Below are 70,356 nucleotides of genomic sequence, written 5' to 3'. Positions count from 1 at the left end.
CCTTCATCTTAAAGCTTGCAAACTTTTCTTTGAGGATGTATGCCTTTGCACCCTTCATGGCTTGAGTGCCCTCAAATGATTCTTCCAACTTCTTCCAAGCCTCATGAGCCATTTCAATATTCTTGATTTTGCTCAAATGTTCTCTCATCAATTGCATCATGAATAGCACTTAGAGCAATGTCATTGTTTTGGAGAAGTACTTCTTCGGCCGTGGTGGGATTCTCCGGATCACCAATCTCAATTTTGGTTTCTACCACCTTCCACACCTTTCTATTGATTGACTTGATGTGAGTTGTCATCTTTGACTTCCAATAAGGATAATTTGTGCCATCAAATTAGGGTGGCTTCTTGGTGTTGTTGATTTGAGCCATTTTAACACCGAAGGTTGTTAAGCCTCAAATAATGGTGACCTCAGCTCTAATACCACTTGAAAGGTCCTAATGGATAGAGGGGGGGTGAATAGCCTAATAAAATTTCTACAACAACACTTAACAAAATGGTTAGACAATTATGAGGCGAAGCAAGTATTGCGCTAGCCTACCCAAAATGCAAGCCACCTACCACAATTCTAGTTTAGATAGTGTCGATTCACACAAGAGCTATGACACTGCCCTATATTAGTGTGCTCTCAAAGGCTAACTAAAGAGCCACACCAACCAAGCATGCAAGCTCTCACAACTAGCTACACTAAAGAGCTTGTCAACTAGTTTGCGATAAAGTAAAGAGAGTGACAAGAGGGTTATACCGCCGTGTAGATGAAAGAACCAATCAATCACGAAGATGAATAACAATGAAGACCAATCACCTCGGAATCAATGATGAACACAATGATTTTTACTGAGATTCACTTGCTTGCCGGCAAGCTAGTCCTCATTGTGGCGATTCACTCACTTGGAGGTTCACGTGCTAATTGGCTTCACACGCCAAACCCTCAATAGGGTGCTGCACAACCAACACAAGATGAGGATCACACAAGCCACGAGCAATCCACTAGAGTACCTTTTGGCGCTCTGCCGGGGAAAGGTCAAGAACCCCTCACAATCACCACGATCGGAGCCGGAGACAATCACCACCTCTGCTCAACAATCCTCGCTGCTCCAAGCCGTCTAGGTGGCGGCAACCACCAAGAGTAACAAGTGAAATCAACAGCGAAACACGAACACCAAGTGCCTCTAGATGCAATCACTCAAGCAATGCACTTGGATCACTCCCAATCTCACTATGATGATGAATCAATGATGGAGATAAGTGGGAGGACTTTGACTAGGCTCACAAGGTTGCTATATCAATGAAAATGGCCAAAGGTATGAGCCATAGCCGGCCATGGGGCTTAAATAGAAGCCCCCACGAAATAGAGCCGTTGTACCCCTTCACTGGGCACACTGCGCTCTGACTGGACGCTCCGGTCCAACTGACCGGACCCTGGACTCAGCGTCCTATCCACTGATGGACGCCACGCGTCACTAGCTTCAAACGCTGTTCGTTAGATTTCAACGGCTACGAAGCTAACCGGACGCTCCAGCAAAACTAACCAGACGCTGGAGCCTCAACGTCCTGTCGAGTACAGTAAGGGTCTAAAACCGGTTTTCCTCGATCGGACACGTCCGGTCCACCTCGACCGGACACAGCCCAGCGTCCGGTGGTAAACCCTAGCTACTGTACCGCCAAGTCAGCGCGACCGGACGTAGGCAGTCAGCGTCCGGTACATTTGGATCCAGCGTCCGGTCACTTGACCAAAATGCATGTCCTCTGCTGCCACTGACTGGATGCTCCGGTCCAACCGAGTCTAGCGTCCGGTCACTCATAGTGACCTCCGTCTTTTCTGTCTAGAGCGCTGGTGGAGTTTCTTACCCTTGCACCCAAACTTCACCACCCTTGATCAAATGTGCCAACCACCAAGTATATCACCTTGTGTACATGTGTTAGCGTATTTTCACAAATATTTTTAAGGGTGTTAGCACTCCACTAGATCCTAAATGCATATGTAATGAGTTAGAGCATCTAGTGGCACTTTTATAACCGCATTCTGATATGAGTTTCACCCCCCTTAATAGTACGGCTATCAAACCTAAATGTAATCACACTCTCTAAGTGTCTTGATCACCAAAACAAAATAGCTCCTACAAAATATACCTTTGCCTTGAGCTTTTTGTTTTTTTCTTTCTTCTTTCCAAGTCGAAGCACTTGATCATCACCATGCCATCATCATCATCATGCTATGATCTTCATTTGCTTCACCACTTGGAGTGTGCTACCTATCTCATATCACTTTATAAACTAGGTTAGCACTTAGGGTTTCATCAATTCACCAAAACCAAACTAGAGCTTTCAGCTAGTCACCTCCATGGTCACCACTAAGATGACGGCAGTGCACCGCCTCTTTTTTCAGAGAGGAGGGAAACTGGGGGACTCAGCTTAGGTGGTCACTACCACCCCTATGGCGGTGCCACCGCCACCCTATCCGATGCACCGCCTCTTTGTAGCCATTGGAATTCGAACCATTGGAGGGCACCGCCACCCTATCTAGTGCCAGGCACCGCCCTGTCCGGTGACCTTGCAAAAACAACTCCAAGTTGTATAACAACTCTATTTGCTTGTGTGTCTATAAATAGAGGGTGTGGTCGGCCATGGCCACTCTCTTGGCACCTCATACACTTCTACACATCCTTTGGGAGCTGAGCAAATACAATCCACTCACTTGCACACTTGATTTCATCATCTGAGCGAGATTGGTGAGCCTCTAGTGCATTGCATTGAGTTGCATGATCTTGTGGCACTAGGTGGAAGCTTTGGGCTAGTTGTGAGCTTGTTACTCTTGGTATTTACTGACACCTAGATGGCCTAGTGATTGGAGGATCATTGAGCAGAGTTGGTGATTGTCTTCGGCCTCGATTGGTTGCTTATGAGGGTTCTTGACCTTCTTCCGGTGAAGAGCCAAAAGGTACTCTATTGAATTGCATGTGTCATCGAGCTACCTCACTTGTGGATTGGTTCTTGCGGTGTCCATTTGTTGGACGAGGTTCATGCAACACCTCTTAGCCGCTGAACCACCAAGTGTTGGTCAACATAACAGGGACTAGCGTGCCGGTAAGCATGTGAACCCCAAGAGAAAAATCTTGTGTCTCTTGTGTGATTGGATTTTTCTAGGTGATTGATTGGCTTTATCTTGTGATTGGTTCATTCCTCTACACGGCGGTATAATCACCCTCTCACCCCTTTACTATCTTGCAAACTAGTTGTAGCAAGCTCTTTAGTGTAGCTAGTTTTGAGAGCTTACTTTGTAGCTTAGTTTCATCTAGTGTAGCCTTGTTGAGAGCTCTTAGTGAATAGTGACTTAGCTCCTGTGTGTGCCTAGTGATTATAGCAACTAAAATTATTGGGATAGGTGACTTGCAACCCTTGTAGAACTAGAGAAAAATTGTATTACACCATTTGTCATACTAATCAATTGCTCTTGTGATCTTGTAGATTTTTAAATAGGCCATTCACCCCCCTCTAGCTATATTAGGACCTTTCAAGTGGTATTGGAGCAGTGATCACCGTTTGATTGAAGGCTTAATAACCTCGGTGTCAAAAGATGGCTCAAATTATGTTCAACCATGTAGGGGGCAAACCACCATTCTTTGATGGCATATGCTATGATTATAGGAAGAGAAAGATGAAGATGTATCTTGGTTCAATCAATGACCAAGTGTAGGATGTGACCGAGAGTGACTATGTAATTCTTGATCCGGACAATCTCACCAACAATGACAAGGCCAACAAGCAATGCAATACAATGGCTCTCAACACCATCTACAATGCCATTGATTCCAAGGTGTTTGAGTAAATCAAGGATTGTGAGAGAGCTAGTGAGGTGTGGAAGAGATTGAAAAAAAACATATGAGGGCACACCGGCAGTGAAGAGTGCCAAGCTATACATCCTCAAGGATAAGTTGACAAGCTTCAAGATGAAGGATGATGGGAGCATTCTGGAGATGTTCCATAGGCTCCAAGTGATTGTGAATGACTTGAAGGCTTTGGGAGAAAAGATCAATGATGATGATGTCTCTCATCGGTTCTTGATGTGCTTACCTCCAAGATTTGAGACATTGAGATTGATCATCATTAGAGGAGGATTGAAGTAACTCACCCCTAACCAAGTACTAGGTGATGTCATGACACAAGAGACGTACCAGTGTGGAAAGGGAGGGGTTGACAAGAATGAGAAGAAGGAAGATGAAGACAATAAGAAGAGTGTAGCATTCAAGGCTAGCTAAACATCCAAGAACAAGGGCAAGTCCAAGAAACAACAATCAAGTGATGATAAAGATGCTAGTGACATTGATGATGAGGCCATGGCGCTCTTTGTGCGCAAGATGGACAAATTTATGAAGAAGAAGGGCTATGGTGCAAGAAAGAGAAGAGGTCACAATAAGGTGTATGTGAGGTGATGCTACAAGTGCTAGAGCAAGGATCACATTGTAGTAGATTGTCCCTATAATAGTGACAATGATGAGGATGGCAAGAAGAAAGAAAAGAAGGAGAGGAAGGAGAAGAAGAAAAAGAAAGAAAAGAAGAAGAAGGGTGGAGGCTATGTGGTCACTTGGGATAGTGACGGCTCATCCGATGATGGTGATTCTAGTGATGATGATAAGAAGTCTCTCAAGAAGGCACTAGCAAGCATCGCTATCAACAACAAGCCTTCCAAGTTCGACAAACCATCGACATGCCTCATGGCAAAGCCTACCAAGGTAAAATATGATGTGAGTGATGATGATGATTGTGAAAGTGATGATGATGATAAGGAGTACACCAAGGAGGAGCTCTTGGACATGTGTGAGCAAGTGCATACTTGCTTTGAGATGAAGAGAAAGGAGTGCAAAGAATTGCGCAAGAAGGTCAAATCTCATGAGCAATCCTTTGATGAGCCCAATGCCACTCATGAGAGGCTAATAATGGAAGCCCATGAGAAGCTTGGCAAAGCTCACTTCAAGCTTGAAAAAGCTCACTCCTCTCTCCTCAAGCAAGAAGGAGAAAGCCAAGAAGGAGCAAGTGATTGTGTCATGTGATGTGGGCATGACATGTGATATTCTTAATGAATCATTTTACAAGCCTATTGTTGTTGCTCCCACTAACCCCTCTTGTAGCACTTTCACTTCTTATTCACCCTTGAGTGATGGTTTCACTTGCGATGCCTCACTAATGGTGGAAAATGAGACCCTCAAGAAGGAGGTGAATGAGCTCACTAGTGCCTTAGTCAATGCCTATGGTGGAGATGCTCGCTTGCTAAAGTGCTTGGATAGCCAAAGGTTTTCTCTCAACAAAGAGGGATTAGGCTATACCCCTAAGAAAGGCAAGGTGGCCTTTGTCACTGCCAAAGCTAGCTTTGTGAAGGACAATGGTTGGTTTTGCAATAGATGGAAGCAAGTTGGCCATAAGAGCAATATAGCAAGACTAATAAGAACAAGCAACCTAATATATCCTCAATTAGATTTGATTCTTGTTACATGCTTGTTAAGGGTGCTAATGGTGTGAAGGCTAAGTTCATTGGTACACCAATTGTGGGCTCAAAGAAGAAAGCCATTTATGTACCAAAGACCTTAGTGACTATCTTCAAGGACCCAAGCAAGTTTGGATACCTAAAAAGAATTGATCTTCTTTTATAGGTCAATTACAAACCCAGAGGAAGCCATTAGGTGCTTGATAGTGGGTGCACACAACACATACCAGTGATTCAAAAATGTTCAATTCAATCAACACAAATGAGAGTAATGGGGTTAATAGTATCACATTTGGTGATAATGTCAAAGGCAAGGTCAAAGGTCTTGGTAAGATTGTAATATCTAATGACTTGAGCATTTCCAATGTGTTACTAGTAGAGAGCTTAAACTTTAACCTATTGTCAGTAGCTCAATTGTGTGATCTTGGTTTCAAGTGAATATTTGGTGTGGATGATGTAGAGATCATAAGTGTAGATGGCTCTAACTTGATATTCAAAGGATTTAGATATGAGAATCTATACCTGGTTGATTTTAATGCTAGAGAAGCTCAATTGTCAACATGTTTGCTCACTAAGTCTAGCATGGGTTGGTTATGGCATAGAAGGCTTGGTCATATTAGAATGAAATAATTGAACAAATTGATTAAGCATGATCTAGTTATAGGCTTGAAAGATGTTACATTTGAGAAGGATAAGCTATGTAGTGCATGTCGAGCTAGAAAGCAAGTTGGTAACACACATCCTAAGAAGAGCATCATGAGTACATCTAAGGCATTTGAGTTATTGCACATGGACTTGTTTGGACCAACCATATACACTAGCATTGATGGAAACAAATATGGATTTGTGATTGTGGAAGATTTCACTAGATATACATGGGTGCTCTTTCTTGTTGATAAGAGTGATATGTTTGCAACCTTCAAAATATTCATCAAGAGAATTCACAATGAGTTTGAAACAACCATCAAGAAAGTGAGAAGTGACAATGGAAGTGAATTCAAGAACACAAGAGTTGATGATTTGTGTGATGAGTTTAGAATTAGACATTAATTCTCTACCAAGTACACTCCATGATCAAATGGCCTAGTTGAGAGGAAAAATAGAACTTTGATTGACATGGCAAGTGTTGGTATTTATAAGTGCAAATAGAATATGAAGAATTCCTCAAGCAGACAGAATACCATTGTAGCATTTTACCGGGAGTATTCCAGGTATCGTTATTTATATTTTACAATAGGGAAACAATGGAATAAAGATTTATTAGGTAACAAAGGAGTATCTATTAACATACCAACATAGCTAGAGTAGTGGATAAATGTAATGATAGGAGTAATGCTTAATGACACTCAGGGGATAAATTTATAAGATAATGTAAACTAGTCAACTCGGGAGAACAACGGGTGAGGTAGATTCCTATGATATTCTTATTATAGGATCAAAGTATATATATACTCAACTATATCTAAGACTAACTCTACTCTTGTGCACTTCAGGACACCGCTTAGACGATAGAGTACCCACAATAGATAACTCTACCGACGCGACTATGGTCCTACAATTTAAGAACCTGCTCAATTCAGAGTGGACTACAAAGGATAGACAGGGCTATCACCTTCTTTTGCTACCACCCAACCAGAGAATAGGGTGTACTCATAGGTAGAGCATCGTATAAGCACCTTGCTTACACGAGGCTCAGCTACTTAGCCCAATCAATAAACTAGCAGGCTAAGTGCTCTATGAACCCACACACAAAAGTAATGATAACCTCAACTAAGCAAGATACATATTAAAAGTAAGCATAGCCATGTAGATAGGAATATGATGAATTTATAATAAGTCTTACAAGATGTGGAAGTGAAGATACAAGGCTTTGCCGAGCCTCCAAGACTAGATCCAGAACTTGAGCATGAGCCCAACTCGACCCTCACTCCCTGAGCTACTAATCTACTACATTAGGGGAGTCTAGACCTAATCCTCCTGGTGTATCTTGATCTCTGAATGAGAGGTATGAATTAGGGTTTCAGGGATGCCCTAGGGAGGGGGGTAAGGGCTGCTATATATAGGCCTAGAGCATCAATTCTGGACCCTTAGATCAAACCGACTTGAAAGAATGGCGTAGATACAATCTAGGAGGTGGTGGAGAACTGACATTCAAAGGAGGGGCTAACAGGTGGGCCTAGGGGGCTAGGCAGGCCTATAGGTGGGGCTAGCTAGCCCCACATGGTAACCACCTACCATTCACTTTCGGTGGTTTGCCTTCTGGAGTCTTCTAGAGTCTTCCCACGTCAGTTTCGCTGTGGATAAACTGTGATTTGCTTTGACGAATAGACCCTCCTTGATGATTTTCTTAGTAAATCCTCCTGCAAACACAGATTCACCAAAACTTATGGAATTTATTAGTTTAAACCCCTAGACCTATGTTGATGATCCTTTTTATGCATTTATATAAGTTATATTGATGGTTTATGATGAACATTAACTACCTATCAACAACAAGATCAATGTTGAATGAGTACAATGTGAGTCATTTATTTTGGGCCGAAGCAATCAACATGGCTTGCTACTATAACAACCAACTCTATTGTCATCCCATGATAGGAGAAGACATCTTATGAGCTCTTGAATGGAAAGAAAGCCCAACATTGCATACTTTTGGATTTTTGGTTCCAAATGCTATATATTGAAGAAAGGCACTAGATTGAGCAAGTTTGAGAAGAAATGTGATGAGGGATTCTTGCTTGGTTACTCTACTACTAGCAAGGCTTATAGAGTTTGGAATTTGGCTAGTGGTATCCCTTGAGGAGGTTCATGATGTTGAGTTTGATGAAACCAATGGTTCCCAAGAGAAAGATGAGAATCTAGATGATGTGAGAGGCACTCAATTGGTCAATGCAATGAAGAACATGGATATTGGTGACATAAGGCCTAGAGAGGTGATTGATGTTAAAGATGACAAGAATCAAGTGCTCTCTAACTAAAATGTGTAAGCTAGTGGTTCTCATGATCAAGATCAATCTAGTGCAAGTGATGACAAAGTGCAAGATCAACAACAAGTGGCTAGTTCATCATCTCAACCAAATGATCAATCAAGTGCAAGCAATCAAATTCAAGTGCTCCAACCAACCAATATGGCAAGAGATCATCCTTTGGACTCTATAATTGCTGATATCTCTAGAGGTGTGCAAACAAGATCAAGATTGGCATCATTTTATGAACACTTCTCATTTGTGTCATCCATTGAACCTAAGAACATAGATGAAGCTTTGTTGGATGTTGATTGGGTGAATGCTATGCATGAAGAGCTAAACAACTTCATTAGAAACCAAGTATGGAAGTTAGTTGAGAGGCCTAAGGATCATAATGTGATTGGAACAAAGTGGGTCTTTCGGAACAAGCAAGATCAAGATGGGGTAGTTGTGAGGAACAAAGCAAGACTAGTGGCTCAAGGTTATACTCAAGTTGAAGGTCTTGACTTTGGAGAAACATATGCCCTGGTTGCAAGATTGGAAGTAATTAGGATCTTGTTAGCCTATGCTAGTGCCCATAACATCAAGTTGTACCAAATGGATGTGAAGAGTGCATTTCTCAATGGGTATATAATGAGCTTGTGTATGTTGAGCAACCTTCCAGTTTTGATGATGAGAAGAAACCTAACTATGTCTACAAGTTGAGAAAGAGTTTGTATGGATAGAAGCAAGCACCTAGAGCATGGTATGAGAGATTGAGGGATTTTCTACTCTCTAAGGGATTTATTATGGTTAAGGTTGACACCACTCTCTTCACCAAGAAGATTGGCAAATACTTGTTTGTGTTGCAAATCTATGTGGATGACATTATCTTTAGATCAACCAATCAAGATTTTTGTGAGGAGTTTGAAAAGATGATGGCATGTGAGTTTGAGATGTCCATAATTGGAGAGCTTAGTTACTTCCTTGGTCTTCAAATCAAGCAAATGAAGAATGACACATTTGTGAGTCAAGGCAAGTATATCAAAGACATGCTCAAGAAGTTTGGAATGGATGATGCTAAAGCTATTAGTACACCAATAGGGACAAATGGAAACTTGGATAGTGATGTTAGTGGCAACATGGTGGATCAAAAGATGTATCGGTCTATGATTGGAAGCCTACTCTATGTGACCGCATCAAGGTCGGATGTGATGTTTAGTGTATGCATGTGTGCTAGATTTTAAGCCTCACCAAGAGAAAGTCATTTGAAGGCAACTAAGAGAATATTGAGATACTTAAAGCATACACAAAATGTTGGATTGTGGTATCCCAAAGGAGCAAGATTTGAGTTAATTGGATATTCAGACTCCGATTATGCGGGATGCAAAGTTGAGAGAAAGAGCACATCGGGCACATGTCAACTATTGGCAAGATCACTTATGTCTTGATCATCAAAGAAGCAAAATAGTGTAGCACTTTCAACTGCCAAAACAGAGTATATTTTGGCCAGTAGTTGTTATGCTCAATTACTTTGAATGAATGATACTTTGAATGATTTTAGAATCAAGTTCAAACAAGTGTCATATGATCAATTACTTTGAATGAATGATACTTTGAATGATTTTAGAATCAAGTTCAAACAAGTGTCATTGCTATATGACAATGAGAGTGACGTGAAGCTCACCAACAACCCTGTTCAACATTCAAGAACAAAGCACATAGATATCCACCATCACTTCATAAAAGATCATCAACAAAAAGGGGACATTTGCATTGAGAGTGTGGGCACCGATGATCAACTTGTCGATATATTCACCAAGCCACTTGATGAGAAGAGGTTTTGCAAGCTAAGGAATGAATTGAACATACTTGACTTCTCAAATATGTGTTGATGCACCCCCAATATATGACATGCATCTCCTTCGAGCAAAGCAATATAAAGTTGATTGACATATCATTCATTCATTGCTAAGGACTTATTTAGTGCATCTAGTCATTCCTATCATGTCATAGGTTCATTCATGAAAATCAAATGAATTTGATGCTTGTATGGTACCACTATTGCTTGTATGCTTGAAAATGATCTAGTGGTAGCATATGACATGTTTGTGGGCTTGTGAACCTAGTGTTTGATCTAGAAAATGAGCTATAAGTGTTTAACTCAACATGGTCAAGATAACCCTTGCAGTGAGGTGTAAAGAAGTGTCGGGTTCATAAACCCTGGGGTCCCTCGGGGACCGGCTTCCACGCCAAGGCTCGACCTAGAAGGATGGCCTTTTCTTCTTCTGGACCGGCCCAAGAGTCTGAACTCAATAGACCGGAGCACTTGCTTCAGGCCCTGCCAGCCTTCGGCCCATCTTTTCGACCGGAGCACCTCAGGCTCATGCCAACTCCGAATGGCCTCTCCGATCGGAACGCTAGCTTTAGGCCCCGACCGCCTTCACACGGCCTCCACTCAGAAAGCCTGACCCGAGGACTGCCTTTGACTTCGACCCCATGTCTCCGACCAGGGTTCGTAGAAAACCCTGCTCATCGTTATTCTTTGACCGGCGTGCCAGAACCGACTGGGGACCATCCGACCGGGGATGCCCGCTCAGAATGAACCAGAAGGCATACGAAGAAAGGCAAGGCATGGCTCATAAGTCAACACCACTGTATCAGGGACCATACCATGCGCAAAATAGTGCTCTGCAGCCACCCTGACAGAAAGTATTGTAGGGGCCATATGGTAAGCCCCCCGTGTGTCTCTGGACGTCAATCGTAGTATGGGCTCGATGATTTGCCATACCGGGTGAACATAGCATGGCTCCTCACATGCTACTAGGCATCTAGAAGTATTTGCAGGTACCAGACGTCCATCCTTCCTGAAGAAGATAGCTCGACCTCCCGTACACATCTAACATCCTACAGCAACATCGATAGTATTGAGGGGCTTCAACCATTATCCAGTTTTCATCACCGTAGGCAGCAAGGCTTAGAAATATCTATACTCTCTCCCTCTCACCTATAAAAGCCATCCCCTTCATCTATAAAAGGGGATGCGCTCCCTCCAACGAGGGGAGATTGACTTCTTCAAGCTCAAACTTACTAGATAGACATCAGCACTCCCAACCGCAGGACCACCCAGTTCCGACCGTGACCCTTCCGATCGGAGCCAACCGAACCTCTTATACACCCCCTTCTTCCTCCTTCTCGTTTGTACCCCCACTACAGACTTCGAGCGTCTGGGCTTAGGAATAAAGTCACCGACCGACCCCAACTGGACGTAGGGCACGTTGCCCGAACCAGTATAAATCCTATGTCATTAAGCGCTAGGCCACCTCCGATCACAACGTACAACAAAACTACAAATATTTACTAGTTGGTCACTTTCTGCACCAACAAGAAGCTTTCCCTTGGATCAAACCGAGTTAAATATATTTTGCAAGTGATCTAGATTGAACCAAATTGAGAAAATGATCCTCACTTCAAATGGCTTCACCTCCACCTATCTAAAATTTGAGCTTACCTTTTGTGCTAATTGTTGACAAAGGGAAGAGAAATTCACAAAGATAGTAAGATAGGAGGAGCAAACAAATGAAATAACATTATAAGGGGATCAATTAAAATTTTGAAGCACACAAGTAGGGGGAGCAAGCTCATAAATTTGTATGTTGCATTTGTATGTGTATTACATATGTTTGCTTGCATGGCACAAGTTTTTAAATTCAATATCCATGCTTGTGTGGTGTATGCTAGATTGTAGCAAATGATTGACAAAATGAAAACTAGCATGCACAGGATAGCTAGATATTCATTGATCTTACAAGTTGTACTAGAACCTTACTTCTAATGTTGATCTCATGAGGTATCTAGTTCTTTGATGTTTTTCAAGTGGTATCTAGCAAACCATGGTGCTAAGGATGGTGTTCAAATGGCTACTCCGATTGGTATCACACATCAAAGGTCTATTCTTTACACATTAGCATCATTTGGTAGCTATTACTTCCCCACACTTTAAATCTATGCGTATGTGCAAGCTTTCAAATCCAAACTCTTAGCACATATATAGAGGAGCCAATACTACCAACTTGGGTTGATGAAACTTGTCCATAACCTTTACACATGGTAATATGCTTGGACAAGCAACATGAATCTAAAAAGATTTCATTGAATATGTTTGTGAAAAGGTTGCCATCAATTACCAAAAAGGAAGAGATTGAAAGCCGTAGTTTAGTTTTGGATAATTGATGAAACCTATGTACTAACCTTTGTCATGAGTTGTGATATAAGCTAGGTTGGTGCAATCCAAGTGTGAAGCATGGTGGCACTCAAGAGATGGTGATGATCACTTGAAATAATGAGGTGGCCACATGTGATGATGATCAAGTGCTCAACTTGGAAAAGAAGAAAGAGAAAAACAAAACCCTATGGAGATCAAGGCAAAGGTATAAATAGGGATTTTGTTTTAGTGATCAATACACTATAGAGAGTGTGATCACATTTAGGGTAGATGGTCGTACTATTAAGAGGGGTTCTCTACTAGACAATTCGGTCATCTAGTGCCACTAGATGTTGGACTTTATGCATTGTATTTAGGCCTAGTGCACATCAGAGAGCAAGCAAAAATATTTATCAAAAATATTTTGAGAAATGCTAACTTGGCTCTAACATATTTTGAGAAAACACTTTGAGAGTTAGCATTGCTTACGAGGATTAGCTTGAGTTGCCGTGGATCGAATAGCGAAAAAGTTTGCAACTCAGAGAGCTAGTGGAGGTGCCAGGGTGGCACCGTCACCCCCTGTCCGGTGGCACCGCCACCCCTAGGGCGGTGCCCACCTAGATCTGACGGAGAAGGGATGAGTGGGGTGGTCACCAGGCGTGTCGGTGTACACTGCAAGGTGTAGGGTGGTGCACCGCCATGGGCACCGCTGCCCTTGTTCGGTGTCACCGCCGCTTTATTCCCAAGAGTGACCAAAGTTGGGCTGGTCACCGCCATGGTGACGGCGGTGCACCGCCACTTTTTTCCAGAGAGGAGGGAAACCAGGGGGTCGGCTGGGTGGTCACCGCCATCCTATTCGGTGCCCTAGAGGCTAGTTTGTAGCCGTTGGAATTCAACCGTTGGAGGGCACCGCCACTCTGTCGGGTGCCAGGCATCGCCCCGTCCGGTGACCTCGCAGAAATAGCTTCAAGGGGTATAACGGCTCTATTTGCTTGTGTGGCTATAAGTAGAGGGTGTGGCCGGCCTTGGCCATTCTCTTGGTACCTCATACACCTATGCACACCCATTGGGAGCTGAGCAAACACAATCCACTCGCTTGCACAGTTAATTTCATCATTTGAGTGAGATTGGTGAGCCTCTAGTGCATTGCATTGAGTTGCATCATCTTGTGGCACTAGGTGGAAGCTTTGGGTTGGCTGTGAGCTTATTACTCTTAGTGTTTGCCGACACCTAGATGGCCCAGTGATTGGAGGATCGTTGAGTGGAGTTGGTGATTGTCTCTAGCCTCGATCGGTTGCTTGTGAGGGTTATTGACCTTCTCCTGGTGATGAGCCAAGAGGTACTCTATTGGATTGCGCGTGTCATTGAGCTACCTCACTTGTGGGTAGGTTCTTGCGGTGTCCATTTGATGGATGAGGTTCGTGCAACACCTCTTAGCCGCCAAACCACCAAGTGTTTGTCGACACAACGGGGACTAGCGTGCCAGCAAACACGTGAACCTCAGAATAAAAATCTTGTGTGTTTGGATTTCTCTCGATGATTGATTGGCTTCCTCTTGTGATTGGTTCATTCCTCTACATGGTAGTATAATCACCCTCTCACCCCTTTAATATCTTACAAACTAGTTGTAGCAAGCTCTTTAGTGTAGCTAGTTTTGAGAACTTGCTTTGTAGCTTAGTTTTATCTAGTGGAGCTCTTTAGTGTAGCCTTGTTTGAGAGCTCTTAGTGAGTAGTGACTTAGCTCTTGTGTGTGCCCAGTGATTATAGCAACTAGAATTATTGGGATAGGTGGCTTGCAACCCTTGTAGAGCTAGAGTTAAATTGCATTATGTCATTTGTCGTACTAATCAATTAGGCTATTCACCCCCTCTAGCCATATTAGGACCTTTCAACTTGTTAATTGGTTCCTATCTTACTTGCTATCGGTTCGACTTTTGTTCAAGTTCATGGTGTATGGATGAGATTTGTATATGATGCATATATTCATTCTTTGATATGTTGATGATGGGGATTGATGCATTGTGAGCTCATCTTTGCAAGTATACTCCTTATTGTGAAGTTTGGACAACACCATGTTTGAAGAATTGATACTATGTGGCTGTTTTGTTGTTTGCACATAAAGTGTTCGCTGAAATGCTTGTGAGTAATTAGCTCCTAGTTTTGATGTTTTCTCTGCCCCTCTGTGCTCACAATATCGCTTGTTTCTGGTTCCATGTTCTCGTACCCTACCGAGATCATGCTGCTAGGGGGATTTTAATAATCCGACTATACAACTGTATAACTTGGGTATTTGAAGATAACACATCCAACAAACTAGAATCCATGGTAATAATCTAGGATCTAAGCATGCATCGTATATTTTTAATCTAGAACCCAGATTCTATCATCACTATCTAGACACTGGCCTCCAAAATGAAGGGATCCAAATGGCCCTAGAGAATTGGTATTGATCTGGAGGATCCGGTTTTAGACGAATTCGATAGTGACACTCATTCAATCACTGATGTGTACGGCCTTGATACGACAGTGAGTCTCATCAAATCACTATCGGGTGAACACCTATCACTGCCAGTTTCAGACTCGGTAGTGACACTACTGGAGATATCACAGTCGAGTCTAGACCCTTAACCTGCAGTTTATGATAAAATGAAAGTCACTGTTGGGTCAAGCAAACTCCATCGCTATTGATTTTCCTTTGTCTGATCTAACTCCGGCAGTGATGCTGGATATAGACTCTCTGCAGTAATCCATACATCTAGAGTAGTGCTTGGATTGAACTAAAGCCAGTTGTGCTAATTATTTCAAATTTCTAACAGATGTATAACATAGGTGGATAATAAAATGGGCACCGCTAGCACCTGGACGTTCGGATGGACGCCCGCGTTCGGACGACCACGGCTACAGTCGGTTTCCCCTCCGTATTGCGCATCCACGCGTGCGCCCGGGCCGCCCAAACGTCGCTCGACCACGCATGCGTCACCCGCGCCCACACAGGGCCCGCGTCACCCACTCACGCCCCCTCCTGCTTCCCACATGCATCCCATATGCAACACCCAATCTACTTTTGAAACATCCAGATGCAATAGTTGCAATATACAAAAAAAGACGCAACAGTTGCAACATACAAGAAAGATAGATGAAACATTCAAAACATGCATCTAAACACTTGCAAAAACAATTAAAAACCATACGCAACATCCAAAAAACATTTGCAACATATGTGTGAAACATATACAGCATCCAGATAAACATGCTTGCAACATACGTCTAAAAAAATAAAACACTAGGGATAGACTCTTGCAACATCCAATCCATCCGTGTACAACCATTGCAGCATATGCAACATTCCGATCTACTTTTACAACATCCGTGTGAAACACTTGAAACATACATCTAAAACATCTAAAATATTTTAGATGTACACTTGCAACATGCATCATATCCGATGTGGCCTCCTCCACCGTCTGCATCGGGGCACCGCAGCCGTAGCAGGAGGCGAGGCCGGAGGGCATCCCACTAGTACAGAAAATATTTTTAGAAGCGGTTAAAATCGATTTTCAGAGGTGGTTTGAAAACCACTACAATCCCACTGGTTGTAAAAATAAGTGATTTTTAGAGGCAGTTTTATTGATTATCAAGGACGGTTCTTTTAAGACAACCGCCCCTAAAAATAATTTTTAGAATTTTTTAAAAGTCATTTAGGGTCTAATAAAATTAAGAAAAAAATAATTTTAATGTAGCCCGAAGGGTTAAGGACCAACACAGCTCACAAGATTTATTCTTCACTTGTTTTGAATAAGTGCAGACACCGGGATTTGAAACCACAACCTCTTTCTCACAAGTTTTACCTCCTATCACCGCACCACACAATCACTTGTGACCAGTCCTACTGTCTATTTGTACTAACATGTATGAATCTTGTAATTAATATTTTAACTCATAAACAATCTTAATGAGAAAACTTTCAACTACAAAGTTTTAGATCTCGTCGATCACTACAGCTTTCATATAGGACATTTTTCCATCCAAGGTCATTTGAAAAAACAAAAATTTGAAATTCAAAATCTAAGACTTAATTTATATATTTGGAACCGTAAATTATCTCTAACAAAAGTTTTATCAACAACAAAGTATCAATTTTGATATAAATTTTATCTTCATCCAACTTCATTTAAAAAAGATATGAATTTATTTGTGCTGCAGCTATTTTTAAGGACAGTTGACTTAGTCAACTATCCTTGAAAATCGATTTTCAGGGACGGTTTGACTTAGTAAAACCGCCTCTAAAATCACTCATTTTAAGAGACGGTTGACATAAGCAACCGTCCTTGAAAATAGCATTTTCAGAGACGGTTATCTTAACGGAACAACCCCTAAAAATGAGGCGGATTTCTTGATGGAACCCCTGAAAATTGATCTTTAGCGACGGTCATGGAGCTACAGTGCTCCCGGCGACGTTAGAGGCGGCATGCTAGTTTAACCGTCTCTGATAGAAAAGGGAGGCATCCCTAAAAATCTTTTCTGTACTAGTGTCCATGCTAAGGCCCGGCGCTTCTTCTTGCGCTGGCGGCACTTGTCGGCATCGTCGGGCGGAGCGGGCAGCGGAGTAGGAGCAACGGCAGGAGCAGTAGGGCAAGCGTGCGGAATAGCGGCCAGAGCAGCGGGGCTGGCGCGTGGAGCAGCGGCAAGAGCAGCAAGCGTGGGCGCGCAGGAGCAGCAGCAAGAGCTATAGGCGCGGGCGCACGAGAGCAACGGTAGGAGGTGCGGCGGGAGGAGTGAGACGGGCGCCGGAGTGGGAGATAGATGAATTGACTAGATATTGTGGAGTGGGCGATGGATGAATTGACCGGATATTAAACAAAGGTCGTATCACATGGCCTCACGTCTGCGTCCGTCCGATACTTGAGTAAAGAGTCGGACGCTCAGATTGAATAATTACCGTAATAAAATACATGTATAATTATTGAACTTTTAATACTAGCCATACAATTTTGTGGGCATACGCTAACAACGTGATCTATTGAGCATGTACGCAGCATGTGCGTTTATTTTAATTTTTCTCATGATGAAGAGAGTGATTCTGTGCATTGCACTGCAAACCAACACACAGGTTCCGTTGATATCAAACATACATACACACACACAGAGGTTCCGTTGGACGTTTGGATCAGTTGTTCTGAAGGACTCTCTGGAGCTGAGCTCCGAGCGCCGGCAGCGTGATGGGCTTGTGGATGAGCCCGTCCACTCCCGCCCGCTGGCACATGTCACGCACGCTGTCATCGACACCGGCCTCCACGGCGACGAGGACCAGCAGCCAGCAGGTGCTGCTGAGCTCCCGGATCCTGAGGGCCACCTCGAACCCATCCATGGCGGCTGCCGTGCCGGCTCCGCCGCCGTGTCCATCGAGATCAAGAACCACGAGCTCAAACGACGGGTCGGCGCCTCCCAGCAAGCTGACGCAGTCGGCGCCCGACGACACCGGCAGCACCTGGCAGCCGAGCCGCTCGAGGAGCTTTCGGGTCACCTCCATGCTCGTGGCGTCGCTGTCGGCAAGCAGGATCCTCAAGCCTTTGAAGTGAAGGTGAGGAGCTGCCGCAGACGAGGCTCCAACTCCAATCCGGTACGTGCCTGATCCAGGCACATGAGGATTCAGTGGCTGATGCTGTTGGAACCGAAGGATGCACGTCATGGTTTCTCCAAGGCCTTCAGACTCCGATGCCCACCACATGTCACCATTCATCATCTGAAGAAATTGCATATATAACTCCCAATTTATATATATGCAGTATGCAAAACAACTGTACCTCCACAATCCTTTTGCACATAGCGAAGGTGAGCCGCATGCTGGCACTGCCGGAATCGGGGGAGGAGATGCCACACTGGGGCGGGCGGGATGCCGGCGAGCTCCCAGGATCGCTCTTCGACAGCCCAATTTGGAACCTGACAAATACTTGGTTGCCGCCGGTGAAGCTGATGGGTCGCAGTGGCGACGGGATCCAGTCCTGGTGGTGGTGCTCACCGGCGATGCTACTGCAGCTGCAGACAGAAAACGAGAGGACACGATGGCCATGGCATCGGCTGAGCAGAGAGCCCGCCATGTGCAGCACAAGGTGGAAGACTCTCTTGTCGTTGCCGACCACCCACTCGGGCAGGGAATTGACCTCCAGCTGGTGCGAGAAGCCGAGGCCCCGGCAGCCGGACAAGCATCGGGCAGCGAAGGCCGCGTCCCTGATCAGCGAGCGGAGCTCGAACGGCCGCCTCAACACCAGGGTAGGAGGAGTAGGACTGGCCGACAGCGGCGGGTCACGGATGTCCACCATCCTCGGCAGCGTCTCCATGACGTCGTCCATGAGAGTGGAGCACACAGCGCTTGTCCTGGCGATGGCATCGACGATGAGCCTCTGCTCCGGGCGCATCGTGGCGGCCTCCTGCTGCATCACGGAGAGCAGGCCGACGACGGCGTGCATCGGCCTCCCCATGGCGTTCCGCATCGCGCTGTGGGCGGTGTTCCTCGCCTTGGTCGCCGCCGCGAGCTCGCTCCGTGCGCGCAGCAGCGCACCGTGCTGCTCCGCCAGCTTGTGCCGGATCAGCTGTGACTCCTCCAGGGCCGCCGCGTGGGACAGCGCGACGGCGACCTGGTCGGCGACGGCCTGCACAATCTCCAGGTCCTGGTTGCTCCAGCCTGTAGGTGGCCTTCTATGGTGGTGATCATCATCAGCTCGAAGGACCATGACTAGGATGGCGTAGCTCAACAGATCTGACGTGTATGCCGGCCGTATGGCTCCTCCGTGGAAATTTGGGATCCGTATGGCGGCCGCGGCTCCTGCCAGCGTCGGCAGGCTCCGGCAGCTCGCCTCCTTGAGCGCCGAGCCTGGCCGGCTGAGCACCTTGGCGTCCTTGCTGGCCAATACGGCGGCCACGTCAGGGTCACGAACGGAGATGGCGCGTACTGTGCCGCCGCCGCTGTGATGAAGCACCTTGTCGTCGTCTTCGTCGTCTGCCAGCAGCTGGTGCGTGAGCTGGAGCACGCCACCGACGTCGGTCCCGCTCCCGCCGCGCTGCTGGGGCATCCAGACGGCGCAGTTGCTCAGGCCGAGCGCGGCGGCGAGCTGGAGCATGGTGGTGCGGAGGATGGTGCGCGCGTCGACGGAGTCGCGGATGTGGTGCGTGACGGCGCGGACGACGCGCCAGACGGTCTCCTCGCGGCGCCGGACGGTGGCGAGGTCCCGGTCGAGCTGGCGTGCCTTGGTGCGGAGGAAGGACTCGCGGACCTTGAGGCGGAGCAGGCGCGGGAAGAGGATCGGGAGGGAGACGGCGGCGGCGGAGGTGGCGAGCGCGCCCAGGACCTTGGCGGTGGTGAGCGCGACGAGGATGGCGCGGGAGCCCGGGCGGTCGTAGGCGAGCACGTTCAGCAGGTGCGTCACGCCGCACATGACGATGAAGGTGCCCAGCTGGAGGAGCACCCGCCGGAGCGGCGCCAGCGCGGCGCACGTGGCGAAGTAGAGCAGCTCCAGCGGGATGGACAGCAGCGACGCCGCGATGAGCAGGTCGCTCACCTTCTGCCACTGCAGCATCGCCTCCACCGCGGCTTCCTCGCGCCCGTCGCACCCGCCGCAGCGCCGCGCCAGAACTGCACCCTGTCCCGACGACGCCATTAATTCGATCTTTCGCCCCCACCCACTGGCTGCCTCATTCCTTTACCTGCTATATGCATGATTCAGTCTAGCTATATAGCCTATATTGCATTTGCGATGAGACGAAGACACTGCTGGGAATCGGATCGAGAGGCTCTGCGAGGAAGACAGGTGTGCCTTGGCCTTTTGCATGCAGGATGCAGCGCAGCAGCGTAGTACGTTCCATCCATGCAGCGAGCAGCGTTACCTTGTGGCAGTCAGGTTCTATTTTGCTTCAGATTTTGTCCGGCGCTGCTTCCTCGAGGACGAGGAGGCAATTCCTTCCATGCAGCTATGCAGGCTAGCTAGTCCGGTCCAAAACCTTTTGGATTTATGCCGCACAACAACGGTAATATTTCCATTTTGTTAAGTCATCTAAAAATTATTATTCAGAAAATGCATGCTCCCAGTACTCACAGACAAGTGACATTTTAGGGTTATTATTAAGTTATAATTATTCCAAACTTTGATTTTATTTTACTTTGATTACTGTAGTATTTAAAAGTGATGCTAGTAGCTTTGTTCAAAACGTAGTTTTCATAAAGTGGAAAGGTAATGGCATGTTTGGTACTCCTCAGCTTCGCTTATGAAGTAGTTTTTTTTTCTAGCTCCGTAAAGCAGCTTCACCAAAACAGCTTCGTTCTTGGGGAAGATAGCGGAGAGAAAGTTGAGAGAAAACTAGTATTTTTAGCTTCACCTCGGTTTTTTTTTTAGCTGTGAGAGGAGCTGAAAAATAGCTTTTAGGGAGATGTGTTTTCAAAGGGCCTGTTTGTTAAGAAAAGATGAGAAACACAACTTTGTGAAGCTGGAATTGAATCAGTAACTAAGTCCCCTTGTTTGGAGCCATATAGCACATGATGTTTTTTAGGAAGTCCACTTTTAACCATCAAAGACTATGTATGAATATGAAACATTATTACTTATATGTGACTAGAAGACTAGAAGGAACACACTTTTTTAACACTGAATTCCAATTTCAATTCGACTTAAAGCATATATACAGCTTCAATCTGGTCTGGCTTCCATGTCAACAAAAAATTATTTAGGCTCCTTCTAAACATGAGATTTTTCTGTTCCCTGTGTCTTTTTTTTTCTTTTGAAAATAAACTGATTTGAATTTCTACGTTGTAAAGGTGGCTATCTTTAGTGGCGTTGAGTGTTCAATTGTAACATGAAAAGTTTTATGGTTTAATTCGAGGTTGAAGTCGGGTTCAGAATTAATAGGCTCAGGGTAGTGGTATTTCTTATAGATAATAGATTATTATTAAAACTAACCTCAAGATAATAAGTTATTGTTGCAAATATGCATAACTGGAGGCTATGTTCGTGTTCTAGCTAAGTGACAGTACAGTAGCCTATCACGTTGAGGATCGATTGGTATGTCCACCGCTGCCTATTCTGTCTGCTTCTCGCCTGAACGCCAAAGGACAATGCAATATGACAGGGGATTTCGTCGTTGGTACGCAGCCCGCCAATCGCACCCATGCTGCGTACAAGCAGTTCTGGAAGAAGAAGAGGTCAATGTCCTATTGTCTACGCCGCCGCCACCTAGGGTAGAAACGCTGCCACCTACCTGCTCCTTGCTCTGCCACCGCTGCCGCCGCGCCTAGGCCCCCTCTCCTTTTTTCTCTCTGGTGCATCTGCCGGAGATAAGAAGAGAAGGGGACTCATTCTTTTTCCGCAGTTTTTAGCGTCTTAGTGTTGAGTCCAAATAAACTTCTAGTGAAATTAGATAATTTTTTGTTGGGATCATGTGTCATACGATGACTTCGGTGATTGCTACGACGAGATCGCCGTTGCAAGCGTTGATTTCATCAACGAGCAGCCAATTTGTAGCATTTATCTGCAAGGGGGAGGGGTGCTTATGTGAGCACCCTACGAGGACAGCGACTCTGGGTCATCGATCTCATCGTCGATGGTCGCGAGAGAAAATCAAGGTCTCGAGGTGAGAATCTACATCATATGTCGTACCCGATGATACAACTGCTGATGTTCTTTCAGCGATTTAGATGCGTTTTGGACTAGCTCCGAAGTGTTGGACCTTACGGCATGTCCATTGTTGGGTTGGTCGTTTGATTCGGCGTTCGAGGGAAGTCATTGGGGAAGAACACGATGGAAGAATCTACAAAGAATATTATGTATTTTTTATTTCATAATTTTTATATGTAATTTGGGGATGTATTGTGCTAAAATTTAATATAAGTTCCTCTTTCCTTCGAAAAAAATATCTCATTGTGTACAGGTCGATCACAGCCCAACTAGAGCCTGGCCCAACACATGCTACGGATCCTTCTAGCCTAGTCTCCGCGCGTGTGGTGCACCAACCGCTCCCGGCGGCAGTGGAGGTGGAGTCCGCGGCGCCGTAAGAGGACTTTCGCAAGTCGAATCGTCAATGGTGGAGATGGTGACGGAGAAGACAACGGTTACGGATGTCGCGCTCCTAGTTGACTCACATGAATCCTAAAGCCACCGTGGCCATTGGAAAATACGTGTTGGTTATTCATTGAGATCATTTAACATCGAGTGATCAGCTGTGATTTCAAATCATAAGACGTTTTGATTTTTTTAGATATGTAGTTTTTGTTATACATTTAAATACAGACGATGCCTAGCTAGAAAAGCCAAAACTTCTTGTAAATTAGAGCTAATGGAGTAACATGAAAGGTTTTATGATTTAATTCTAAGTTGAAAATCAGATTCAGATTAATATGTTTACGATAGTGTTATTTCTTTATAACTACTATGTATATTATTATTTTACTTCAAGATAAGTTACATTGTTGCAAATATGATTGGATGCCTATGTGAATGTGACTATGTGAGCGTATTCATCTGTAATCTGATTCGAAAAAAAGGGTGAAAGTACAAAGCTACACAGCCTATCAGGCTATCACGTTGAGGATGTATACGCATGTCCACTGCTGCCTATTCTGGCTGCTTCTAGCCTGCGATATGACAACAGAGGCACTAGTGCCCGAACGTCTGGCGCCAATAGTGTGTTTGAACGTAGCTCCGAGTCCCAACCAATCGAACCGTTGCCCAGTTCCTAGTCTCAACGGGAGCATCACATCTCAGCATCCCCGCGTATAACAGAAAAAGTGAATCAAAGCGCTGCCTGCCCTCATGACGGGAGAGGAGAGCGTTCACTCGCATCCGCACCACCATCCCCGGCACGCACCCTTCGTCGGCCCCGCCACACCCCTCCGTGGTCTGAGAAGGATGCAAGGCAACAAAAGGCGAGGAGGAGACACCAAGGTAAGGCAACAGAAGGCGAGGAGGGACAACCGATCTACTTTTAAAACATCTAGATGCAATACTTACAACATATAAAAAAACAGATAAAACACTTGAAACATGTGTCTGAAACACTTGCAGAAACGCGTGAAAAAATACTTGAAAAATATTGCAAACATACGCAACATCCAAATAAAACACTTTGCAACATACGTGTAAAACATATGCAACATTCAGATAAACACACTTGCATCGTACATCTGAAAAATAGATGAAACATTGGAAATAGATGTTTGCAACATACTATACAAACCATTGCCACATACGTAACATTTCGATCTACTTTTGCAACATCCGTATGAAACACTTTCAATATATATACCTCTGAAACATACGTTTGCAACACGCGTTTTTTTAGCGCAACATGGTGTAGATGGCGCAACGAACTGACGCGATGGAGACGGCCGTGGCGGCACACGCCGCGGTGGAGGCTGCCGCGATAGTAGATGGCGATACCTGGCGAGACGGATGCGGCCACGGCAGTCAGATAGAGGTGCCATGCCGCGGTGGAGTCAGCTGGCACGTCTACCTAAGCGCTACGGCTCGGGGACACCGGTGAGGAAGGACGGGGCCGAAGAGCTTGGCGATGAAGACGGTGGCGTGGCCCTACGCCTCGGCGCCAGTCGATCCACTACTACATCAGCGCGGGGCGAATCTGTGCGGGCCATGGCGCGCGGCCTGGGCGGGAGCGAGCAGCGCGGGTGGGAACGAGCGGCCCTAGGGGAACGAGGCGCACGTGCGGGAGCAAGCAGCGCGTGTAGAGGCGAGCGGAGCTTTTTGTCTGTGTATGTCTAGATGCGTCCCATAGGAACCGAACGGGGCGTCCAAACGCCCCGATATGACAATGGAGTTCGTCTTTTTTTTGAATCTGAGTTCGTCGTTTGGTACGCGGCCCACGAATCGCCCTTGTGCTATGCAGCATGTTGCGGACACATATCCTTCCCCTTTGGAGAAGAGGCCCAATGCCCCCAATCACGGCCCACTAGATGCTGGCCCAAGAATCCTAAACCGGGGCCCAGGCCTGCTTCCGCATCCGTTCCCCCGACCCCCATCATCTTGTTGCGACTCTTCCTCCAGAGCGCTCTAGCCGACTTGTTCCGCGGCGAACTCCTCGAGCCGCCGCCTCCCTTCTCTCGGCGCTGGTTTTCTCTCGGGGACTCTTCAGTCGCAGCCTGCCAGCATGGTCTCCCCGTGCATCAGCCGCCGCAGACGACCCCTGCTGCCTGGTCAGGTGCTGTCTGTCTTAACGCGCGGCGGCTAACGCTAAGGTGGCGTTTGGATTGTGGGTTAGCTGGAAATCTGTTCCCAAATCAATTCTCCCTTCTCAGCAAGCTCTGCCACCGCCCAACAGACCAAGTGACTGAGCAGCATCTGCAGGTTCCCACGAGAGGGGCCGGGGGAGTCTTCGCTCGGAGGACCACGGCAGGAGCGATGCGCGGATACTGCAGACGGCGGGGCAAGCTGACGCACGGCTACGGCGGACTGCGCGGCAAGGCGTCGCGCGGCTGGGGCGGACTGCGCGGCCGCTACCACAAGGTCCATGGCGCGGGGGTGGCGGAGGACTCGGCGCCGGCGCTCATCAGAGCTTCTATCCGGCCATAGCCCACCCCCCACGGTGGGATAGGATTGGTGGGAAATAAGCACCCCATTTCCCTAACCCATACCCTCTATACTTCCCTTTCCCTAAATCCAAACATGGGAACAGATTTCCAGCTAGTCCTATTTCCCTATCCCACTCCCCATAACCCACAATCCAAACGCCACCTAATTCTTCTATACTTCACGCATTGAACCGCGCTGGAGGTAAACGGCTTTTCCTTTCCCAGCGCATCTTCTATTACATTACCAACATCGGTGAACTAAAAATTTCCGTAGCTAAGGGGATATCTCATAGCTTAGGGGATTCATGTTCTTAGTGCTAATATACATATTACTGTACATTACAGTAACTGGGAGAGATCAGTTACAATATGGTATGCTCTTATGTGAAAGAAGATCGATCCTTTTGTGAAACCCCATCCTACTAGCAGATAGAGTAGCAAGGATTGCAGAGACACCGGCTTCCAACACCTCAGGTCTGTTTGGAGTTTGGTTGCCTTGTTTCCCCAATAGCCAGGCCCACTGACCTAGTGGATTGGATGCAGTCTCGCACTGTCTTCTAAATTTATTAGCTAGGAGGCATGTGGTAGCACGCAATGGAGAAACTTCAGAATATGTCAGTGCAATTACGCTCCTTCGATGCATAGATGTTTAATGTTTTGAAGCTTGTCTCTGATTCCCTGTAACTCTTTCAGAGCATCACTGATTTGCATGCGGTCTGCCGGTGCCTCCTCTGAACATTGAACCCCGATGCGTAGAACTGAAATGATGCAGGAAATTTTCATATCTGCAATCCCTTCACCATCTTCTGTCTCTTGTACCAAGCGTCTGTCCACCACACTAGTCACCCTGCCTGGGCAATGCTATTTCTACATATTTGCGAAGGCCAAGGCCTTCTCCAAATTCATTGTCAGTTGGTCTTTTTCCAGTGAACACCTCCAGCAATAGTATGCCGTAGCTGTACACATCACCTTGCATTGAGACTTCATTACCCAGGCCATACTCTGGAATCGACAAAGGAAGATGATAATGAAAAAGGAGCACGAGAGTATATATGTATATTCAGATATTGCTGTGAAAAAAATCTATTCCATAACATAACATCTTTGATGAGTGGTACGTTTTTACATAATCTTGCTATTTCTCATTCTATTATATGAAAAATGAGTATTTACCAAAACCTTTTTTATGTAAGTAAGAGAAACATGCATGAAAGGTGTGCTTAAATTATAGTTATAGACTAAGTTTTCATGATGAAAAGATGGATGCTTCCTTGCCGTCTTCCTGACAGAAGTCTAATTCTAATATTCCATTATCATGTTGGCAATTTGCAAAGTGCGCTTCCCTTTCGCTAGAAGGGAATGACTTGAGGAAAGTCTAGTCTTTGGGAAACAGCTGGGATCCTGGGGTGGCTCTGGCCTCTGGCTGGTTTTTCTTTTCTTTTTCGTTTTTCTTTTGCCCCCCATAAATGTTAGAAGGAACTTTTTAATCTATATTCCAAGAAGTGAACTTCTATCATCCAACCAAACAAGATTACAGGGATTTTACCCAAATGAGCGTCAATCATTCCGCGTTGTTTAAATTCCTAGCGAATCAACTATTCCCTCTGTTTTAATTGTAAGCCGCTTTGGCTTTTCTTGTTTAAATTCCCAGCGAATCAACTATTCCCTCTGTTTTAAATTGTAAGCCAATTTGGCTTTCTAGATATAGATATTTTATTATGCACCTATATATACGTTGTATCTAAATACATAGTAAAAACTAATATTTATCTAGAAAAGCCAAAATGTGGCCACTCCGAACTTTCGGGGTGATTTGACCCAAATTCGAACTAATCTGAACCTACCCAAAATGACCCCTTTTTTTTGGTTCAGTTCCCGTGCCTAACATTCCTTGGTATTTGACCACTTATTATCCCTTCAAATGTTGGTGGTTGTTCAAATGAATTGTAGATACCTTAACAGAAGATACAGGTTCGATTTGTTCTCCAAGTAATTTACCAATAATCTCCATCAACCTGACCCACATTGTTCGACTGTTACGAGCCCACAGTTGAGTTGGCACGCAAGCCGAAATACAGCAGCAATGAAAAGAGTTTCTGAAAGGTTTTTGGACACAAGGAACAGTACTTACAGAGGAGGAAAAAGAAGGCTTAGGGATCGAGTCAGAAACCTCGAGCAGCAGCCTCTTGTTAAATTCACCAGCGTCACATCTCACATGTATTGTCGCCTTCGATTTTCATCCGCAGGAAACAGGACCGGAGTGTGATTTCCGCTGTGCTCTTTTTTTTTAAAAAAAAAACGAATTTTCGCCGTGCTCTGAGCTGCATGGCGATGTGTGCTGTCGACTGTCAAGCAAGAGTTGCTGTGTTAACTTCTGTGTGTCGTGCTTCGTAAACCCAACGGACCTGGGTGTGCTACTTCAAAACCTGAACTAGAATTGCAGTCAGCACGTTGTCCTAAAATCCTAATGTAATGCAAGGCGCATTGGGCAAGGCCCTTTGTCGATGTGTCAGTTTTGCTGGCTTTGTCATTTCGGGTTGTGTGGTCCAGCGTGGTAATCGGTGGGTGGTGGCTTGGTGTGCTTGTGAAGTGATAATGGTTTACATTTTAGTCGTGCAGCGGTTTTGAGTTGTGGAGTTGAGGTCAAAACCCAACTGGATTCTGTCAACCGTCGTTTTAGTCGGTAGCTTGTTATTTGTTGTCAGGCTCTTTTGGAATTCTGTTGCTCTGTTATAGTACCTAGTCTAGGTTTTTTTTCTTTTTAATATAGTCGGCAACTCTCCTATCTTATTCTTTTTTTAAAAAAAAAAACTCCAAACCAATGCTGGAAGGGATTCTCCCTGTAAACCTATTTTGGTCAAGACTGAGTAACTCGAGATTATACAGCGAGCTGAAGTCACTTGGGAAGTTGGGATCTTCCCTTGCGAGTTATTATTGTGAGTGGAATCTGTCCTTAGATGGAATTGTAGCCAAGGTGCAGAGTTCTGGTGTGGAAAGACGCCATGGAAGCGATTCCATCCATGAAAGGTTGAGGTGCCTCATGCGCGTGAGGTTGCCCAACGCGGTAAGCCGGTAATGGTGCCGAGAAGGTTGAGCCCACTGAGGTCCAACGCTACCACATGAGTGACACGGCCACGGCGCGGCTTCCCCTCAGCCCGCATGCCACGCCATTCCACTGGCACATCGGAACAGACTGGTTGCCCCATGAAGCCAGGGCCCGTGACGGGTCGCTCCTCACGAGCGACTTGAATGACATGAGCAACTGCCTACCTTTCTCCCCACCCTCGCCAGACTCTCCCAAAACAGGCAGTTTGCATCAGCATTCTCCAAACTCGGCAAATTTGTGGCACAGCAACTGCCTACCTTGCTTCCGCACAAAAAAGGTCGAGTCAGGACGCAAAGAACGCGCAAAGAATTACTACCCTGAAGTTCACTGCATATTTGCACTGACTAATGACTGTACAACTGAACTCATAGGCTTCATGTATACATGGGTCACACTATCGTCTATCTTAACCGCAAGCAATCCTAGGTGGACTCCTGGAAACTTCACTACCGCCATGGAATCCCATCACATAACATGGAATCCCAGTTGGCAAAAGCAATCTACCTAGACGAGAAGCACCGAAGCAAAACGTACTTCTATAAAAACTGAAATCCAACAGCCCGCTCAATATGACCTTTCAGACGCACCAGACTCTTCACAGACAGGTAGCACATGGATTTGCATCACCATTCTCCAGACTCAGCAAATCTGTGGTAATAAAGCAGGCACATACCGTTCTCTCTGGTTGTGCTTTCCCGACACACACACACAAAAAAAAAAAGGTTGAGAATCAGTACGCAAAACCACTAACCACACGCAAAGATTTTACCCAGAAGTTTACTGCATATTTGCATCAACTAATGACTGTACAACTTAACTCATACGCTTCATGTATACATGGGTCAGACTATCGTCTACCTCGTCAACCTTAAGCAATCCCAGGTGGATTCATGGAAACTGCACTACCGCCATGGAATCCCATCACATTAACATATTACAGATAGGTATTTTATAGCTCAAGTCAAATTTGAAATGGCAGGGATGTATTGCAGATTCACTTCGGTTTTTGGACTGTCAAAAGCACGCAGGAAGCTGCTGCCCAGCAGAAACCCGGCAACTCCTGATGTCGCAGTTATGGCTTGTGGTATGCAGCTGCTTGATCTTGCAATTTAGTTGAGCTCTCAGGTTCATTCTTAACATTGCTTGGCTCATCGACGGAAATCGCACTGGCATCCGCCTGCTGTTCACAGCACCATGAAGAGAAAAAGACAAGATTTGGTTAATTGAACAGAGTCAGTGTTGATAGCATGCACTCTTTGAGTTCGTCCATGTGGTATTATTATATCAGTGAATACAAAAGAAGGCACTACAGGAGCTTGCTTCGAGGAACCAATGTCTTCTGCCATGGGTTCCAGTCCTCTATGGTCAGATGCAACTCTGCCACCATCCTGCACAATATAAGATCAATAAGAATGTCAGCAGATAATCACATTAGTCGAGCAAACAGAAGTGCAAAAGAAAATGAAAATACCTGCACTTTGGTCTCATTTTCACCAAATTCTCTCTTGACTCTCCTCCTACAAAAATTGACGAGGGCCACACATCAGGATGAAAAATAAAACCCAAAACGTAATGAGTACAGTCACTCAGAGAGGGAAGGGGCTAGAGAGGGAGGGAGAGAGAGACCTCGCTGACTCGTCCACAGCCTTGTGATCATCCACTTCCATATCAGAGTCAGGATCATGCCGTTCATCTGGATCATCTTGATCTTCATCTGGCTGTACATCAAACATGTCCAAAAAGAATCAGGTTTTGACTTATCACTTCCAATAGAATACCAGGGCAAATTCAACCAACACTAAAGATCATTTGTAAAGTTACATTTCTGATAGCTTAACACTTGTTGCCAATCACTTTATGTAGATAGTTGAAGACTTGAAGGATAAAACTAACTAAAATAAATTATCAATCATCCAGTTTTTGTTCATGTTGGCATAAATGATATATGTTCAATTCAGCATGATAAGTCCTAACATTCAGACTGATTGAGGCCATGGAGAATAACACTAAGCTTGAAAAATAGCATCAAAGTGTGCTTCAAATAAAAGAATATTCTGTGGCAAAAGCCACTCTTAATTTTTAACTATATCACAGTCTGTGGTACACGAATAATTCAAATGAACTGAATATCAAACAAAATATGGATGAGAAGAAATCCACAAAAAATGTGGAAACTGGAATGTGTGCACTATCTTCTCATGCCACCTCAGCTGAGAAGCATAGCACATGCATGTATATCACAACATTGAAACACATAGCACGTCCACTGTATCAACAGGTCAAGTCACTACATAGAGCAAGACAATGTTGAAGAACAACATAGACACTAGTTCATTTGTATTTGTAGTAGAAAAAAAGGATCCAAGCTTCTACCATCGTTCCAGCTTTGGTCGACAAGACAAGAAAAGAACAATGTTCTAAAAGCAGATCTATTAGACGTTATACAAGGAACAGGTGCCCACCATGTTACCATGTACTGAATGCTATCCAATCAGTACTGAGCAGTTAGGGTCTAATTTCAGTTACTAATATTTAAAGCATATAAGAAATAATATAATGACTGGATATAGGTATCACTACCAATTTGCTTTTAGGAGTCTGCATCTGGTAGAGATAAATCTACCACGAACTTTAAAATAAATGGAAAACACACATCTAGCACTCATGAGGGGACACACACAATTATCTTACTAGTTATAACAGGATGCTCAGTCGCTCACCTCAGGTACTTCTGTGTCAGGAACTCTCTCTTGAAACTGGACACTAGGAGCATGTCGAAGTTTTGAAAGATTATCCAGAAGTTTAGATCTTATATCATCCAGTTGGTGTCGTGTATTTTTGTTCTCCATGTTACTTGGTGCAACATGAAGTGTGTAATCTGGACCAAAGTATTCATAGTACTCGTTGACAGGCATCTTGTCTTCAAGCTCTTGGCCAAGAGCAACTCCCGTCTGCACAAAATATATTTTTTAGGGAAGAAATGGATGAATCAGAAGTGCAAATATATTCCATTCTAACATCTGCAATCTAAAAATTTTAAGACAATTTCCTTGGTACAACAGGAAGGTGGCCTGTCAGTTAATTTGTTTTCTGTATCTACGAATAATCTACTCTAAGCTTGACTAACAAAGCACTTTTGCTAATCGCCAATATAATTTGAGGAACACAAGGTGTTCTGTTATTTGATATGCTCATACACATCTATACTCTTTAACATATGCATTTCAGCAAGAGAACATATACTAACATTCCAAATCATGCGTTACATATCTAGCTCAAAAGTCAAAACCATATACAGGTATTAGCTTAACCAACTCATGTTGGCAACTGCAGTACACAGGCATAAGGATTCAAGAAAATCAACTTTTACTTAGATCATCATACCTCATAACACCAACAGCGTGCAACATTTCTTATGGTATATCCACCACCACCAAGGAGCAACAATGGAACATTGAAAGACCTCATGTACCTAACACATTCCGCATGACCTCTGATTGAAAGATTAAAGCAACCCAACCTATCCCCAGACAAGGAATCAGCACCACACTGAAGCACAACTGCGCCAGGGCGGAAAACCTCCATAACTTTGCCCATGATTGGCTTGAAAAGGGACTGGTAGCTTTCATCATCAATCCCATCATCCAGAGGGACATTCAGGGAGTAGTACTCCCCCTTTGAGTGCCCAATGTCACGGATATCCCCTGTTCCAGGGAAATAATCCCCAAACTTGTGGAACGAAACTGTCATAACCCTGTCTGTTGTGTAGAAAGCCTCCTCCACTCCGTCCCCATGGTGGATATCGATGTCGACATACAGAACTCTCTGTACATATTAATTGAAGCATCACATGTTAGCACAGCAAAATGACTAGGAGTGATTTGATTGAACATTCATAGACGAGAAGGGAGGCCATCAATCAAAACTGGTGACCATGGAAATGGAGAAAAAGTTGTTATATCTACTTTTAGACCTAATCTACCCCAAATCGTACACATACCCATCACCAAGTAAATATAGAATTAGACACACCAGCAAGCAACTTCGAAAAATTACCCACTATTGGGTAACTCATGGAAACGTATCCAACCAAAACACCTAAATAATCGAGCCAACCAAAACAAACTAAGGGAATAGAGTTGAGGAACCATGATCATCACCTCGTGATGCTTGAGCAGCTCGAGTATGGCGAGCACGATGTCGTTGACGTAGCAGAAGCCCGACGCCTCGCACTTCTTCGCATGGTGGAGGCCGCCGGACCAGTTGATTGCGATGTCGTGGCCGTGGTTGAGCTTGACGGCCCCGCCGACGGAGGCGCCCGCGTAGGTCTGGCAGAAGCTGTAGAGGCCGTCGAAGACGGGGCAGTCCTCGCCGACGTTGAAGCGCTTGAGCAGGCGGATCTGGTCCTGCTGCGTCTCGGGGGTGACGGAGCGCAGGAAGTTGATGTAGTCGTCGGCGTGGAAGCGGCAGAGGTCGCGGTCGCGGGCCGGGTTGGGGCGGTACACCTGCATCTGGTTGAGGAGGCCGTAGCGCGCCAGCAGCGAGTGCGTCATCCGGATGCGGTGCGGCTTCATCGCATGGCCCTGCCCGTAGTAGTAGTTGCCCACATCCGGGTCGTAGAAGTAGCACACGCGCCGCTTCTGCCCGTCGGGGCCAACGGACGGGAGGGAGTTGCCGCCGGAGCCCGCCGATGACGGGTCCATCGCCGCCGCCGCCGCCGCCGCCGAGGGGATTTGGTGTTTGTGTGGGGTTTTTTCTCTCTTTTTGGCGGGTGCCGGAGCCTTTTGTTTTCAGAAGAAAACGGGCGGGGTCTGGCGATGGAAGGGGGAGGAGCGCAGAGCAGAATTTATACGAACGGGAGAAAATGCAAAGAAGGGACTAGAAAGCGAAGTAGGCGACGGCAATTGCAAAACGATGGTTTTGATTAGGTTCACCGATCGATTTTGGACGCTATTGGTATACGACTACTGGTTTCTCTTCCTGAAAACTTTTTTTCTCCTATGTCTAAACAGAAGATCTCTAATAAAAAATTCTCTACCATCTCACGAAGCCACATCATTTAAAGACCCACAAGTCACTAACCTCTAAATCACGCACATACATCCAAGCATCTTCTTGCAGTTGTGTTACTAGCTCAAGCGGCTCTTCATTTTCTATCCTCTAATCTCCCTGTCTAGTCCAATTCCTCCACGCATAACACCATCTGCCATCTTTTAAACCTAAATCATTCATATATAATCAGCCTGTAACACTGTAAGAAAATGTTCTCTCTCTTTCCCTCTCCCTCGATTGCATGTAGCTCTGAGGTGGACGGTGGTAGCCTCCGACAAGTTCTTGCGAATGGCGAATGTCACGATTCAATCATACCAACTCATTTATCTTAAGAATCTAAGCATAACCTGCATTTAAAAATCCCTATTTCCCAAAACCATGCATATCGATTCTTGCACTTTTAGGCTCTACAGTGTTCGCCGGACAGTCCGTCATGACACATGTAACATGCACTATGTGATATCACACACATCTAGCCCCACTTGTCAGCCCATCACACACACTCAGCTTGTTCGGGAGGCCGTATTGTATCGTGGATTATTTACTGCTGGCTGGTTTGGTGTGAGAGAAAAACACTGTTCCTGATTGAAAATTTACGATCGTTTACGAGCAAGCGAACAGGCTGATTAACCCTCTCCCTCATTCATTCTCTCACACGCACCAGGAAAAAAAAACGAAGAAAGGGGACGAGAAGAGAAGAAAGAAGAGGAGGAAGGAGGAGAAGGAGATCCACGTGGAGCACCATTGTAGGATGCCGATGACAAGCTTCCCCATCACCACCACGCTTTCAAACTCGTCGGAGATGGAGAAGACCTCAAGATTTCATCTTTATCCTCAAGCCATGGAGGAGGAAGCTCTCCCTCCCTAGGTTGTTCCAAGACGAGCTGTTGCAGGTGGAGGTCCCCCACGACGTGGTGAGCAAGCACCAAGTCCTCTCCCTCTCCATCCTCCTCTCATTCACCCTCCACACAAGCTTCAAGGTCATCCATGGCCACCACTACCATGGATGAGCTCGAGCTCCACAACACCATGCATGATGAATCTAACACCTAGAATGAGTTTCCAACGTCACTAGGAGACTATCGAAACAAACTGCATTTAAATCGGTGTCTGAATGCACCCAAAATCATCCCTGACATGTTTTTCAGTTGTGTAAACTGTGTTCTCCAGTTCGGCGCTCTGCGTGACCGTCCGTCAAAACACATGTTCTCCTGAACTATCTGGTGCTCACGGGGACAGTCCGCCCTCGACATTCCGATCATCACTCGAACAGTCCACCAGTGCACAGTAGAGGCTCCATATGCATGCATGATCTTGTAAAATTCATAGAAAATTTATTTTAACTCCAAAAATTATGAAACAGTTTTGCTAGTTTCCTTATGAAATTCTCTATAATCTAAACATGAGTTTGAAACCAAAATAAAATTTTAAAATCTGACTAAAATTTGGATGCATTATTGCTTATTAAATAAATAACTCCTCTAGATCTTAACAAATCTTGAGACAATTTTTTTAGCTTTCTTTGAGCATGTGCTATCTAGAAAATATATTTTGTGCATCATCCCATTACATATGTGAACTCGACATACCTTTTCTAAGCCTCACATGTGACCGAACACTATAAACCTTTCGCTTTTAAACAATGACCACATGCACCTTGTTGGATGGACTCCTAAGCACCTTAGGAATACATCCACAACCACAAGCTAGCACAAAACATGTAAATACCCCAGGTGAGGATTTCGTTTTCGAAAGCCTAACAACACAGAATCTGTGTTCTCACAGATAGTCCGACTGATCATCTGGATAGTCCGCGAGAACACCTGCACTTAGAAACAATTCACAAAAAAACACTTATTTTTTGGAAAAAATTTGACCAGATTTATAGAAGATGGTATTAACATTTGCGTATCTAAATAGGATTAGTATAAAACTAGGTAGCGTGCTCATACGTTGTTACGGGACAGCTAAACTTTTACACTAAAAACATACGGATCGCACGATAAGATAATAATACTATGAAATTAAACATACCGACGTTAAAGTGACATTTAATCCAAATGCAAAGTTCGTGAAATTAACACAGTCACAGAGAGCACGACGTCGCAAGCTCACAAACTCTACTGTATAGAACTTTCCGTGATGCAGCAAGATAATGATTTACATTGGCAGGAAGAAATCTCCGATATCCATTTCTTTCGTTCACCAATAAATCCACAAATAAATTCTGTTGTATCTCCGTACCATCCTGTACATATGTTCGAGTATATATATATATATAAATATTAGTGCATGTCACATGGGTAATACTGCACGTCTTAAAAAAATCTCTCATAAAATCTTAAAACAAAATATGTTATACTCACCGTATAAATATATGTGGCTTTATGACTATTCCACGCTGGCATATACTGTAGAATAAGGTATCCACCGTGGCAAGATTCAACTTATATGACATTATTATTTCCGACGTACCCATCATTTTATAATAATTTGCAGTGGAAAATCTACCTAACCGGCCAGGTATCAACCTCAACATCGGCCAGTTGTGCACTCAGGCCTGTCTGCTCCAATATGAAATATCTCTTTCCGCAATCCAACTCCTGTTGTATATAACCATATATATAATCTGGAAAACAATCATCCATAACAAGGGGGTAAGTTGCCAGTTCCTTCTTACTGCCTGAATCTCGATCATATTGGCAACTAACTTGAGGTCCACATTTGGTGCCAACATTTCTCGGTTATATGCGTTTGGAAGGTTCACCATTATTCTGCCAATAAAAATCAGTGCCAACTACCAAGAATTAGTTATAGAGAGTAGGCATAAATCAATCTTAGTTTAGGGGGCAAGAACAAAATTGCAGGTTCTACCTCTTTAGTACAAAACCATCCCTATTTACCATAAACTATTTTTATTATCAGCCAACATATATTATTACTACTATTAGCCATTAATATGAATCCAACAAATTTGAGCAAGTTAAAAAAAAAACAGATCTGGTACATATTATAGTGGAACAAGCCTTATTTAATCTGCATGTTGTTCTTTTGTTATCAACCTAAAGAGAAAACAATAATGCTACTAAATGATGTATGTTTGAGGGTAGTCATCCGAGGGCGACCAATTAAAAAATCAATTCATATATGTGGTCTTTGTGTTATTGTTTTCTTTAGGTTGGTGCACACAGATATGTGAGGAAGGCATATAAAAGACTGCATGCTTGGATATATACCATTAAAAGAATGAACTTGTGCTATGTACCATTAAAAGATTGCATCTCTTTGGATCTTAGCACTTCCATGAAGTCTCTATTAATAGGGACATATATACCCCTGTCTCTTACAATACATGAGCCCATCAGGGATATATATGCTTATATAAAAGTGACATATTATAACACCTCAAAAAATAGCATGAGCTCAACATCACCTATTAGAATATTATATTAGTAAGATATGGCATAACTTTAGCAGTACATAACATTGTTCACATCTGGATGCTTAACTGGGTTCTCTAGGTCACATATAGCACCATAGTTAACAACACATTGGTTTAGAATAGAACACATACCAAGTTACACATGTTTAGACTAAGATAACTACTCAATTATAAGCCTATGGTTGATTCCTCCAGGTGAGATTGATGACATCCTCCTTGTTGTCACACCTGGGCTTGTTGGAGAAAGGGAAGCCATCCTCCTTGTGGTCACACCTACTGGACTTGCTGAAGAAAGAGATGACACATCCCTTTTTATCACACCTGAGCTTGATGTTACTTTTGGATCATCAATAATGTTCAATGGCTCAGTAACTTCGGTGGAGGCTTCAACCGCTTTAGATTTTGTTTTCCTGTAAGGCACAAGTCGGGTCAGTGAAAGAACATATTCCATCACATATAAGACATGAAACGTTAGCATATCAAACATAGGCATGGTAAATTACTTTTTCTATTTTTTTGGACGAGGGGGTGGAAGTTCTTGTTCTAGTTCAGCTTGAGTTGCATAACAGCCCTTCTCTATATGTCCAAATTGGAAGCACCTTTTGCATTGATATGGACCTCTTTTTCCTGGCTCTCCACTAGCCTTGATTCTTTGCTTCCTTGGTCTACCAGCAGACCTTTCTAATGGTGGAGGAACCACTTCAAAACCAGGGTCATTTTTTGGCCATTGAGATTTGTCACCCATTGGAGTGATCTCGAACTCATAAGCTACCTTGAACCTCTCTACTGAATAATAGTCATCCACGTAGTCCTCTACTTTTAGTTGTCTCACTTTTCCAAATAAAAAGATAGCATGAGTCCAAACCACTTTTCTGAACAACCCAAAAAGTTGCCTTTTGGTTGCCGCCCTATTTAAAATATGGATCCATATCTTTCTCTAGATCAATGAGTGCATATTCTTCTGGATCCACATTCCATTTTATGGTCCTACCCCGATTATAAAACTTTTTACCCTCATGAACACTGAAGTAAGAGTTGACAGTAACCTCTAATCTACACTGATTCTTTGGATTTTTCCTACAATAAATCACACATACATCGAAAATACATAGAACAAATGTAAGGAGCTGTTGACAATAATCTTAGGTCCCATTTATTCACTTCAACCAGGATTGGCCCAATTTGCACTTCACACATCCATGTATACTTGTACACAAATACAAGAAAAATAGAGGAATTTAAGAGATGGTCAGAGATTACCCTTCCGAACCCTAGCAAGATCCATCTACCTCAATCCCCCTCCAATTTCACTTCAATGTTCTCTAAAAATCACTCAAAAAAACTAGGGTTAGAAGCCATGAACCTGGTGATGGGGAGGGAGAGAGAGGAGAGAGGAGGAGCTCACACCATGGACGAGAGGAGGAGGAGAAGCAGTAGCCACCGAGGAAGAAGTGGGAGGCGCGCCTCCGGCCGCCGGTCGCCGATCGCTAGAGGCCTGGAGCCTCCTACCTGCTGCGGTGGGTGTGCATGAGGAAGTGGTGTGCCTGTTGATTGCTGTGTGCATGATGAGCAGGTTGAGGTGTGTGTGATGGAAAGGACAAGGGCAAAAAGGACCATTCATAAATCCTTTGTTGACCAAAAAAATAAAACTCCAAACTGATGTAACAGAAGTTGACGGAATGCTAAAAATCAATAACGTTGCAACCTTTCAATAGTACATAGCTAAGACTAAATCTTTTAATGGTACATATCCAAACATGCAATCTTTTAATGGTACATAGTCAATTTTCCCTAAGCTCTATATACAGTAGCAAGGATGTTTTTCATTAAATTATTGCAAACCTCCTAAAAACGCAGTAACATCATTGTGAATAGTATGGACCTCTATTTTTCTTTAATCTGCATGCTTTGCCCCTGTTCTGTAGTCCCACTAAAATAGAGAAATTTGTCTAAAGAGGGAGAGGTCATGCAAGTGGAGTTTAAGAAACCCGCACGATAAGAAGACTCGCATTCAGAGGTCCTGCAACTGCATTAACCCCAGTGAAAAATGTCAAAGAGCCATTACCTTAGTTAACCTTGATGTGCAATTTGCCTGAAGCCTGGAACTCCAACATTGATCACCGATCACATCAGGCTACCCAAACAAAACATACACCCCCATCCTGACAACAGGCGCATTTAAGATTTAACATGGTCGGGGATCAGGAATCATGGAAAAAAGAATAGAAACAAGACATAGGTATGTGTAGACCATTGAAAAGAAATCAGCAACTCATCTTGTATATTAAGCTGAATATTTTCTTAACGTTTAGGTCTAGGACTATAATGGTATTTTACAAGGGAAAAATGTATCGGATGGGAAACGGTAATATCCCACCTTTCACCAAAGAAATTCTCTTGCTTATATGCTCAGTTCGGGACATGTTCAGTACATGTGCACATGCGATAGTAATGTATATTATGCTGAATATTTTCTTAATGTTTAGGTCTCGGACTATAATGGTATTTCACAAGGGAAAATGTATCGGATGGGAAACGGTAATATCCCACCTTTCACCAAGGAAATTCTCTTGCTTATATGCTCAGTTCGGGAGATGTTCAGTACATGTGCACATGCGATAGTAAAAACTACAGCTTACATAGTTGGCTATCGCAATACAGCTATGTCAAAAGCTCCCACCAGAATTCGGCCACAGCTCTGAACAACAGTGGGAAGCAATCATGTTCAAACATATCAACTTGAAATGCACGGTAAATATTAGGATATTATCTTTCTGATAAAGGTGCAGAGAATGGAAATATTTAAATATTTTCTGGTGCTGACTAAAATATTTAGCAATAGTACTCTTTGGCATTTCAATTTTAAAGAATCAACTACAGGCAAGCAAGGGTCCCAATTCTAAATCGCATACCTCAAGATGCAAAAAGGATTGAACCTAGGCCTCTTCTCAGTGGAATACCTTCAAACAACTACACTGCATCCAGAAGGGCTTGAGTTCGATATCCAAAAGGATGTTGGATGCTTTGAAATCCCTGTAGATCACCTGCCACACCAAAAGACCGAATGAGATCTTGACCACTTCTTCCTTGATCTATGATTATCCCACCATAAGTTAAGCGAAAGGCAAAATATTACAACCTCACAATTTGCAAGTCTGTCTCTTATGACATATATGTCCATATGGCAGCATGCATATCTAAAACTGGCTATTTCCACTTTGACCTAAATGTTTTTTTTTTCTCAATATCACAATTTTATTTAACTTGCTAAGAGCCACTGACCTGGCAATGCTTTCGTGATTGTGAACATGAATTAGAGAATCAGAACTGGGTACACCCAAGTCTTCTAAACCAATTTCCATGGTGCAAATAGGGTAGCACCCAAGAAAAAACCCGGGCACCACCAAAATGTCGGTTCTTCATGTGGTTAGTGGCGCATAATAAGTGCTGGACAGCTGACCGCCTTGCACGTCGGGGGCTGCCCTGTAACACCCCTGGTGTTACAAGCTTGCTTAGCACTGAGATTTAGGTCCGAGAAGGATTAGCCTAACAAGTTCCGGGGTTTAAAAATTTATAACGCACATGAGGCGAAAAACAATTTCTAGGAACAAGGATCAAACATAACTTGTATTTAGTACTTAAATAAAAATTAAAGTACAAGTTTAGTAGATGTAAATGCAACTTTAACTTTTGGAAAATAGATGTTGTTAACTAGTGTTTTTGGAGCTCAAAAATCAAATTTGACGTTAAGATAAACTCTTTTTGTTAAGTCGGCAAACACTTGAACTATTGTTAAAATACCATTTTCGGCGAATTATATTGAGCAAAATAGTTAAATGGTGCGTAAATATTTTGCTCCTATGGGTTAGTATAAGGTATGGACTATTGCATGAAGTATTTGTTGGTTGAAGTTAACAAGGTTTCGATCTATTAAAAATTGCGGCAAAAGTGTTAATGGCTGTTAAGTCCAAATTGAACCCTTGTCTTTTCTGAGTCGGAAAAGAGTGTTGGACAATGCTATTTTGGTGTTTAAATTCTAACTAAAATGCTTAAACACTAGCTGCATGTTTTGGTATTGTTGACCGCATCAAAGTGAGTACATGAGCATGGTGTAGATCGAAGTTGTGTTGGATGTCACGTTGCTCTCATAACAATTGCCCAAACCTCCTTAGAACGCGTTGTAACCGCATTGTTGGCTCTCTGTTTATGAACCGGCACTCCAGCGATGAACCCAAATTGGCATCCTTGTATCTCCCTCTCTGATTGCTCTCAGGTCATGACGATTGCTTCGCTAGCTAGCTGGTAGTGTTGACCTTAGGTTCATGGAATTGGTTGAGACTTCGTCCAATCAGTGAGAAGTTTTCGGCCTGCTTTAAAAAGTGTGAGTGGCATCATTCCAGTTTCTTGACCTGAGGCCGCGGTCACCACGCGCGTGAGTGTGCTGCCGGTGATGAGCTTAGGCCATGGCTGAGTGGCTGCCGCTGGTCAGTCTGCATTCCATTGTTGCGTGTCGCTTGGTGCCGCGCAACGCCTTCACCTTGCTGTGGTCGAGTCACGCGGGCCAGCCCTGATGGTCCGCCGGCTGTGCGCCAGGCCAGGCTTGGCTACCACTGCCCCACGTCGTGTGCACGTATTGCCAAGTCATGCACAGGACTGCACTCTGCCTTCCCTATCACTTTGCCTCACCTTATAGTGCGTGTTCACAGCCGCTTACCTCACCTACCCCGATCCTGCTCGTGCCGCCTCCTACCACATCGCGACGCCACGCTGCCGAGTACACATGGCCACATAGGTACCCCCAAGGGCTCCACCCGAGCATTAACCACGCAACCCCTGCCCTCGCTCGTGAGGCTATGTCCTCATGCTGCCATGCCTTGTCGAGTCTTGGCCAGTCCACGTTAAGTCGAGGCCGCTGTCCACAACGTAGCAGCGGCAGCACACCATTCCTTCATTTCAAATTCACCAGCTCAGGCTTCGCAGCACAATTCCCCGTAGCAGTGGGTGGCATAAGTAGTCAGCTATGCTCCCTATTCTCCTCAAGCCCGCCCGAGCAATACTGGTCGCCAATTTGGCATTTTTCTCACCATCGGCCAGGTGCGCCGCCGTGCTAGTGAAATTGGGGTAACGTCCGAATTAGTTCAATTGTTTGTATCTAGGAGCTCGCCTTGATCTCTTCTATCTGGTGCTCACTCCATTTTGCCAGGGCGCTTACCGGAGACATGGTGACGCGTCGGTGTCCATCGCAGAGCGCCGCCGCCCCGCTCGGTCACACGTGGCCAGGCCGCCACAGCGCTTCACAGCTTCAACCATCAGTAGGGCATACACCACAGTGAGCTACGGATGCTTCTCCACCATCTCTACCTTGCCGTGAGGGCATAGGCTTGCCGGAACAGTCATGTCACCGCCGCGGATAGCCGCTCGCTGCTGCAGCTCGCGCCAGCGCGTCTTTGAGTTCCTAACTGTCGCCTTTCCTTGCGCGTTTAGCTGTAGATGGTGGTCGGCCCCTTACTTCCATCGTATCGAGCCTAGTTTGCCCGGTGTAACCACCGTTGCCGTCGGTGTGTCATGCCGCCATGCGCGGGTACGCCGAGGACCGCCCCATTACAAAGGCAACATATTCCAGGGTCTTTAATGCAAAGCGTGAGTCTATAGTAATAGTGTTCCCTTGCTCCGCGTGATTATCCAAAAGCCCGAGCCCTCTTTTGCAAAACACGAGCGCGCGTGGGCACCCCCGGCCGTGGGCCGTTGCAAGACCACTGCGACGCGCACGCAGCTGCACCGTGCTGGGCTACCGGGCCGAAATGGTCGCCACCGGCTCTTTTCCTTTTCTAAGTATTTTCTAATTTAGTTTCTAAGATAAACTTGTAAATTCAATATAAAGTTGTGTAGTTAACCAAAAATTATGAAACTAATTTTGTTAGGTTCCTAAAATTATGATCTATCTGCTAGTATATTTTGTTCACATAGTTTTATAATATTCTTAGGAGTTATATAATTAAATTGAGAGACTTAATATTGTTAAAATATAAACTTGTATGAATTATTGTGATAAATTGGTGATAGTGTTGGCTCTGAAATTTTCACAGTAAATCCCTAACATTATTAGGTGCTCGCTGTAATTTTTGTAGCTCCATAATAATTAGTTTGCTAAGGTAGCTGTCGATGCGAAAAGTGACCAACAAGTAAATATTTATAGTTTTGCCGTACGTTGTGATCGGATATGGCCTAGCACTCAATGACACAGGATTTATACTAGTTCAGGCAACGTGTTCTACATCTAGTTTTAGTCGATCGGTGACTTTATTCCTGAGTCCAGGTGCTCAAAGTTTGTTGTGGGGTTACAAAAGAGTAGGAATGAGAAAGGGGGTGTTAGCGGCCCGGTCGGACTCTAAACCAAAGGGCGAGAGTGACGGGTGCTCTAACGTGCGCTAAGTATTAGAGCGTATGCTCTGTGTAGCTGTGGGGTTCTAGAACCATTGAGCTATTCGAGTGCTCAGGTTGCCTAGAGCCAGAGAGAACGTCCAGTCTCTTTTCTTTCGAGAGCCGAGAGAACATCCCCCAGAGAGGAGAGAGCGCATCCCCTTTTATAGTTGAAGGGGATGGCCTTACAAGTCAGATAAAGAGAGAATGGATACATGTGCTACCTAGTATTGTTGCCCATGCTATCGGGTACGAGACGATCATCGGTGCCCACAATACTGTTCACGTCAGACGCATGTGGCAGGCTCTACCGTGTTCGCCTGGTACGACAAACGTCGGCGCCTACAATATTGTTTGTACTCTGACACTCCTGGAAGGTTGCATAGTGCCCGTTTTGCATGGCCTAGTGGCACTATCCTAAAACTGCGCAGGGCATGGCAGGGTACGGTCCTCGATATTACGGTTGACTTGAGCGCCTTACCTTATCTGCTTTGCCTAATCCCTGGGCCCTCACCGAGCGGGCGTCCCCGGATGGTCGTTCCCAGTTGGCCCCGACCGTGTCGGTCATGGAAGAATCACGAGCAAAGGTCCGATGTATCCTCGATCGGAAAAGGAGGTTGGAGTCGGATTGTATCCCCACCTTGGCCAGGTCTTTCGGTCGAGGACCGGATTGTTGCCCTGGCCTGTCATTATGTATTTGGGCTGGCCTAGGAGGCGTGTGTTGTCGCAATGCCGTCTGCTGGGCTGAGTTTTTTGTAGGGAAGTGGGTCCATTGGGGATCCTGGGTTTATGAACCTGACAGGAGCCCCCGAGCCCTTTTGGGACTTCTGTGAAGTCGTGAAGGGGTTGTTTATACTTGTTTCACGAGCGCACCCGGTAGGTGTAAGATTGTGGGTCGCCATCGAACGAGACAGAGCGCCAACCCAAGCGTCAGGCATGGCCAAGGGCCAGGCGAGGCGGAGTGCCTACCCAAGGTGTCGGGGTGTCAACCCTAGCATCGGGCGTGACCGAGGGGTCGGGCGAGGCGGAGCGCGTACCTGAGGTGTCGAGTGTGGCCGAGGGGTCAGACGAGGTGGCGCGCCAACCTAAGGTGTTGGGGCGCCAACCCAAGCGTCGGGCATGCCCGAGGGGTCAAGCTACGTAGAGCGCCTACCCGAGGTGTTGGGGCACCAACCCAAGCATTGGGCGCGGCCGAGAGGTCGGGCGAGGTGGAGCACCACCCCAAGTGTTGGGTGTGGCCGAGGGGTCGTACGAGGTGGAGCGCTAACCTAAGGTGTCGGGGCGCCAACCCAAGCGTCGGGCGTGGCTGAGGGGTCAGGCGAGGCGAAGTGCCTACCCGAGGTGTTGGGCATGGACGAGGGGTCGGGCGAGGCAGAGCGCTAACTCGAGGCGTCGGGGCACCATCCCAAGCGTCGGGCGAGGCGGAGCGCCTACCCGAGGTGTCGGGCATGGCCGAGGGGTCGGGTGAGGAAGAGCGCCAACCCAAGGTGTCGGGGCGCAAACCCAAGCGTCGAGCGCGGCCGAGGGGTCGGGCGAGGCGGAGCGCTTACCCGAGGTGTTGGGGCACCAACCCAAGCATCAAGCATGGCCGAGGGGTCGGTCTAGTTTTGTGCGTTACCCCGTCCGCGGTTTCCGCAACTAGAGGGGTTGAGCTAACGTCACTTGCCTTGATGTCTCGAGTGACGCGCTCTATGAGCTTAATAATGGGTACGTTCGAATGGAATCTGGGTCCGTCGTTCATAACAAGGTAGAATAGCCCTCTTGTGGCATTCCACTGCTCCTTAACCCGCCCCTCAATAGAGCCTGAGTCATTCCGAAGATCGACTCAGGTGGCCCGCTGGCCTCCCCTCGATGGAGATTCTGTGGGCATGGCTCGAGGTCAGGATCGAATGAGAAGGTCAAGATGACCCTGTTCGCTTTGGAGCAGATTAGGTGAGGGCCGCTGGGGCTTATCTGTGTTTTCTCCCCTGGCTCTATTTGACATGAGGATGCCTCGAGCCCTTCGCAGGCTGGCCTTTAAACCCCGATCGATCGTCGCTCATATCAAATGAGGCGACTACCGCTTTGTGATGCAATGCGAAGCGTTGTGATGCAACAATTGCATATGTGATGCTTGGATGTATGACAATTGCATATGCGATGCAACAACATGGATGAATGAATGATCATGCACTAGAAAACAAAAAAAGGGTTTTGGTAAAGTTACCTTGATAACTTGAGTGACGGGTTTGGGGAGCTCTTATCGGATATGTCCGAATGGAATCCAGGCCCGTCGTTCATGACAGAGTCAGCATAGCCCGCATGGGGCATCTCACTGCTCCTTACCTGTCTCTCGATAGCTGCCCAAGCCGTCCGATCGACTCAGGTGACCCATTGGCTCTCCTCGATGGAGATTCAGTTGGTGGGCCCTTCCAAACCCTACTTGGGAACATGGAGAGCCATTTGCGTGCGGTTGCTCCTTGTTTCATGCTCCCAGGTTACGATAGTGGTGGGCCCTACCTAGGCCATGTCCCGTTAATAAGGTGATGTTTCGCTAGGTAGGGCACATTCCATCAGCCAGGGGCCACGTCCCGCCACACACCTTCCCTCATTAAATAGGTGGAAGGGAGAGGGTTTTCCTCCTATTCTTTTGCCTTTCTCCAACTATTGCCTCTTCTCCTTCCTCTTTTTTGCCAAGCCCATTCGTGCGCCGTAGTGGTTTCAAGGAGAGAGGAGGGTAAAGCGAGGGAGAGAAAAAAACTCAGAGATTCATCTATAAATCTGAGGTGCGATGTCAAACTAGAAGCCTTCCAACGTGGATGAAGAGGTGTTGGCCGCCTTCGCTGAGAAGGGGCTACTCCCGTCGAAGGAGGTGGCACATTGGAGGGCCCCTATGCCGGGGGAGGTTATTCTGCAACCCTGTGCTGACGAGGTCATAACCTTCCTCGCCTTCCACGAGCACAGGCTTGGGTATCCTGTGCACTGGTTCCTATATGGGCTCCTCAACGAGTGGGGTCTAGAGTTGCAGCACCTCAACCCGACTGGGGTGCTGCACATCGCCGGCTTTGTCACCGTCTACGAGTCATTCCTCAGGATGGAGCCGCACATGTACCTCTTTCGATGGATCTTCAGTGGGCGAGCCCTATCCGATAGGAAGCCACCCAGAATCACGCCGGTTGGGGGGGTTCGCCTTGCAGAAGAAGCCGAGCTATCAGCCCCCTACCCTACGTACTCCCCCTATGACTCCAACCGAGTGTGGCACGGCGAGTGGTTCTACATTAGGAACTCAGTAGAGGCGCCATTCCCGATGTTTACCAGAAGAAGGCCGGAGAGGAGGGAGAGCTAGTCGTGGGGTCCCGTCAATCAGCAGAACAAAATGGAGGTTATTGAGATGGAGCTTCAGAGGCTTTGTGCAGCATGGCCTTGACAGGTTGTGGGTCTTCCATACCTTCTTCCATCATTGGGTCACCCCATTGGCAGAGAGAAGGTGGCCAATGTGGGAGTACTTTAGCCCAATGGATCCCGACCGCACATCACCGGAGGAGTTGCCGAAGGATGAAGTCTGGAGTCGACTCGATCGGGGTGTTGCAACTGAGGGATAAAGACTCCCTCAAAGGGACACCCGGACCTCTTCATGCCACGAAGCTATCCAATCTTGTACACCCCCTTCTCCCGTGACCTTTTCCTCCTTGTTTTTGATGTTGTGATTGATTTTGAGTTGCTCGTTTTGAAGGGACTCTCAGGCTATAAATCCCAGCCGCATCTTCCAAGGGGCTAGAGGGCATAGCTCAGCAAGCTACACAGAGGGAGGCAACGCTTGCCAAGAAGAAGAAGAAAGCTGAGAAGGACCGAAGGAGGTTCAAAAAGGAGAAGTACATCAGCCGGCGGGTCTGGGGGGTGAGAGCCCGAGCGACGTGGAGACAGAGCTCAAGTCGGAGGAGACCATGGAGATGGGTGGCGACGCGAGTGCCTCCGACAATGAAGGAGACAGGGGTGCTATCGTGACCTTGGTGGAGCACCATGAGCCTATGGCCACATTCGTCGGTGGTGGGTGTGATATGGAGATGCACGGCGACGTTCCTAAGTCAAGGAAGTGCGCCACGAGTGAAGACACCGCCGTCGAATGAGAGGCGAAGCGGGCGCGGTCGCCGCACCCTTTGGAGGCATCGTTGGCTTCATGCCCCCTGCTCTGAGTGTGGTGGAGCATACTCATCGGTTAGGGGGACATGATCATTCCCCTACGTCATCGGGGTTGGTGCATGTGCACAACCCCCAATGGGGAGATGTCCCGCCAGCTGCTCCGGTGGTTTCGCCACAAGCTAGCGGTAGTAGTCGTTCGAGGACCGATCTAGGATCAGCTAGGTTGGCTCCTTCCTCGACCGATACAAGGGGGCGTGGGTCACGACCCATGAGCGGTCCTCATCCGGTCATTTTTTCGTCAGTCGGTCGGGGCTTTAGGACTTTGTCGCTTTCGTCTAGGTATGCATTCATGCTCCCTCTTGTTCTTATAGTTGGGTTTTTGAGTGTGACTAACCCACGCTTATTTGACAGTAGCCAGGGGCTGGCAGGACTGGGAATCTCCCCACCTCCCGTACGAGAAGAGTGGAGACCTAGCCTATAGCGGGTCACGACGAGTAGTGGAGGAAGCAGGCTGGCAGTGGTGCGACCTTCCTTACTGGGGGTTGCGTCTTCCTGGCCGGTTGCGAGCACAGCGGCCACGATAATGGCGGTGATGGCGGCGATCCCTATAGTGACGGAGGAGGTTGGGTTGGAGGTGACTCTCATGGTCCCTCCTCCAATGGCTGTGGAGGAGGAGAAGAGGGAAACCGGGCTCCCTACCTTGCCCAACGGAGGAGCGCACGGTTCGCACGCCTGGTTAGGGCTGGAGGAGTCTAGAGGAACCACGGCCGAACTAGTGGTAGTGCATCCGCCGGTGGGCTGTGGAGACCTAGCAGTGGAGATCCCCTTCTCCAGCGAGGAAGACACTAGGATGGAGCCACCGACCATCTCGCCATCCCAGGAGCTAGTGATGATCCGGTCATCGTAAGATACTACGGTGGCCGAATCTTCCAGTGGGTCAGGGGTGAGCCACGAGCTAATGTGGCCTTGCCCCGGGGAGCTAGGAAAGTCCTGGTTCATCCTTCGTGATGATGAGGAGGTGAAGCTCTAGCACTTGCTCGCGGAGAGAGGACTATCGATGGAGTCCGATCTCGCCCTTACTAAGGCGTGGCTCAAGGAGGCTTTGAAGAGGGTTGAGCTCGTCCATCAGGCCATGACAGTTGACCTACCACATGTCATAGAGGTAAGTTCTCTATGTTTTTGGTGTTGTCCTTTACTCCTTGGCCTTTTAATGGTTGTCTTAGCATGTCTGCTTCTTGCCTCACAGGATTTAGAGATGATGTCGATCCGTAAGTCTCGATTTCTTCAGGAGGAGCACGATCGGATGGATCAGGAAGCAATGGCATCATGGCAGGTTGATGAGCTTAGGCACCAACTAGAGTCCACCCACCGTGAGTCCCAAGACCGGGCGGTCGAGGTGACGGGAACACAGGCAGCGAAACTGCGCGCGATTGATCGGGTGACTGCTATCGAGCGGGAACTCGACGCGGTGAAGGTCCACTTGGTGGAGACCGAGGCGGTGCTTCAAAAGTCCTTGGAGGCTAAGCGGAAGGCCCGGTCAAATGTTGAACAAGAAGTGGTTGCGCTCTAGGGGCAGATGTTTAGGGCAGAGGAGTCGAACGCTCGACTGCTCGAGAGGGTGACCCGATAAGAGGAAGGGCTCTCCATTCTCGAAGGCACCCGTCTTGGTATGTATCTGTTCTGCCTTCGGTGGATGCCTTGATTTTTTTCTTTCCTTTGCTTCTGAATTTGTTGTCTTTTTCTAGAACTAGGTGGAAAGGTCGGCTCTCTAGAGCAAGAGCTTGAGACGGCCAAAGTAGCGACCGGTCGGGGCATGGAGGCGCTAGCCCAGTCCCTTGAAGAGCGACGCACTCTCGAGGGAGACCTCGACTAGATTCACAACATCGCATAGGTGGTTGTCTCTGAGGTGTTTGGGTTGGGATCTAGCACCAGTACACCCGCCGTCCAGCTAGCGGAGGCCCCGAACGAAGTTTGGGCGCTCATCTCCGACAGCATGTTCTACAGGACACCGGGGATGCTGATCTCGATGGTGACCCATCACCCCAATCTGGACTTCATGGCCATTTATAGAGGGTACGCTGATGGGTGGAGCATAGATGAAATTCATGCGCTAGGGGAGAGTTTGGTGCCATATGCACAGATGGTCACCGAGCAGGTCACTGCGTAGTGGGTGATGGAGGCTCACCGTTCGACCATGGCTGAAGATGTGTGCCGAGAAGATGTCGTCCAGCCCATGGAGGGAGTGGAGACTGGGTCGGAGGCGAGCGTCATCCCACCCCTGACCGAGCCAAATGTCACCCCGACTGGAAGCGAGCTGCCTTCGTCCTTGTTGACCGTACCGTCAGGCGATGCCGCCGAGGGCCATATTAGAGTTTTGAGTAGAAATAGTCAGTACATGTAAAAGACGAGTTCATGGGGAAGCCCCCATGTGAATAGTTTTACATTCATGAATATTTCAATTCCGTTTTGTGATGAAATCACTTGTGAGGGGAAGCTTGTCCCATCTGCCCTTGTTTTTACCCTAGCATAGTTTTGTTTTTTTCGCACCTACCAGTTGACCCATAGGCTGCAACCTTAAGAACCCGGGCATGGCCCGCGAGGCTCAGCTGCTCATAATCGTAGGTCACGGTGGGGTGTGATTGGTTGGGAGTTCAAAACACAAGTTACATAGGGTAATCAAAGGAACGGAAGCCCTTTCGTTTGGGCGACACCCTTTCGTTTGGGCGAAAAGTATTACTATTATGATAGTAAAAAGGAGGGTGGTGTCGTACCCCATGGAGCCCCCGAGCGACCTAGGACGAGAGTGCTCGGGCTAGGTTGCTGTAGGAGCAAACGTTGAATGGAAAGAAATGAAAAGACTGAGCTTTAGGGAAAGAAACGACGTAACTGTTCGATGTTCCATGTGTTGGTAAGAATGTTGCCATTGTCATCCTTTAGCTGGTAGGCACCTGGTCGGATCACCTCGGTCACCATGTAGGGTCCTTCCCATGGTGGAGAGAGCTTATGTCTATCCTTGGTGGACTAGGTTTTCCAAAGTACGAGATCACCGACCTCGAGGATCCTCCCCCTGATTTTTCTTTCATGGTACATGCGGAGAGTTTGTTGGTAGTGAGCGGAGCGGATGATGGTTGTCTCACGAGCCTCCTCGAGTAGGTCGATTGTGTCCAGCTGAGCCTCCGCGGCTCGGTCTCAGTCGAAGGCCTTCACTCTTGGGATGCCGTGATCGAGGTTAGAGGGCAACACTGCTTCAGCTCCGTAGGCTAGGAAGAAAGGTGTGAACCCCATGGATCGGTTCAGGGTCATTCTCAGGCTCTAGAGGATCGCTGGGACCTCTGTAACCCATCGCCCGGCATACTTATTGAGTCAGTCGAAGATGCGGGCCTTGAGTCCTTGGAGGACCATGCCATTGGCCCGTTCGACCTGACCGTTAGTACACGGATGTCCGACCGAGGTCCAGTCGATCCTGATGCCGTACCCATCATAGAAGTCCAGGAACTTCTTCCCGGTGAAGTTTGTTCCATGGTCGGTGATGATATAGTTTGGAACTCTAAACCAATAGATGATGTCGATGAAGAACTTGACCGCCTCTACCGAGCAGATGTTGGTGATGGGCTTCGCCTCTATCCACTTGGAGAATTTGTCCACTGCTATGAGTAGGTGAGTGAAGCCACCCGAGGCCTTTTTGAGGGGTCCGACCATGTCGAGGCCCTAGACCACAAATGGCTAGGTGATAGGGATGGTCTGAAGCTCTTGTGTCGGTAGATGAGTTTGTCGAGCATAGAATTGGCATCCTTCACACCTGTGACCAACCTCCTCTGCATCTCGCAATGCGGTGGGTAGTAAAAACCTTGGCTAAAGGCTTTCCCGACCAGCGACCATGGGGCCGTGTGATGTCCGTAGATTCTGGCATGGACGTCGAGGAGAAGCTGTTTCCCTTGGTCGATCGGGATGCACTTCATGAGTATTCCCAATGGGCTCCACTTGTAAAGTTCATCACCGATGGTGACAGACGTCTTGGCGCGTCGAGCGATTCATTGTGCTTCAGTCCTTTTCGGTGGGAGAACCTCCTCGAGGAGGTAGGCGAGCAGTGGTGCTCTCCAGTCAACCAGATCGAGTGCCATTATGGCGATGTTAGGGGGGCGATGTCGCCATGAAGGTGCCCGGGTCGGAGCCACCAAGCACTTGGTCGGGGTCAGGGCATGTCGGGAGGTCGGAGCCCCCCCGTGCTAGATTAGTGTTGGAGTATGTCTGAATCGGATCCTCCAGAATGCGAGCAGACGGCTCGTGGAGATCGTTGATGAAGACCCCATCTAGAGATGGCACCCGCCTAGCAGCCAATTTTGCGAGGAAATAGACGACATCATTGTCCTTTTGGGGGACATGATGCAGTTCGATCCCTCGGAATTTGTCCTCGAGCTTGCGCACCTCTTGGCAATATGATGCCATGAGAGGGCTCTTGTAGGAGGACTCCTTCATGACTTGGTCAACGACCAACTCTGAGTCACCGCGGACATACCGTCATGTGGCGCCGAGCTCGATGGCGATGCGTAGTCCGTTGATGAGGGCCTCGTACTCCGCGACGTTGTTTGAGGCCGAAAAATGGAGACGGCGTCGAGCTCAACGACCATGATGAAATGCTAACTTTTGGTTATGTCTTACCCAGGCAAGCCCTGGTGCATAACCCCTATTATTCTACACTTTATCTTATGCTTGTGCATTAAGTTTTAAGGAGTTGGATGAAAACCATATATATATATATATCCTTATCCTATGAGTACTACTAGTATGTCAGGATCGTGTAGATGCTATGCTATAGGACCCGTACTACTAGAGAACAGACTTTAGAATGATGTCCCAATTTAGCATTAGCCTCGCCATTTTTTATCCTCGGGACTAAAGGACCTTTAGTCCCGGTTGGTAATACCAACTGGGACTAAAGGTTCCTTTACTCCTGGTTGGAGCCACCAACCGGAACTAAAAAGTCCTCCAACCTTTAGTTCCGGTTGGTAATACCAACCCGGACTAAAGGTACACCCTTTAGTCCCGGTTGGTAACACCAACCGGGACTAAAGGTCCCCCGATGGGTTAGTTCAAAAGGAAAGCATCCCATTCATTGTTAGATGTGTTGTGTAGGTGGGGTGGTAAGCTCCGCGCGAGGTAGTGCATGAGGTCTTGGGTTTGAATCTCACGGGGCGCAGCGGTGGGAGACATTATTTTTTTAAGCTGGAAGGATCTTTAGTCCCGGTTGTAGCAAACCGGGACTAAAGGTCCCCACCTTTAGTCTCGGATTCATAGTCCCGGTTGGGAAACCGGGACAAAAGCTCTTTCCCAACCGGGACAAAAGCCACGTTGTGTAGTAGTGCCGGTAGATGTCGAGTGATTACCTGTCACTCGCGAGAGATAGAAAAGATATTATTGTTGTTATTATATTACTATCACATGGAATATATATGAATGATAATTGGAGACCGGATAGAATGGTACTTTAGATCTGGACTTGGTTAGGCATTCGAGCTAGGCTCGGATTGCACTTGTTCCGCCTGTGTCGGTTAAGGACCATCCGTTGCTGTGAATTTTAGTTAGGTCACAGACTTATTATCCTGAGCACATACTTACTTATAGGAGCGGGAAGGCTCGTTGCTCTCTTATCGTAGGTTCCGGCTCTTTCCGGACCGACTGATTGGAGGCGGGGATGATGGAGGTCTAAGCACCACACTGAGTTCGGAACTTAGGAGTGGGGGCTTGGAGTCCAAGTTTAGACAGAACCTGGACCCCTTGACAGGAGAGTGGTGGGTTGATCTTGCCTATGCCTGGGGGTATAAGTGGGGCGTGTGTTTCGGGACCAGCTAGGATACATTGGTTCACGAATCGTCATGTGATACGATACGACTTGGCTATGGTTTAGCACCGTAGTAAGAACTGGAATATGAAAGATGGTAAAATGGTTCTGATTTCTTACCACCTGCTTGAAAGTAGCATATGTGCTTACATAGAATGGTTAGTTAATGAACTAACGATGACTGCTAATAAAATTGAATATAAGGACGCTTGTTTAGTAATGCTTCCGCAGATACAACAACCCACAAACCAAATAATCCTCGTATATCATTGAAGTCTTTTATTTTTCTCCTGTCGGGTAAGTCTTGCTGAGTATAATTAAGTACTCTGGGTTTTATTCTCCCTGTTGCAGGTGATCGAAAGATACGTAGAGCTGACCCTTGTGTGTGAAAACCTTCTGATGGGCTCAGAGAGATTTCCTTTCACACTACGACCGTAGTGTTTATTTATAACCCTTGCTAAAGGTTTTTATAAGAAAATATGTAAAATATGTTAACATATCTTGTATAAAATATCCACTATGTTAATGCTCCACCATGTTATTAAATTAATATTGCTTCCTCTATCACTCTGATAACATTATTATATTCCGCTGTTATAATAAATTAAAGTAATATTCTGGTACTGTAATAAAGTGATGTAAAAAATGACTTGAGAATGTTGTAAACTTTGTTCTCTCACTAGTAGCGTGCCCGTGCGTTGCTACGGGATAGCTAACATTTTGTACTAAAAACATACAGATCGCATGATAAGATAATAATTCTGTAAAAATTAAATGCCAACGTTGAAGTAACATTTAATTCAAATAAACAAAGTTTGTGAAATTAACAAAGTGGCATTTAATTAAAAAAACAAAGTTTGTGAAATTAACAGAATCATCACGGAGAGCGCAACATCGCAGACTCACAAACTCTACTGTATACACCTTTCCGTGATACGGGTAAGATAATGTTTTATATCGGCAGGAAGAAGTCCCCGATATCCATTTCTTTCGTGCACCAATAAATCCACGAATAAGTCCTGTCACATCTCCATAACATCCTGCACACGGTTCGAGTATATATGTAAAAATCAGTGCATGTCACATGGGTAAACTATACTCTTGGAGCTTGGTACATTTAATAAGGGTATAACAGAAGAGAGCATTATGGTAAGAGCACACATGAATCACTTCATCAAAATTTAAGTTAAATTTCTTTTGCCGTTTCTCTTTTCCTTGAGCTGGTTTTCGCACAGGGAGAAGAAGGAACTACAGTTGCAAATGCAAACAATGTGTTAGAGAACAATCCTAGGCAATAAAAATAAAATTATTCACCCAATATATTCCAACAAATTATTCACCCAATATATTTCAAGCAAGAAAAAAGCAGCTCATCCAAGAGTAGTGCTTGTGTAATTGCTTCAACAGCTCATCCAAGAGTAATACTTCAAAGTCTGACTTATGGTCTCTACGTTAATCATGACTTGAGCACCCTTAAAAACCTGAAGGTACTCCTTGTTCTACCGAGATAAAAAAAAAACTTCAAAGTCAACTCAGTCAAACTTACATCAACAGAAAACGGAACATACATGTCTGGACATGCAGTCTGGTTCTTGCCGCATCCTGCCCAGCTCTAGACACTTGCTCCGTCCATTCTCCCTGCTGCAGAGCGAATGAAGGTCTCAATGATCAGCACTTAGCGTCTCTCTATGTCCCTATTTATAGAAATACTTAATCTTAGTTTCATACCGTTATGTTTTTCTTCAGGGTGTCGATATAACCGGCTGCACTGTCTCCGTAAAAGTCATCTTCACCACTGCCCCGCCCCATTAATATACTTGTTATCTTCCAACAAATCGGTACAAATGTATACAATGCAAAATGTAAAAGGATTAAATAATGCAGCTGTTTATTTGGCTACGGCACATTCTATGACTGTCGAAGAAATAAAGACTGAACACATAGGGCACAGAAAAAAATACGTACTCATGACTGTCGAAAGTATGCAAGCTTCTTGATAGTTTTCGCATGTCAAATAGTTTGATAGTTGCGTCTCCAGATGCTGTAGCCAATATCCATTCATTGAATGGATTGAATGACAAAGCGTTGACCTGGAAAAGGGAAGCATGCACACTATGAACAGAAACCAATCCATGACATATGACAAGACTGACATACCGAGCATATAACAATTTTTACAAAACCAAACTTTTCTTTGAAGCAAATAAAAACACCAACTGAAAGGTTGGATGACCATCAGTGCACACCATTTGCCTTATCATAAGGGAAGCCACATAACTGAATCATGTGTGTAAAATTACCTTAGAAGTAAAAATAAGGTACCAGAAGTAGGAAGTGTCAATACATAACGTCCAACAATAAACTGAAAAAGGGGAAATTACCTGATGGGGGTGCAGTGAACATTATCTTATAGCTTTATAAAACTTGTTTCATATACCGCTCCTATGAACTGCTGGTTAATATGAACATGTAAGGATATTGTGCAAATGCAACTGTGCAATCATCCAGGCCTCAACATACAGTTTGATAGTCCATGATTACAGCATGCCTACCTCCTTTTGATGCGCAGCAATAGATTGTTCGGGTTTGTTTGTACGCAAGTCCCACATCATCAACTTGCAGTCATCCCAACAGATCCAAATATATTTTCATCCTTCAGGTGCCAAGCAACATCTTCAACGAGATCCTCATGAGCCTGCAAAAGCAAATATTCATTAGACCCTGAATAAAAACAACACACTGGCAAGAAGATCATTATGCCCTTCTTTGTGTATAGTACATATAAATAAATAATCCTCATAAAAGTCCGGAATCCTCATAAAAGTCCGGATTTCAAACATGTTTTAAATGAATGCAATCTGACAGCTGTACTTATTAGATAGGTGAGAAAAGAAAAAACACACAAACACATGGAATATCCATTACTAATAACAATTATCCTCTTATCAACACAAGTCGGAAACACCCAGACACAACAAACAGTCACATTTGTACAGGAGCCCAAGTCCACAGTATTTTTTTACATGACAAGAAACACAGTAGAAAACCAGAACCACAGTAACAAAGTAATGACTCATTCTTGGAGGTTCTAAAAAAGAGACTGACTGTTATGGGCAATATGGCAACAGTAGCATGTCACTTAGAGGAGACTAGGATCAACTGGTGTTTTTGTTAGCACATCTTTCATTACCAGGTTCTTAGGCAAATCAAGATTGTTAGTTCGTTAGGACAATTAGTTAGTTTGTTAGGGATGACTATAAAAGCCCAGCCGCACCATCAGCTCGAGGCATGCAAGGAGGGTGACTTAGCTGGTTTTTCTTGCTATCCCATCTATCCCTTGTCAATCCGTATCTAAGATAAACTCAATCTCATTAAGTTCTAAAACTACATTTTTCATATGAATCGATTTGTTTTTTTGTAGAAAAAATAAATAAATGCAAACAGTACATAAATTACTTTTATTAAGACAATCAGACAAAGGTTCAACTTGCTTGTACAATATTTCAGTTGCTTAAGAGAGCTAATTAGTAATTAGGGGTTGTTGATACCCAACTTTGTCATCCTATCTAGAAGGTTTGTGGATACGATTCATGAAGACTCGTCATGTTCTTAGTGCCTTAGTGGTTTTCATAGTAACTGACTGGTTGAAGTGCACATCTCCTGCTATGAACAAACTGCGTTAGGAGAATGAATATAAGAGCAACACTGTCCTTTGGAAATGAAGACAATATATAGAAAGCCCCTCTGTGGTAAGATCGATGTGTTATCTAGCAAGAATACCAATTGCTATGAAAGAACTAATAGACATATTAGATGCAGTTAGTGAGTAAAGCTAAAGAACAAAGTGGAGGCTTTAAAGGTAAACTACTAATATCTTTCATATATTCTTTTAGTTCTACAAGTGTTTATATGAAGACCGAATAATTTGCTGCTTATCTGTGCTATTGACTTATTGCCTCATATATAGCTGTGGGTATAACAAATGAAAAAGGAACACAAAACCTGAAGTTGATTTCCTTGGCAACATAAAAAGGAAATAACAAAATGCACTTGAAAAACATATATGTATGAATGGAGTGGATTTCAGAAGCTTGTGCGGCAAAGCATGGTAGTATGAATAAAAAACCCTCAGATAATAGTTCTTGGATTTCAACAGAAGGAATATAAGCTACCTGAATCTATGCTGACTGCAAAGCATATAAGTGAAAACATAAATACCCTTAATTGCAAACAGCCGATGCAAGTTATCCTAGTATTGATGATGATCATGTTTGCTTCAAACAGGGCTATGGAAACAGAGAACTTCTGCCTCTAATGGAGGTACAGGAGCAGAGAATAGTCTCTTTGGGATTGATTAATCAATGTGCAAAGGTTCTTATCGTCACATACCGCTGGCCAAATTATATATAGAAAGAGAGACGCATGGGCATGTTAGGGAATAAGTGGATCACAGTGAATCACTGCTCACTTGCAAAGAGGAACCAGACAACTACTTCATTTCTAATATTATCCCCATTTTAAGCATGTCAAAATAGATTTCACAAACGGTTATTTCCTTGGTTGAACATCACAAAGCATACAAACTTCTTACATGAGACATAATCAGTTCGTTTTACAGAATAAGATAAGACATAAAACGTATAAAGCCATGCTCAGATTTCCCTCAAGATGTGCCTAGGCTTGCTACTTTTTCTTAAACCTACATCTCAATCACCTCAGAGTATTATCATAAATAATTATGGAAAATCTATATGAACTCGAGTTACTGTACACACTGTTCAGACATAATCAGTTGGTTTACAGAATAAGATAATAAGACATAAAAAGTATCAATCCATGCTGCATGCTCAAATTTCCCTCAGGATGTGACTAGGCTTGCTACTTTTCCTTAAACCTACATCTCAATCACCTCCAGTTGACCGGTTATTATCATAAATAATTATGGAAAATCTATATGAACTCGAGTTACTGCACACACTGTTCTAATCCCAATTTTTTTATAATACAAACAAATGAACATAGTATCATTAGGAAAAGAAAAGAAGCACAAATCAAATTGCTCAAGTGCATCAAGTCACGATAATCAAGTGACTGTAAGTATATGACCTGAAAATGCAGTGATAGTAAATAAAGAGCACCGAGCACATTAATTAATCGAAGAAAAAGAAACAGGAGCATCCAACGGGGCATTACCTCAACCTAGGCGGCGTTGACGGCAGGGCAGATCGTGGAGGCGGTGGTGTTTCCGGAGGTGAGGTGCCGGTGCAGGCGCCGCGTGCATGACGCTCCTGGTCGCGACCTTGGCGTGGAGGCGTCCGGTGGAGACGAGGCACAGCGATGTGAACGAGCGACGGGCGCGGCTCCTCGCAGATCTGCAAGGGGTGCTCGGAGCGGTTGGAGCAGGGGCGGGGCGAGGTGCCTGTGCAGGTGCGTGTAGCCGTGGAGCCTACCTCCGTGCTCCGGTTGACAGACAGGCCTTGGTCGGCGCCGGAGGTGCTCGCTATTCCCGTCCCTCGACCTCGGCCTCCACGTCCGTCATGGACGTCGGGGCCCGGGGGTGCTGCCGCTGCTAGATCGAGGCCGCCTTCACGGTCGCGTCGCTCCCCGTCGCAGTCGCCGAGACCCCGTGCAGGTGCGGGCGTGCGCTCGTACCCTCGCGCGCGAGAGAGAGATGGAGAGCGAGGACGTCTAGGAGCGACGCACGGAGCCACCGAGAAGGCTAGACGGGTGTTCCCCAGCTCTACGCGGCCGCCGGCGGCGCGCCCAGATGCGGGCGGGCGCGGGGGACGATGGTGCGCGTGCGGCGGCGGCGCGGCCTGCTGCGGGCGGGCACGGGGGCAGGGTGTGCGCGATGGGGGCGCGGCGGCGGCGCGGCCAGAATCACGGGAGCGAGCGGGATCTCGCGAAGGGGAGCACACGCGTGGGGGAGGGGGAGCGAGCGGGGTCTCGCGAGCGAGCGTGCGAAGCGGAGAAAGTAGAGCGACGAGGCGGGCTCACGTGCAGTCGGTCCCACATGCCGGCGCCTTTCATCGCAGTCGCGGGAGGGTATCGCATGACGGGAGTGAAGAGCGAAAAAAAAAATTGCACCAAAAAATTGTTTTACTCGCGTTCTTTTTAGTTGCATGAGATTTATGAGCTTGATATAAAAATATGGATTTTCGAGTTCTTCTTAGGGTGTGCTCGATGGAACTGTATAGTTTAGTGTCCTCTCTTAAGTACTCAGTGTCTAATAGAAGATAAGTACTCCTGAGAAACATTGGATTATCCGAATTGTTGCCCACTTTGCGATCAAGAGGAGGAAACTGTAAACCATCTTCTGGTCGCTCATCATGAGCACACAATTGCACCCAAACCAATCGGTTCAACCATCTATGAATCAAAGCAACAAAATAAACAGTCCAAGCACTCTGATCTGATGCCACCTGCTCTTACCATCCACGTGTCGCTCATCATAAAAAAAGGGGAAATCAAGCTGTCTTCGGATGCTTTGAGATGTTACTGACGAACACCACTACCTCCTCGGTCACACCGACCGCCTCACCCTCTTCCTGCTCCCCCTGATCCCCAGGCCCGAATGGCAGGAACGACGATGCGATCCTGGAGATCTCCGCCACCGCGCCAGCGTTCAACAACATCGAGATGCCAGTCTTCACCCTGCCCCCAATCTCTGCCAGGTCACTCCGGACCCCGTTGATCCGTGGGGACTGAGGCACCTCCTTCTCCTCCTCCTATCAACTGCCGATGGTGCGAGGAAGGAGGCAACGCCCCAGAACCGGCGGGTGAGGGACTCGGTCAGCTCCGAGATATCGCCCTTAACGACGCAGACTGACGACCCAAAGTTGATTGGAGCGAGATCGCGGGAGGGGGATGGAGCGTGATGGAAGGGATGGATCGCGACCAGGCGGGCGCCGAGGAAGCGAGCGACGCGGGGGCCAAGCGCTCGCGCGGGATCGCACGCGGCAGACCGACGACCCAAAGGCAATTGTAGCACAAAAAATGTACACTCTTTAGTCTTTTTTTTAGTTGCGAGAGATTATAAAAAAATAATGTATTGTAATTGTAATAGGAGAATATATAATGTGTAATTATTTGATATTATAAATCTTAGTATTGTTTATAGATTTAGTCAAAGTTAAGTTTATTCGACTTTTTAAAGTGTGAGATGCACTTGTTTTAGGACGGATGGAGTACTGATAAAAAAAAATAGATAAAAATTATATATATATATAGAGAGAGAGATAAAATTTATCTCTACTTTCCATGGAAATATGGAACCTCCCCAAAAGCAGGGGAAAAAATTATATGAACCATATCCATGGTTGCCCCATACATACATGCATGCATAGTTGCGTGACACGTGTTTGTCTTTACGGTATATGTGGGCATGCGATTGATAGGTGTGGCCGCGTGAGTGAGCCTGGCTAAAGCCAAGTCTATTTTTAGCATATGATCACTCCTTAGTCAGTGTTGGATTGTTAAGGTTCGACACGTGTCAGACATCCACGCTATGTATGCCTGCTGCAGCCGTGGATACCATATGCACAATTTTTTTTTTCAATGCGGCTTCATTCGCTTCGCTGAAAAAACGAGCTACGGTTCCGACTAAACGGGAGAGAAAAACACTGTTCAGCGAACCGGCCGCACAAGCAGGCTCCCCGTTTTCTTCCTTCCCTGCCGAAGCGCTCCGTGCGCCCCTTTTTGTACTAGAGACTTTTCCCTGTGTGCCATTATAAAAGATCGTAATCCCCTGTGTGCCTCTGAAAAAATTCAGCGATCTTCAGCGCCACTGCTCCAACTTTTTCGTGTCATCCATGCCACTTCCGTCAGTTTAGGCTCTAACGCCGTTAAACTGCAGGTGTGAAAAGACGAAAATGCCCTTAAGTTCAAATATGTTATTAATTTTTTTTGAGCATCTTAACGACTTCAAATGAAAAAACTCAAAACTAGAAAGTTGTAGATCTCGTCGAGATCTATAATTTTCATATAAATTTTTTTCCATTTAATTTCGCAAAAAAAATATGATTTGATATGATTAATATATCTTAGAAAAATTATATTATTTTTTTTGTGAAATTAAATGAAAAAAAAAATTTATATGAAAATTATAGATCTCGACGAGATCTACAACTTTCTAGTTTTGAGTTTTTTCATTTGAAGTCGTTAAGATGCTAAAAAAAATTAATAACATATTTGAACTTAAGGGCATTTTCGTCTTTTCACACCTGCAGTTTAACGGCGTTAAAGCCCAAACTGACGGAAGTGGCATGGATGACACGAAAAAGTTGGAGTAGTGGCGCTGAAGACCGCTAAATTTTTTCAGGGGCACACAGGGGATTACGATCTTTTATAATGGCACAGAGAAAAGTCTCTTTGTACTACTAGAGAAGTTCTCGAAGCTCCTCGAAACATTGCTCCGTCCCCTCCTTCGGCCAAACCCCAGATCCCGAAGCCCCAGACCAGCACCGCTCCGCATGGACCATTCGTGGCGCTTCCCCGCGGGCGCCGGTACTGGCGCCGACCTCTGCCCGGTCTGTTGCGCGCGCCACTTCCCCTTCTGCCCGCCGCCGCCTCTCCCGCCGCATCCCTTCCCCTACGACCTCCAGCCGCCGCCACCCCCTCCCCCGCCGAACCCCTTCCCATACGACTTCCACCCGCCGCCGCCACCGCGGCCGATGTGGGGCCCTCCACCTCCCGGGCCGCACGATCCGCGTCCCTACGAGCTCCCCGGCAGGGAGGGACCTCACAAGCGGATGCGCGTGGGCGAGGCACCACCGTTCGATCCGTACGACTTTGTGCCTCCGCCGCCGCCGGGAAGGGCTTCTGTGGAGGGCGACCGGCTGCTCGGCCTGATCCGGGACCATGGCCGCAATCCACTTCCTGGTTGCCCACCTGACGGCGGCTTTGGTTACGGAGGAGGTAGATTCTATCCCCGGCAAGGAGGTGGTTTCGCGGATTTCGACCAAAAGTTGCCACCTCCCGTGCCGATTGAAGACAGGCATAATGGCTTCGGTCAAGGTTTTATGCCCGAAGAAGGCCCTCACCGGAAGTATTTTGACGGTGCTAATCACCATTTCCATCAGTTCCACCCAGAGGCATTTCCTGGTGTGGCGCTGCACCCTCCACTGCCTCGCTATCCTGAGGCAGCCAATCCCCATGGTTCACATGCTTGGCATCTTGAGGCAGGTGCCGTGCCACTGCCAGCAGAGCCTCCATTCCCCTCTAACCAGGATTACTGTGCTGCACCGCCACGTCCGACTGCAAATTCGTCATTGTTTCCTGTCCTTTCTGGTTCTCCAACAACGGAAATTATTCCATCGACCGCTCATACCTTGCCTCAAGCTCATCCGATGCCAAACACAAACCGTTATGATGGACACATCAACGATGAGGTGCCTCTATGCTTTCAGCACCAATATGTTTTAGAAGTTTAGGATGGCAGATGGCTTATTCTTACATCAAAAGCGTTTACCACTGTTTGCTTATTCACTAACAGGGGCCAGGTTTCATTTATCGACCGCAGTCAGAGCAGAACTTGATAGATGGAAGGCCGACCAGTGCACATTATTCTCTGGAAAATTCCAAAGTCACGATCATCAATGCTTGTGATTTGTTCAAGCCGCCCCTTCGTGGTTCACGCCCTGATCATATTGTTATGATCCTCAGAGGGCTTCCAGGTTTACTTCAAATACTGTTGACTTTCTTATCATTGTATTATTGACAAAAATAATTGCATGCAAATTAAATAATATTTATTAATTTCAACTTCCTAAATGATTATGATAGCGGTTCCTACATCATAGCATGGAATGAAAACAGTGTCATACATTAGCGCTTTTACATTATGGATGAGGATGAAATCAGCACACTTTGTTCTGTTCTTTTAAACTGGCAATTTGTAAAGTTCATATTGCATATGTGGTTTGCATAACTGAATGATATTGGCTTTATAGTGTAGTGTCCCAAATTATCAATTTTTGTATTCAATAAAGTTATTTCACAAATCCGCAGTTAGGTTGTCTTTCACTATGGTTGTGAACTATAATTCGTACAAAACTGTAATATGTAGGTAGTGGAAAGAGTTATCTGGCAAAGGCATTGCGCGATCTTGAAGTTGGGAATGGTGCAAATGCGCCTAGGATCCACTCCATGGATGATTATTTCATGATTGAAGTTGAGAAGGTCAGCAGGGATTGGAGACTACTGTTCTTTCCAATATTGATTTAGTTTGTGTAATGATTGTCTTAATCTGGGTAATCTGGCCAATGTTCTCTTAGAAAGTGGAAGACACTGAAGGCTCAAAATCTTCTAGTGCATCAAAAGGGAGGAGGCAGTTGACCAAGAAAGTGATTGAGTATTGTTATGAGCCGGAAATGGAGGAGGTGATATTACTTTCAACAACTCTGTAATTCTTTTTATCTTGTCATATGCACCTGCAAACTCGAGCTCATTACATTAGCAAAGCTATTACACTCAAATGCTATCATTTTTAAAAATATGCAAAGCTAATTGCCTAGTCATTCAACTTTTCATGGTGATGCTTCTTTGTTGATACTAGGAAAAGGAATTTTAAGGTATCTTTGAATATACGATGCCCAATGATAACATTTTAAAAATAAAAAATGAATCATATGTTGCCCCTCCAGAACATCAACATATAGAATTAGGTCCATTTTTAGGCCTTCTCTGGGCAGGCTTTGAATATAAAGTTACAAATAACTTTTTTTTGGTTTCAACTCAGTCCTTGCTACTTGATTTTGTTTCTGTTCTTTTTGGCTGTTTATCAGCTATTATCTAAACCCGTATTGTCATTGCTGATTTTTTCTGTGTATTTCATAGACGTACAGGTCAAGCATGTTGAAGGCATTTTCAAAGACCCTTGACAAAGGAAATTTTACATTTGTGATTGGTATGAAGTTATTTAGAGCAGCTTATACCTCAACCATACTTCCCAATTCCCATATGTAGTATTTTCTTCTCGTGGTTGTCTCTCCAATATTTTGGAGGCCACATATAGTTGCCTTCAAATTTCATGGGTTAACGAAAAACTTTACCAGGCTTATTTTTCCCTCTTTCACACCATCAGTGCTACATATCAGCAGTCAACACCTTCATGTACCAGTGGAAGATATTCCTTTTCTTTTCAGCAATCAGAAAATTTTTTATTCTCTTTTGGTTGGGTCTTCAGTTATGTGCTGCTTTGTTTCCAAAAGTGACAGGATGGATAACTTGAAATTTGGACAGTGCCCACTTTTGTTGGTACTTCATGATATTTTGTATTGTTTAAAACTTCAATTTTAGTAACACTTTAGCTGCCCTAGCAAAATTCAGCGGTTGTGCACCAATAGATGCCTTCAATTCCAACGGCTGATGCTGTGTTTCTGGTAACTGACTTTGTTTACTGCTGATATTCCTGGCCGTTTTAGTGGATGACCGCAATCTGCGGGTAGCTGATTTTGCTCAATTTTGGGCAACTGCGAAGGTAAATCCTCAGTCTCTGATGTGTTGACTACAAGATTACTTTGCTTATGGATTTCTTCTTTTTTGGGGTTTAACCCATTAAAGAGGTGCCACTTGCTTGAAAATAAAAATTCACCTCCAAGGAGATGATATATTTTTCTTTTCCTAAAAGGTATTATATCCTGTGGAATACTTTTATCTCATTACAAGGAACAACCCTTCAATTGTTATTTTTCTTTTTAAGAGTCCTCATGCTTGTGTAATTTTATCCTGCTCCCTCCATGTACTTGTTGGTTGTTACCCTTACTGTATCATTTTGTATGGTAGCTGGCTTGTTTTCCATTAGCATTTTTCTTATGTGCCGAGTAGTACTTGTTTTTGCTATTGAGGTGCCTTTGGCTTTCGTTCGTGTTCTCTTTGATTGGTGCAGTAGACCATAGTTCTACATGGCCAGAATCAACTACCGCACTGCTGAAGAAAGCAATGATTGCTGGTTTTGTTGGTCTGAAGTGTATTTTGCATTTTTTAGTATAACTTGTTGAGTGCTATTTTGTGAAAGCTATTCAAAGTATATATTTCAGTGGAATAATCTTGTTTTTGTTAGACAATATTGACGTTTCAGGAGCTACTCTTGCATGCTATTTTGAATTTCATTTCTTTTTAATTAATGTCTCATCTCATTTCATAGCGAAATCATCCTGATAGTGTTCTGATTCCTATTCTCTCTTTTGCAGAAATCAGGCTATGAGGTGTACTTGCTGGAGGCACCATACAAGGATCCAACGGTAATTGCTGCAGTATTGCCAATCATAAGTCCGCTCACTGTTAAATATGTATTTAGATGTTTGGTAACCACCTACTTTGTCATGCTTGGAGCATTGGATGAACCTAGCATGTCTCATTTCCCTTTTTTGACATAACTACATGATATTATCCACCAAATCTTCTAGTGTGTACTGGTCCTAATCAATCATGTACATTCAAGTCTGGAAATTAGATTAATTGGAGGTGGGCAGAAATTTTGCCAGAATGTTGTATCTTCATAATTTCCGTTACTGTTTTTCAGTGAAATCAAGTAGATTATGTGTTCCAACTTCAGTAAATTGTATACCTTTGCTTAGGGCAGTCCATAGAGTATTTTACTGGTTTACAGTAGCAACCATACAAAAGTTTGTATATAGGCACCAACAATAACCTTTCTGCTATTGGGTTTTGAAACCTTTTACTAATTGGATACTGTTATGAAGGATTATCTTGTATATCATTCTTCACATGAAAGTAATGCATGCATCTTCAGAATTGCCATTCCTTCTATTTTGTATCTCTACTTTTCTATTTACTGGATTAACTAAGAGTCATAAGATTGCTTTTCGTTATTGCAGTTACCTCATTGTTAACTATATCATAGCAGGTGTTTGATATCCTTATGAATAACAGGGCTGTGCTGCAAGGAATGTGCACGGATTTACATTGGATGATATAAAAAAGATGGCAGCAGACTGGGAGGAGGCTCCACCACTGTATCTGCAGCTAGATATACATGTATATTTCTTGCCATTATTTATAGTTGCAGTTAAGAACAACTATCACGTGCATGCTTATCATGCCTCTCATCATTGACTATCCTTATTTCTCAGTCATTGTTCCATGATGATGACCTTCGTGGCCGTTCTATACAAGAGGTAATGATATTCTTTAGTTGCTTTTAGGTGGATTGACATGTTAACGATTTTTGTTCTGTCAAATAGGTAGATATGGACACTGAGGATGTTGATGATGCTAATGACACAACTAGCATCATTGCTGAGAACTCGCAGAAGGCTGTACAGGATCCACCATATGAAGGTACGCCTTTATACATTTCTTTCATTGTTGACCTAGGATGTCACTGGACATAGCTTGTCTGCTTAATATTCACCTCAATTACGAGGAGGCCTGTAATGCACAAAACTTTATTAATTGGTTAGATGTATACCACCTTTTCAAGGTAGAGTTTGTGATGTACTAGGATAATGATTTAGGCCCTGTTTGGTTGGGCTTTTGGCTGTGGCTTTTGCCCCCAAAAACCAAAAGCTCAACCAAAGGGCCCAAAAGCCACATGTGCTTTTGCCTAAAAGCAGCTTTTAGCATAGTACAAATCCAAAAGCACCTCTCCCCCTGCTTTCACTGATTTTTGGGAGAAAAAATTACCCACCTGCCACTGGTTATGAAAGGTAACGGTTCGTTTTTTTCCTTCGCAACTTTTTCTTTCCTTTCTGCGTCATCCCCGAACCGCATCTGGGCGGCGCCGCTCCTCCCTGTCCGACCGGTGGAGGCGCCCTGGCGACCCCTCCTTCCTCCGGCGAGCAGCTTCTCCAGCGGCGACCCCTCTCCCTTTCCGGTGAGCAACTTCCCCGGCAGCAACCCCTCTCTCTCCTGTGAGCTGCTTCTCCGTGGCAGACCCGACGAGTTCGTCCACTCGCGCAGTCCAGTCGCGTGGTCCAATCGCGCCTCCTTCCTCGGCGACCCCGCGACCCCGAAGGCCAAGACCGAGCTCCGGTCCGGTGCGACAGCCGCCGCGGCTCCTGCTGGCACGGGTCGGGCCCCGTCCCCAGCTCCGGCGAAGGACTGCGACCCCGCATCAAATTAGGTTCCCGACGCGCAACCACCGGCCAGCCCCGGCGGGCGTGGCCCAGCCAGCCCTGTCCGGCGGGCGCGGCCTTCCCCTGCTGTCGCGGCCAGCCCCAGCGGTTGGGTGAGCGCGGCCATCCCCGTGTCTAGAGGAAGAAGCCGACTTGCTGTCTATGACATGTGGGGTCCGCTCGTAAGGGGAGAAGCTTTTCCAAAAGCCACGTGTGTCTAACCAAACGGGCTTCCAGATCACATTCCAAAGCGGCTTTTCCAAAAGCCACAGCCCACAGCAGCTTTTCCAAAAGCTACAACTCAACCAAACAGGGCCTTAGGGGATCGACCAAGTTTGTACTTCTTGATACGCTCATATTCACTTTGTCAATTTAGCTATATATACTATGGGAATTTTAATTGGAAAAAGGGGTGTGGATGTGCTGTCAAGAATTTGAATCTGCACGGAAACAGGCCTTCTTTTGTAGTGTCATCTAGTGCATTCTTGTGTACAGCTAGTATATATATATTCCATGTGCTCAGTTAAGATTGACATCACATTGAGGTTTTACAAATAGTTAAATAATTGTCTGCAGGCTTCTCAAAGCTAGGGGAGAAGTGGAACTCAGAAGTAGAAGATGACCTGGATGGCTTAAAAGAGCTAGGACAGAGTAAATGGTCAAAAGAGTTTGAGGATGACACTGAAAAGTCTAAAGATAGAGAGGAAAACACACATGCTCTTTCTGGCCTGGCCCGGACATATAGCACTGGACGCAAGAGAGTCAGTTGGGGTGATCGGGTATGCTTATGTTTCAGTGTGAACTTTATACGTTGGCACTCTTGTACTTTGTTTGTGCTATTTTCTCAAAATAGTTGGGTAGTTATCATCTTTATTGAAATGTGCTTCTAACTGCTGAGCTAAAACATATATATAGTTTACTAGTTGGACATATTTGTTCAGTTATTTCTCTCATAATATGGCATTTCAGAGATAGAACTCAATGGCCAAGCTTATGTCATAACTATACTGTTTATGTTGATAAGTGCTCATCCTTCATCTTATTTACTTTTGCAGCTTGAAAAGGGTGGGTTTTCCATTTCTGCAACTAAAAGAAAACTTACTTCGTCACTAGTCATAGGGCCTGGATCTGGGTACAATTTGGTAAGTATCGACTCTGCCAACTTTTTGACATTTAGTCAGTAACACCTCAACTTTCTGCTGTTATACATCATTTGGCTACCATCTGTTATTGTAAAAGCCACTTCTATGTTGTCCATACTATTTCATTTCATCTTGAAAAGGTGAATTCTGCCATCATGGGAATATGGAATGGTGAAATAGGACATTATTATAAAGGAGCAGTGTAGTCTAGTCTAAGGAATGACTTTATGTTTTACTTTGCTTACAATATTCTATGTTTGATTCTGTTGGGACTTGGTGCTTTGGTCTCAACCAATGATTTATATTCTTCGTTTGTGTGCCATGATCCAATGTTACAAGCTATGATCGTTCTCACTGCTTCCAGTGAGCTGCACCTCTAGCAAACTTGTAAGCATAGAACTGTATCTTGCAGGTCTCCAACCCCTTGGCTGAAGATGATTCCATAGGGACAAAAGGGAAGACAAACAACGAGACCAAAAGACGGTTCAGTGAACAACTTCGTGTTGAAGGTGAATCCTTCAGGGCAGTTTTTGACAAGACGAAGCAGCGCATTGGAGTTTTTGAGAATGGAGAGGAGGAATAATCCTTGACTAGAGGTTCTTTTAGTTGTTTGTCCTTCAGTGTTTTGGATGCCCAAGATGACTTGGGAGGGGATTAGTGCAGACAGCTTGGAGTCAAGTCACAATTTTGAGATCCATATTCCATTGTCCAATCGCCTTTGTCAAGGGCGATGAGCAATAGTTCCAATTAAGCCTGGGCAAAATACCCGATACCCATTACCCGTACCCGAATTACCCGAACCCGGACCCGAATTACCCGAACCCGAGGTACCCGATCCCAAATTCGGATAGCGATTTTGATTACCCGAAATTAGTTTGGGTAATTCGGGTAATATCCCCCGGTACCCAAACTACCCGAACTACCCAAAGATTTGTTTTGTCTTTGTATTCATCATGTGTTGTTAGCTGAACCATTTAACTTATCACTTTATTAGAATATAATTCTCTCTATTTGAATGGGTGACTGTAATATATTATTCTCTACAAATTGCTATTGAAATTCTATACAAATTGCTGCTGAAATTATGTATAGATCGCTACTGAAATTTAGTGTAGTTTGTTGTTTTCTGTAAATTTGGGTATATCGGGTAATACCCGAACCCGAACCCGAACCCGAATTATCGGGTATCCGAATTTGCGGGTAGTGTTTTTTCGGGGGTAATATCGGATAGCAATTTTTATTACCCGAATTTTGAATTACCCGAATTACCCGACCCGAAAAAATCGGGTAACCCGAACGCCCAGGCTTAGTTCCAATGTGCCGTTCAGTGAAAGCAATGCGGTCCTGTAAGTAGATATAGGTGACAAATTTTGTTCCACGGGCTTGGCCTTACAAGGGTAACCCAAACATGCCACAAGGATGCATTGTACCTATGTATCAGCCACACTGAATAGTGCCCAGTAGTTTTTACATTTATCTGTTAGGAGGTTGTTACAATGAGAAACTATTCGATTTTCTTGTTTTTTAAAAGAGAAATGGTGGAGCTCTGCCTTGCATTTAACACCAACAACAAAGCCTTTAAGTCCTAAACAAGTTGGGGTAGGCTAGAGTTGAAACCCAACAGAAGCAATCAAGGTTTAGGCACGTAAATAGCTGTCTTCCAAGCACTCCTATCTAAGGCTAAGTCTTTGGGTATATTTTATCCTTTCAAGTCTTCTTTTATTGCCTCTACTCAAGTCAACTTCGGTCTTCCTCTGTCTTGCATTTAAGTAGGATTGAAAAAAGAAGAATGAGGCAGTCTACCGGAGCGGCCTGCATCACTCAATGAAGTACAATGAATGAAGCTCAACACAAGAAAAACTCCGAAGCTTCCCATTACAGGTTTTGGAAAGCACGACGTCTGGTTTTTTTTTTTTTTTGCTCGAATCGCAACTGCTAAGGTGTGCGTTTTTAAAAATC

The 70,356-nt window shown here is 45.4% G+C and overlaps 5 protein-coding genes across 14 annotated transcripts; 1 reads left to right on the top strand and 4 right to left on the bottom strand.

Moving 5' to 3' along the window:
* Positions 1-17,798: 17,798 nt before the first annotated feature.
* Positions 17,799-20,286, bottom strand: LOC136468724 (ethylene receptor 4-like). Its single transcript, XM_066467185.1, has 2 exons — positions 18,436-20,286; positions 17,799-18,374 (listed from the first exon to the last, which is right to left on the bottom strand). The coding sequence occupies exons 1-2, from the start codon at positions 20,284-20,286 to the stop codon at positions 17,799-17,801; spliced, it is 2,427 nt and encodes an 808-aa protein (XP_066323282.1).
* Positions 20,287-29,045: 8,759 nt separating this feature from the next.
* Positions 29,046-33,193, bottom strand: LOC136476018 (probable histone deacetylase 19). 2 transcript variants are annotated; one of them, XM_066473685.1, is made up of 7 exons: positions 32,466-33,193; positions 31,690-32,130; positions 31,026-31,256; positions 29,932-30,023; positions 29,777-29,822; positions 29,616-29,693; positions 29,046-29,482 (listed from the first exon to the last, which is right to left on the bottom strand). In XM_066473685.1, exons 1-7 carry the CDS (start codon positions 33,006-33,008, stop codon positions 29,378-29,380), a joined length of 1,536 nt encoding a protein of 511 aa, XP_066329782.1. In that variant the 5' UTR covers positions 33,009-33,193; the 3' UTR covers positions 29,046-29,377. The 2 variants fall into 2 exon arrangements, with proteins under 2 accessions (XP_066329782.1, XP_066329781.1); XM_066473684.1 differs by having other exon boundaries at positions 29,046-29,485; positions 32,466-33,191.
* Positions 33,194-36,959: 3,766 nt separating this feature from the next.
* On the bottom strand, positions 36,960-37,544 carry LOC136468723 (uncharacterized). Its single transcript, XM_066467184.1, has 2 exons — positions 37,310-37,544; positions 36,960-37,183 (listed from the first exon to the last, which is right to left on the bottom strand). The coding sequence occupies exons 1-2, from the start codon at positions 37,542-37,544 to the stop codon at positions 36,960-36,962; spliced, it is 459 nt and encodes a 152-aa protein (XP_066323281.1).
* Positions 37,545-53,960: 16,416 nt separating this feature from the next.
* LOC136471380 (histone-binding protein MSI1-like) lies at positions 53,961-59,162 on the bottom strand. 9 transcript variants are annotated; one of them, XR_010762012.1, is made up of 7 exons: positions 58,371-59,162; positions 55,730-55,872; positions 55,559-55,626; positions 55,143-55,267; positions 54,906-55,001; positions 54,724-54,818; positions 53,961-54,217 (listed from the first exon to the last, which is right to left on the bottom strand). XR_010762012.1 is itself a non-coding variant. In XM_066469103.1 (7 exons), exons 3-7 carry the CDS (start codon positions 55,787-55,789, stop codon positions 54,130-54,132), a joined length of 435 nt encoding a protein of 144 aa, XP_066325200.1. In that variant the 5' UTR covers positions 55,790-55,872; positions 58,371-58,549; positions 58,628-59,162; the 3' UTR covers positions 53,961-54,129. The 9 variants fall into 9 exon arrangements, 4 of the variants coding, with proteins under 4 accessions (XP_066325200.1, XP_066325199.1, XP_066325201.1 ...); XR_010762011.1 differs by having other exon boundaries at positions 54,906-54,972; XM_066469103.1 differs by lacking the exon at positions 55,559-55,626 and having other exon boundaries at positions 54,906-54,972; positions 58,371-58,549; positions 58,628-59,162.
* A 2,413-nt stretch (positions 59,163-61,575) lies between these two features.
* Positions 61,576-69,485, top strand: LOC136476017 (uncharacterized). Its single transcript, XM_066473683.1, has 13 exons — positions 61,576-62,566; positions 62,671-62,851; positions 63,244-63,356; positions 63,452-63,556; positions 64,014-64,083; positions 64,601-64,656; positions 65,369-65,419; positions 66,072-66,176; positions 66,272-66,316; positions 66,383-66,479; positions 67,832-68,034; positions 68,311-68,397; positions 68,810-69,485. The coding sequence occupies exons 1-13, from the start codon at positions 61,649-61,651 to the stop codon at positions 68,978-68,980; spliced, it is 2,202 nt and encodes a 733-aa protein (XP_066329780.1). The 5' UTR covers positions 61,576-61,648; the 3' UTR covers positions 68,981-69,485.
* The last annotated feature ends 871 nt before the right edge of the window (positions 69,486-70,356 follow it).

Source organism: Miscanthus floridulus, chromosome 8 (assembly GCF_019320115.1).
Source record: "Miscanthus floridulus cultivar M001 chromosome 8, ASM1932011v1, whole genome shotgun sequence".
Lineage (NCBI taxonomy): Eukaryota > Viridiplantae > Streptophyta > Magnoliopsida > Poales > Poaceae > Miscanthus > Miscanthus floridulus.
The sequence above is the reverse complement of the archived record's forward strand: the minus strand, read 5'-3'. Positions and strand labels throughout refer to the sequence as shown.

Excerpts from the sequence above, each read along its gene's own strand:
- LOC136476017 (XM_066473683.1), top strand. The coding sequence starts at position 61,649 with ATGGACCATTCGTGGCGCTTCCCCGCGGGCGCCGGTACTGGCGCCGAC. Across the intron at positions 66,177-66,271 it reads ATCTGCAGCTAGATATACAT|TCATTGTTCCATGATGATGA; the intron begins GTATATTTCTTG and ends CTTATTTCTCAG. Across the intron at positions 68,398-68,809 it reads CTGGATCTGGGTACAATTTG|GTCTCCAACCCCTTGGCTGA; the intron begins GTAAGTATCGAC and ends TGTATCTTGCAG.
- LOC136468724 (XM_066467185.1), bottom strand. The coding sequence starts at position 20,286 with ATGGCGTCGTCGGGACAGGGTGCAGTTCTGGCGCGGCGCTGCGGCGGG. Across the intron at positions 18,375-18,435 it reads TGTGCAAAAGGATTGTGGAG|ATGATGAATGGTGACATGTG; the intron begins GTACAGTTGTTT and ends CAATTTCTTCAG.
- LOC136468723 (XM_066467184.1), bottom strand. The coding sequence starts at position 37,544 with ATGGGTGACAAATCTCAATGGCCAAAAAATGACCCTGGTTTTGAAGTG. Across the intron at positions 37,184-37,309 it reads ACCCCCTCGTCCAAAAAAAT|CCTCCACCGAAGTTACTGAG; the intron begins AGAAAAAGTAAT and ends AAGCGGTTGAAG.
- LOC136471380 (XM_066469102.1), bottom strand. The coding sequence starts at position 55,789 with ATGATGTGGGACTTGCGTACAAACAAACCCGAACAATCTATTGCTGCG. Across the intron at positions 54,819-54,905 it reads CCCTGAAGAAAAACATAACG|CAGGGAGAATGGACGGAGCA; the intron begins GTATGAAACTAA and ends TTCGCTCTGCAG. Across the intron at positions 54,218-54,723 it reads ATGTTCCGTTTTCTGTTGAT|GATGTTATGGAGATGTGACA; the intron begins GTAAGTTTGACT and ends AACCGTGTGCAG.
- LOC136476018 (XM_066473684.1), bottom strand. The coding sequence starts at position 33,008 with ATGGACCCGTCATCGGCGGGCTCCGGCGGCAACTCCCTCCCGTCCGTT. Across the intron at positions 31,257-31,689 it reads CACGCTGTTGGTGTTATGAG|ACGGGAGTTGCTCTTGGCCA; the intron begins GTATGATGATCT and ends TATTTTGTGCAG. Across the intron at positions 29,823-29,931 it reads GCTGTGGACGAGTCAGCGAG|GAGGAGAGTCAAGAGAGAAT; the intron begins GTCTCTCTCTCC and ends CAATTTTTGTAG.